The sequence below is a fragment of the Quercus robur genome, chromosome 5, assembly GCF_932294415.1.
Source record: "Quercus robur chromosome 5, dhQueRobu3.1, whole genome shotgun sequence".
Classification (NCBI taxonomy): domain Eukaryota; kingdom Viridiplantae; phylum Streptophyta; class Magnoliopsida; order Fagales; family Fagaceae; genus Quercus; species Quercus robur.
In genome coordinates this window covers 22,807,377-22,879,465 of record NC_065538.1, presented here as the reverse complement: position 1 = coordinate 22,879,465, position 72,089 = coordinate 22,807,377, and the positions used below count along the sequence as shown (strand labels likewise).

Genomic DNA, 72,089 nt, shown 5'->3' with positions numbered 1-72,089 from the left:
TAAATAATAATAATCCATACACCTTTATATTTGTAAAATAAAATATGAAACAGGAAATAGACAAATCTTGAAATGAAAATGATCCTTTTTTGTAATGCGGAAAAAGCAAGCACTTGCAGCAATCAAACAGCTTCACAATTTTCGTTTTTATATAAAATTTCCTACCATTTTTACCAAAGTGAAAAGATAGATCATGGATATAACATATCATTAAAATGTACTCACTCATTCTTCAAATTCATTAAATTAGAAAGGCACACTATTCTTGGGTCCGAATTTGCTACATAATATTCTTACACTTACACGTGCTTTTTTCATAAAAAGATCCAACAAAAAAATTATGCTGATATGTTTAGTGTGTGTATATATATATATATATATATTTTCAGATGAAAAAGTGCCACCCTCTCTTTGTGCTACAATCAATATTTGCACTTTACATTGCAGCCACGTAACTTGGAGAACTTATTGATGGCATATTGATATATTGCACCCCTTCTACAAAAGACATTAACATAAAAAATAAATTAATAATGATATTCTCTTTTATGAGATAGTATATTGTGTTTCAGCTCCATGCAACGAGCCTTTCGCAATGCGTGGGCCTCTACTCATGTAAGAATATACTTTCGCCTCTTTTATAGTTATCGAAATATTCCTTTCACGCCTTGAAAAAGATTTGAAATACTACCTTACTTGACTGTGAGGCCTCATTGACTAATTAAATTATGTTAATCCACAAAGTATACGTTGTAAGAAAGAAAATGCAATCTTAATTATTTTATATAATCTTTTTAACTCTCTAACAACTATGAGACATCGTTGTCTGAAAAATATATGAGATCACATTAAGATTTGAAAACCAATAGATCTTATTTACTTCTTCTAAGGTTTTTGTCTTTTTACAGTGGGTTGAGCTTTAGACCTCCTCTTTAATAGGAGGAGAAAATGTACTACTATGTCAATTAGCTCAATGCTGATTGGCCAATCAAGTTATGTAAGATTTTCCCATAAAAAAGTGTTCGGTAAGATTTAGTGGGAGGGTGTGGAAATTAAAATGTATAAAATACAGGAGTATATACCACTTTATCTAAAAAATTAAATTTATCAATTTAAACATAATTATATATTATAATAATCTTACTATTGGTACAAATATGCTAGGTAAAACTTCAGCAATTAACTAACTACGTCACGCTTTCTCGAAAAAAAAAAAAAAAAACTAACTACGTCACTCATACGTAAATATTCTAATACAAAATAAACAAAGGGGCGGTTTCTTTTTTTTTTTCACTTTTTGACCTTGTCCTACAACATCATGATACTCTCTGCATTATAATCTTTTCACAGATTAAAAAATAAGAAAAGCCAGACTCGATCATTCAGCAACCAAGAAAAATAAAAATAAAAAATAAAAAAAAAAAGTTGGAATCTTTCAGTGAGTAAAGGTGTCAAAATTTTGGCGGTACCAATACAATTCCGTTCCGTTTAAGAAGAGTCAGGATTCAAGGATGGAACATTTACGAGTCACAACAGCCCTCTAAGCAAAACGGAAATCATTGAGCCATGATAAAATGTATTTAGGTTCACCAAAGTTTATTACAGTCGAAAGTCCATTAGATAAAACATAAATAAATCGATTTGCTTTAGTAGTATAATTATAACATATAAATCGTTAGGTCAACTAGTAAAGTTTCTGATAGCTAAATAAAATATATAGATTTCAATTCCTACCTACACCAAAAATCAATTGGTATCTTGATCTGATGATAAAAAGTATCATCAGGAGCAGATGTCATAGATTGAAACTCTCTCAAAATTTTTTTTTTTTAATTTTATGTTAATTTTAGCATATTATATTATATAGGCTAAAAGTTATCATGGCAGTGTTAGAACCTTATAATGTGTGTGTAAGAGATTTTTTATTATTATTTTTTGAGTAATATATGGGAGATTTTATACAATTTTTAATTAATATATATGAGAGAGAGAGAGAGAGAGAGAGAGAGATTTTATGATTTTGTTTTTTTGGGTAATACTTGGGAGATTTTATACTCTCTCTTCTTCTTTTTTTTCTTTTTTCTTTTTTTAAGTCTGGTTACACTCAGTGTCATATCATAATAAAGAGGTTTTTTTTTTTTTTTTTTTTTTTTCTTTGAGAAGCCTAATAAAGAGGGTTTAACTGTATGTGGAAGATTTTTTATTTTATAATATATATTTTCGGGTAAAATGTTAGGACACTCATCATTTTTTTAAAAGTCTAGTGACACTCCTATAGCTAGGATATTCCTTAAACCCGAATAGTGCAGTTAACAATTATTAATTAACATGAACGGAATGATTATAATTAATCCAATCAAAAAGTATAGGGATATGATTAAAATGATTGAATATTGAGTGTGTGATTACTGATTAGCAAAGAATTATAATTGTTGGAGAGTTTATTTGCTTATTTGTTTAAACTTTTAATATATGTGTATATATAGGTATGCCTAAAAAATGTAAGATCTTAAAATATTTAAAAAATAAAAAATAAAAATAAAAAATAAAAATAAAAAACTATACTAAAACAAATAAGTTAAATAAATTTACGTTTAACAAACAACCAACAATGACCAAAGCCAAACCAGAATTAATGTAATTGGATAGGTATTCGTGCAATTTACACTTTTAGATTTGAATTCGTTTATGTCATTTGCCATTTGTTGATCACAATCAATAATTACCTTAAAAAAAAATGTATTTCTAATTGATAAAAATAATAATAAAAAATAAATAAAAAGGAGAAATAAATGAATGAAAATCTTATCACTTTGATTATTGCTGCCCTGCGGCCAATGTTAGGCAATGCCTGCCAGACGTACCTGTAATATAAGATGGAATGGAGTTCAGCTTTTGCACTGCATGAAATAACATAGATTATTAATTATTATTATTATTTTGCTTAAATTCTTTTTAGATGCCTTCCTCTCATAAGTCATAGCATCTCCTTCACAGACAAAAAGATGGGGGCAGTTTTAGGCAAGCATGTCTACTTTGTAAATTTTTTTTTTTTTTTAAATGTAACATATTATTTGTACAGTTTTCTAAATTATTGAGAAATTCAACCAGAACATTTGGTTTGAAAGTGAAACCACAAAAAGTATGATTTAGTGGCTTCAACTTAATTTTAATAATTATGGAGTAAATAGATAACACAGGTGTATAGCAAGAAATTCTTACGCTCTGTTTGTTTTGGTGGAAAACTTTCTGTAAAGATAGTTTTCCACATTTTTCAGTGTTTGGTAGCACAAAAAAAAATAGTCAATGGAAAACTATCTTTGGTCAACGAAAAACCCTAATAAAAATAAGGCTTATTTTCTATAGGTTGTTTTCCAAAAAAAAAATTTGGAAAACAATCTCTCTCTCACACATTGCATCTCCTATAAATATTATCTTTGTTTGTTGCCATGATAAACATAATTTTTTGGCGCCTTCCCTCTCTCATGGTAAGATTTCTCACTTTTTCTCTCTTCCCTTTACTTTTTCTCTCCTCACACCCTCACTATCACTAACTTTGTTGTCTCCTCTTCCCATAAATCTTTCTCTCTTCTCTCTTTTCTCCATGTTTCTTTTCCCCTCTGTAACACAATTCTCTGGTTATATATATATATATATATATATTTTTTTTTTTTTTTTTTTCCTTCACTAATCAGTCAATAGCTTAGACTTGCAAAGGAAAACAAATTTGCAATGGTAATTATTTCATTCCTCTCTACCAAAATCCCAATTCTTTGCCTTGAACTTCAAGCTTGATTTTCTTTTTTCTCTAAGAAATTTTCCATTTGATGGATTCCAGCCAGAAGTTACTTCTTTTTCGTACATAAAGTGCAAAAAAATAATAATAAAATAAAAAAGAAGAAGAAGAATAAAGAATGAATAAAGTAAAAGATGAAAATTTTAAACATAGTACCTATATTGCTCTAAATTGCTTTTACATGGGACAATTTTTACCTTGGACTAATAATATTGTTATATAATGAATGATAATTGTTTAGGGGAATTGCATTTGTTGGCAAATACTTTTTTTGTTGGAAGATACTTTATGCAGATACTATATAATGATGATATATTATGCAGTATATTATGTAAATACATAATTTAAATTAATATTGAAGACTTGTGGTTGACCATAATAGACAATTAGTATACCAACAAAAAGAGTAAACAATTAAAAGTTATTATTATTTATACTTGTTGAAAATGTATTCCCCTGTCAAATATATATATATATATATATAGACAAATGGTTGATGTATATGTGTGTGTACGTGCATACGTACGTTATTGTCCATATATATGAGCAAAATGAGTGATAGAGATCATGTAAATTTGACAACTAATTAATTTTGATTGTATCTATTGTCAAAATTTTAGTATGAAAACCAAATTCATTCTTGGTTTTTTTATTTATAATGATTACATTAGTTGCTTTATATAATATACATGTTTTAAATTATACAAGAAATATTTTTAAAAAATTGCATACCAAACACTAGAAAACATTCTCAAGTTCATTTTCAAGATCGTTACTGATAGAGAAGCAGAAAATAATCCATCTCCAGCTCGTCCAAATGGTTCGTCCAGAGCCTATAGCGTAGGTTGGTCCAAGAGTTAACCCAGAAGAAGGAGAAATGTCCATTAAACAATAGCGCCACTCTATAAGTTAAGTCTCCCATGGATGACATGATCGTCCATGAAGGTCGTCCATGAGCAGCCATCAGATATCCTTGGACGACCAAACAGTCCTACACCGGATGGACGAAAGCGCAACACTTGAATAAGTTAACTCCCACTGGCGGTTATAGTTTTTATATCCGTTGAGGCAGTTAACTCCGGTGTTGTTGGATTCCACAAAACCTGGGGAGGTTATTGGACAAATAACCGCCCCAGGTTCCCTATATAAGGGACCGGTCTGAACCCGACAGAGGTAAGATTTTCATGATCGTCCATGAAGGTCGTCCATGAGCAGCCATCAGATATCCTTGGACGACCAAACAGTCCTACACCGGATGGACGAAAGCGCAACACTTGAATAAGTTAACTCCCACTGGCGGTTATAGTTTTTATATCCGTTGAGGCAGTTAACTCCGGTGTTGTTGGATTCCACAAAACCTGGGGAGGTTATTGGACAAATAACCGCCCCAGGTTCCCTATATAAGGGACCGGTCTGAACCCGACAGAGGTAAGATTTTCTCTCAGACAAATTTCCAAAACACTTGGAATTTCTTTCTCAACGAGTCTAACTTCTCCATCGGAGGGGGTTCGACCGGTCATCTCCGGTCTCCTCTTTGATCGCGTTTTCTTCCTTGCAGGCCATCAACCGTCTGAACAGCCCACTGAAGCCAGGCCATTCCACCTTACTGATTCAGAGCACTATCAGTTGGCGCCGTCTGTGGGAAGAAAAGGTTGTTTTGTGACTTTCTTTTCCGCGACAAAAGGGTTAGGATGGTCAGGACCAGGTCGAGGGCTACTAGCCCTAGCCGTCAGGGAAGCAGAGGCGCTTCAAGTGATCCTCAGCGTGATCGCCAATCTGCACCAGTCATGCAGACGTCATCCGTTCAGAATATGCAATCCATGGCGGCTACAATGGCGGAATTGACTCGCCAAAACCAGGAGTTAAGGATGGAGATCACTCAGAGGAGACAGACACGTGAGGAACATGCAGGGCAGACGCAAGGCCATGGTGACACACAGAATACTGAGATTGAAAGTCAGTTTAGAGGCACCACTTCACGGACAGTGCCACACTTGAAAGAGGAGATGGACCAAATGAAGAAAGTCATGGAGGAGATGAAGGAGAACATGAGGAGAACGAATCCTATAGAGGATTTGGTCCACAGGACTGACTCTCCTTTTACGGCTTCCATCAATGGCCACCCTCTACCATCAAAGTTCAAACTACCTTCCCTGGACTCGTATGATGGGACGCGTGACCCCTTCGATCACATTGCAACATTCAAGACAACAATGCACCTTCAAGGGGTCCCTGATGAAATCATGTGTCGAGCCTTCCCTACTACCCTTAAAGGCCCGGCACGAGTTTGGTTCAGTAAAATCCCCCCAAGTTCCGTAAGTTCTTTCGAAGAGTTAAGCAAATTGTTTGTTAACAATTTCATCGGGGGACAGAGGCACAAGCGCTCTTCGTCCAGCTTACTGACCATAGAACAAGGGGATAACGAAAGCCTGCGGTCATTCATCACTCGCTTCAACAGAGAAGCTCTTAGTGTGGACGAGGTGGATGACAAGCTTCTACTGGCAGCCTTCCACAACGGGATTAATTCGGATTTATTTATCCACAAGCTATATGAGAAGGAGCCTCAAACCATGGCCGAGCTCGTCCATTCGGCTCAGAACTTTATGAATGCAGAAGATGCAATCATAGCCAAGAAGAGGAAAAGAGCTGAAAGGATGGAAGCGCACCCAGCTCGACACTCAGAACAAGCCCCTCGTCCAAAGAAGGGACGGACGGAAGATAGGAAGGAACGAGATAGCAGGAAGACAGGTCCCTTGGGAAGAAGCCAGAACTATACGCCCCTGAACGCTCCACTTAATCAGGTGCTCATGCAAATCAAAGACGATCCTACTTTAAAATGGCCAGAAAAGATGAAAGGGGATCCCAACAAGCGCAATAAGAACAAATATTGTCGCTTTCACAGGGACCATGGGCATGACACGGATGAGTGTTATGACCTAAAACAGCAAATAGAGAACCTTATCAGACAAGGAAAGTTGAAGCACTTTGTTGGAAGGGATCGTACAGATGAGAAGCTGAAAGGCAAAATAGAGGAATCATCCCGGCCCCCACTAGGAGAAATAAGGATTATCGTTGGAGGGAACTCGACGGGGCAATCTTCCAAGTCAAAGAAGACGTATCTCAAAGCGGTACAAAGGTCCAGCTCTCTGGATGATCACCAAGGACGAGACCAATGGACGAGCCAACCATTTCCTTCACCGACGAAGATGCTGAGAGGATCCATCACCCGCATGATGATGCGATCGTCATTACACTGCTCATTGCAGATTATACAACCAGGAGAGTGTTAGTTGACAACGGAAGTTCAGCAGACATATTGTACTACCCCGCCTTCCAACAGATGAGGCTTGGACGAGATCAACTTCGTCCAGTATGCTCGCCACTGATAGGATTTGGAGGAATGAAGGTGCAGCCTGTGGGTACCATTACATTACCAGTTGTGGTAGGGTCATACCTGCAACAGATAACCAAGGAAGTCAATTTTCTTGTGGTAGATGGTGCATCTTCATACAACGCCATTATTGGAAGACCCACTCTTAATAGTTGGAAGGCGATAACTTCGACCTACCATCTATTAGTCAAATTCCCTACGGAGTACGGGATAGGACAAGCACAAGGAGATCAGTTGGCAGCTAGAGAATGCTACTTAGCCATGATGGCTTTGGACGAACAAGTGCAGACAATGAGCATCGAGGAAAGAAGAGTTATTGCAGAGCCCACGGAAGTGTTGGAAGATGTTCTTCTGCAAGAAGATGATCCAAAGAAATTTACCAGAATTGGAACATGTATGAAGGAGAAGGCAAGAGAAGACCTCATCCAGTTCCTGAGAAAAAGTATCGACGTTTTTGCATGGAGTCATGACGACATGCCAGGAATCGACCCAAGTGTGATCACTCATCGGTTGAATGTATACCCCTTTTTTAAGCCCGTCCGTCAGAAGAAGAGGGTATTCGCTCCCGAGAGGGACAAAGCAATCAAGGAAGAGGTTCAAAAACTGACCACAGCAAAGTTCATTAAGGAAGTCTATTACCCGGATTGGTTAGCCAATGTGGTGATGGTGAAGAAAGCTAATGGAAAATGGAGAATGTGTGTAGACTTCACTGACTTGAACAAAGCATGTCCCAAGGATAGCTATCCTTTGCCACGCATTGATCAATTGGTGGACTCTACTGCTGGCCATCAGTTGCTGAGCTTCATGGACGCCTTCTCAGGATATAATCAGATCAAGATGGATGAAGCTGATCAGGAAAAGACTTCCTTCATTACCAGCCAAGGCTTGTTTTGCTACAAAGTAATGCCCTTCGGCTTGAAGAACGCAGGGGCAACTTATCAGAGGTTAGTGAATCACATGTTTCGTCCACAGATAGGACGGAATGTGGAGGTTTATGTCGACGACATGCTTGTGAAGAGCATAGACGAGGGAAGCCATCTAGACGACCTACAGGAAACCTTTGAAACACTTCGGCGATATAAGATGAAGTTGAACCCAAGCAAGTGTGCATTTGGAGTGTCGTCGGGAAAGTTTCTGGGGTTCATGGTCTCGCAAAGAGGAATTGAAGCAAATCCGGATAAGATCCAGGCTATATTGAACATGGAGCCACCGAAGAGTATCAAGGAAGTCCAATCCCTCACAGGACGAGTTGCCGCTTTAAACAGGTTTGTTTCGAAAGCCACAGATAAGTGTTTACCTTTCTTTAAAGTCCTCAGGAAGGCATTTGAGTGGACGGACGAATGCCAAAAGGCCTTCCAAGACCTGAAAGATTATCTCACAACTGCCCCATTATTAAGTCCATCCGTGCAAGGAGAAGAACTGTACCTATACTTAGCGGTGTCCCCACATGCCGTAAGTTCAGCTTTAATCAGAGAAGAAGGGAAAATACAAAAGCCGGTGTACTACACTAGCCGGGCACTCAGAGGAGCAGAGGGAAGGTATCCGCTCATGGAGAAATTGGCTTTCGCACTAATAACAGCTTCTAGGAAGTTAAGACATTACTTCCAAGTTCATACCATTAATGTCATGACGGACCATCCGCTTAAGAAGGCAATGAACAAGCTGGAAGCCGCAGGACGACTCGTTCAGTGGGCAGTTGAGCTTAGTGAATTCGACATTCGGTATCAACCGAGAAGTGCAATAAAGGCTCAAGCCTTGGCAGATTTCATTGCGGAGTTCACTCCATGTTACGAAGACCTGGGCGAAGGCGAGTACAACAACAAATGGGTCGTCCATGTTGATGGATCGTCTACATTATATGCTGGAGGAATAGGAGTTGTTTTGCAGTCGCCAGAAGGGGACAAATTGAAATACAAGGCCCGTCTGCAATACCAGACTACTAACAATGAAGTGGAGTATGAAGCCCTTTTAAAGGGGTTGGAACTGGCCAAGTCCGTAGAAGCAGACTCAATACTCGTCCTGGGAGATTCTCAATTGGTCATAGGCCAAGTCAATGGGACATGTGAAGCCAAGGAAGACAGAATGAAGAAATATCTAAGGAGGGTAGTACGCCTTGTGAAGAAATTCAAAAAAGCAGATTTTGTTCAAATCCCAAGGGAAGAGAATGTGGAGGCAGATACTCTGGCGAAGGAAGCATCTGCGAATGAGGCCTTGGACGAAATGAATGATGTACACTACATGCCAAGCATAGACCTTCCAGAACTGATGCAGATAGAGGGAGAAGGAAATTGGATGACCCCGATAGTGTCATACTTAAAGGACGGAAGGCTTCCAGAAGAGAAGGACGAAGCTAGGAAGCTCAGGGTCAAGTCAGCCAGGTATGTGCTTATGGACGAGGTATTATATAAGAGAGGTTTTTCCCAGCCTCTCTTAAGATGTTTGGCTCCGGACGAGGCGAATTACATGTTGAGGGAGGTTCACGAAAGAGCATGCGGGAACCATTCGGGAGCCAGATCACTCGTCCATAAAGTCATCCGAAGTGGATTCTATTGGCCAACCATCCAAGCTGACGCTAAAGCATATGTCAAAGTATGTGATCAATGTCAACGCTTTAGCAACATTCCCAGACAGCCAGCAGAATATCTCACGCCAATGATGGCCCCTTGGCCTTTCGCACAATGGGGGCTAGATATTTTGGGGCCCTTTCCGACTGGACCTCGGCAAATGAAGTTTCTGGTGGTGGGAATAGATTACTTCACAAAATGGGTGGAAGCCGAACCCTTAGCCAAAATTACGCAGCAGAATGTCCAGAACTTCGTCTGGAAGAACATTGTATGCAGATTCGGAGTACCTAGAGTACTAGTGTCTGACAATGGACGACAGTTTGACAACACACCCTTCAGGGAATTTCGTGAACAACTTGGAATGAAGAACCATTACTCCTCACCCTCCCACCCACAGGCCAATGGCCAGGCAGAAGTAGCGAACCGATCCTTGCTGAAGATCATCAAGACTCGGCTCGAAGGGGCAAAGGGGATATGGCCGGATGAATTACCAGGTGTTTTATGGGCTTATAGAACGACAGCGAGAACTCCAACAGGAGAAACTCCTTTTAAGCTAGCCTACGGAAGCGAGGCAGTTATACCAGCAGAAGTACACATGACGAGCCACAGGGTCAGGGAGTACCAAACTGAAGAAAACGAGGAACAGCTCCATCTTAACCTTGACCTTATGGACGAGGTCAGGATGGATGCAGAACAAAGGACAGCAAGGTACAAAAATCTCATGGCAAGACAATATGATGCTATGGTAAAGCCTAGGCGTTTCAACATCGGAGATCTCGTCTTGAAGAGGGTTACCTTGGCAACAAGAAACCCGGCCTATGGGAAACTTGGCCCAAATTGGGAAGGACCTTATAGGGTTATCAATTGCAAAAGGCAAGGATCCTACTATTTGGAAGCTTTGGATGGGCGGAGGCTGGAACACCCTTGGAATGTTGAGCACCTCAGGAAGTACCATCAATAAGTGTCCTTGGACGAGATGCATGGACGAGAAGAAGTGTTTACTACTGTCAAGTGTTTTTAAGTATTTTAATAATCCCCTAGAAAGTACATTAGTGTTTTCACTTTTGTGCTATTCATGGACGAGTTGGTTTGTATTTTTAAAATTCAATAAGGCACTAGCTAATAAGCATGTGCCATGCCTGTGGACGAATGTTTACATAAGTTTGGATTTTCAAATATATATATATTGTTTTCAAATATATTATTGGAATCCTTATATGTTCATTCAGATTGATCCGCAAAAAGAAAGCAAGCATGGACGAATGAAATCCTTGGACGCAAGGATATATCGTCCATAAACCTTTCTCCAAAGGAAAGATGAAAAGGTACATCCGTCCAAAACATGGGACGAGGTGAAACCTAACCTGAAAATGAAACTGAGGTTCATCCGTCCAGAACATAGGACGAGATGAAACCCAAGCTAAATACAAAGTTTCATCCGTCCAAAACATAGGACGAGATGAAACCAAAGCTAAAAATAAAGCTAAGGTCCATCCGTCCAGAACATAGGACGAGATGAAACCAAAGCTAAAGATAAAGCAAAGGTTCACCCGTCCAGAACATAGGACGAGATGATAACTAAGTTAAGGGCATACTCGTCTAGACCTCAAGACTAGATGAATTCCCAGAAGTGTTCGTTCGAGACATGGACGAGCAAAGACTTCAAAACTAGCTTAACAATCCATTACATTGGACGAGAAATCGCTAAAAAGTCTAATCGTCAAGGACGACAAAAATGATCGTCCATAATTTTGGAATGACAAAAAATCTAACCAAAAGGAATCAATTTATTTTATCTTGGTGATGTAATAAAATTCACCCCCATGCCCAAGACGAGGTGAACTGAATTCCTAGATGGACGAACCACACTTCTGATATGAAAATAAAAATTCATACATAAAGCTGAAAACGTATATATTCAAACACAATGGAAGTAAAAATAGAAGTATTCATTTCTTTCATGAAATTCAAAGGGTGGACGACCAACGTCCAAAAACCCCCTTAGTTTTGAATGTATATAAAACTCATCCATAATCCTGGACGAGATGATTGTACTTGCATGAGCTTTAAAAAAAAAAAGAAGTAAAAAGCCCAAAACAACGGGCACTTCCATGAAAAGACAAATGAAAGTAAATTTTCAAAAAATAGATTTCACTTGGGCAAGCTCGCCTTGGGGTCGTCCTGAGTAACTTCAGTGTTAGCATCGTCCATGATATTGACGTCCTCGAACTCGTCTGCAACATGGAACTCTCTGTAGCAAGAGGAAGCTTGAAGGAGTTGAAGTCCAAGTCAGGATATGCGTCTTTGGCATCAGCACGGAAGTCTTCATAACCAGCTGCATAATGACTGTCTAGACGATTCTTATACTCGTCAGACTTCTTAAAAGCAACAATTGCTTCTTCACGTGCCTTCTCCAAGGACGAGGTAAGCTCTGCAACTTGTCCTTCTAGATGGACGATGCGGGTATCCTTCTCTAAGTTGTCAGCTTTGAGCTCCTCAACATTGTTCTTCAGCTTCGTCTCGCTTCCCAGCAGACAATTAAAGTCCTCGGTCAACCTAATGACCTCCCCCTTCTTGGATAAGACCTCATGGCTTAGCTCCTTAGCCTTATCCTTGGCTGTCTTGGCCTCTGTAGCAAGCTCCTTGGCCTGGCAAGTCGCTGTATAAAACTTTGACATGGCCTGCATTTGGACGAAAAGGAGTTAGACATTTCATTCAAAATTAAATGTTTACACACAAGGACGAGGAAGAAACTTACCTTGAAAAGGTCATGGATGCCAGAACGCTCAAACTCCTTCACTGACATGTTGTAACATTCGTTAACTTCATGTTCAGTGACGATCCCTTTGAACGTCCTCCATGCATAACCCTCGTCCAAAACCAAATTAGAGGGACGATCAGAGGACTCAGACGAGCCAGGCTTGTGAGAAGCTTTGGGAGCAGAGGGAGGATCAGACTGGACAGGATGAACTATTTGGACGGGCTCCACGTCCACAGGTTCGTCCAAGTTCACTATTGGTGGTACGAACTTAGGAACCTTGGGAAGGGAAGTCTTACTTGGCTTTTGTTTCTTGTGGCCACGATGACTGGGAAGGTCGTCCAGGTCCACATTGCTTGAGATTGGCTTGGACTTCCTCTTCCCAGCCTGGACGGAAGCCACTTTGGGAGTTGGGGCAGCAACATCCTCGTCCCCGCTAGCCACTGTTTTCTCTTTGTTTTCCCTCATCGTACTTATCCCTATGACGAGAAAAATTACTTAGATTAAAAAATGAAAAGAAAGGAAACTTAAATAATAGAATGTAATGAACGACACTTACTTCGACGAGTGACCTCCTCGTGACTTAGGTTCTCAGCAGTAGGAACTGGACCAAGTCCCCAAGTTGCTAGACGACTGAGGGTAACTAAGTCGTGGAAAGTCCTTCCTGAAAAGGTGCGTACCGCTTCTATACGATCCAAGGAGAACTTATCCAAGTGTGGACGAACAACAGCTGTATCACCAATAGAAAGGGTTAGACGAGTGACAGATAACATTTTTAAAAAAAAAAAGAAAGACAAACAGAATAAAATAGAAAGAAAAACATACCCTCAGGACGAAGGCGACCTAGAGGGCTGGTAAAAGGTGGGAAGAGGGGATTACCCACATCAGCTGGGTCCCCAGCCCAATTTCCAGAAATAATAAAATATTCTTTTTTCCAAAACCGGTCAGACGAACTACGGCCCTTTATTAAACTGTAATATGAACCCCTGGACGAGAACTGGTAAAAGCCAGCAGATTTTTTGATCTCTGAGGGCTTATAACAGTAAAGGAACTCGTCCACTGTAATTGGACGGTCCCCTTCCAATGCCTCACGCCATAATACTTGCATGGCTACAATCGTCCTCCAACCATTGGGATTGAGCTGGTTAGGCCCAATACCCAACCTTTGGAAGAGTTCTCTGCAGAAAGAGTTTAGGGGAAACCTAAGGCCAGCTAAAAGATAAGAAGCATATACCCCTAAGCCAGAGGAAGGGGTACAACACCACTCTCCAACCTTGGGTAGACGAGGGTTAAGCTCTTTAGGGATTTGATATCTATCTACAAGAGTTTTTAACTTAGCACCGTCTAAGGTGGATGCTACCTCTGGGGCACAACTGTAGATTACATCTTCTTCGTCCTCTTCCTCGTCTTGAGGAGGACTAGATGGTTGTCTGGACGAACTAGCCTTAGATCCAGAAGCTGCCCTACGTCGTTGTTCCTGAAACTCCTCTAAAGGAATGCCAGGAACCCCAGACGAGTAATGCTCGTCTGAGGAATCACTACAGGACGAACTACTTACACTACCCTCACTCTCAGAGCCGTCCAGGTAGTCGTCTATCTCTCTCTCTAAACTAGAAGATGAGGACATGTTTGGAATGTAGAAGACTTAAAATGAGAGCCTAAAAAAAAGAGAGAAGAAAAAGAAAAGAAAAGAGGAAATACCTGATGAAACTAGGATGAGAGCTAGACGAGAATCTTGGACGAATTGGCAGAAGAGAGAATGAGGAAAAAAGTGAGGGGCATGAAAGAGAATGTACTATTTATAGGCCCCAGCAACAGGGTCAACGAAACGACGTTCGCCACTCAGAGATAGACACGTGGCGATTCTTTTGGGAAACGAGATCGACACGACTGGCCAACCAACAGTTTCGCGACACGTGGCGTACGAAAAAGTGAAATTTGGCCAAAATCACAACGATGTCCTGGACGACCCTTTGAACAAAGGGGCAACTGATAGAGAAGCAGAAAATAATCCATCTCCAGCTCATCCAAATGGTTCGTCCAGAGCCTATAGCGCAGGTTGGTCCAAGAGTCAACCCAGAAGAAGGAGAAATGTCCATTAAACAATAGCGTCACTCTATAAGTTAAGTCTCCCATGGATGACATGATCGTCCATGAAGGTCGTCCATGAGCAGCCATCAGATATCCTTGGACGACCAAACAGTCCTACACCGGATGGACGAAAGCGCAACACTTGAATAAGTTAACTCCCACTGGCGGTTATAGTTTTTATATCCGTTGAGGCAGTTAACTCCGGTGTTGTTGGATTCCACAAAACCTGGGGAGGTTATTGGACAAATAACCGCCCCAGGTTCCCTATATAAGGGACCGGTCTGAACCCGACAGAGGTAAGATTTTCTCTCAGACAAATTTCCAAAACACTTGGAACTTCTTTCTCAACGAGTCTAACTTCTCCATCGGAGGGGGTTTGACCGGTCATCTCCGGTCTCCTCTTTGATCGCGTTTTCTTCCTTGCAGGCCATCAACCGTCTGAACAGCCCACCGAAGCCAGGCCATTCCACCTTACTGATTCAGAGCACTATCAGTTACCAAACACTGAAAAATGAGATAGTTTTCTAGAAAATGCTCTTTGGAAAATGAATCATTTTCTAAAAAACGTTAATGTTGAAACAAACAGAGCGTTAGAGAAAGAGGAAGCTACGATTAAAGGAATATCAAAATATAACTCTCTTTATCTTCAACCATAATATGACCCTCTTTACTTTTAGGAGTCAATTTTAAATAGAGATGATTCTTTTCTAAGATTGGAGGTACTCAAATTACCCTTGGTTTTCACTCAAAAAAGTTACCAAATTATTTTGTTTTAGAATGCAAAATTTAGGTAGAGTACTCTTAGGTTTTCGAGTCAAATCCAATCACTTAGTTGCATTGACTAATGCAACACAAATAGTATAATCTTCTTATGTCAACATGTAAATTCAGAAAAAAAAATATATATATATATATATATATATGCAAATTCGGAAATATAACTTATTACTTATTAGTCAATACAATCTCACAATTAAATTTAATTTGAAAATCTAAAGTACAGTAGCATCTAAAGAAGTGCATCTATATCTTGTCCTATCTCAAATGCATCTTCTAGAGTAGTCTTGAAACGTGGGTTCACAGCAGATTTTGCTGGCTCTCTGTTAAATACGAATCTGAAACAACTCACCCTTTGGCCCCCTTTATTCCAATCACAATCTTGAAATCAGTTTTTACAGTGTACATAAAAATGAAATAGTAAATTAATACCAAAAGTCCCTATCTTTTCAATTTCTTTTTGGATACACATACAATGCATGTGAGCTTTTTTTTTTTTTTTTTTTTTTTTTTTTTTTTTTTTTTTTTGAGAAACCAATGCATGTGATCTTAAGTTGAGTGTTTTCAAAATTCCTTTCATTGCATATATATAAAAATTATATCTTCTATGAGACTTGGATCTATCAGAGATAATGAAAGTGGAGGAGATCCTGATTGGAAGAGACAAGGGGTTTTTTCTTCTTTCGTTTTTTATTGACAATACTCAACAACCTGTATTGCAATCGGGCAGGATATAAAAGAAAGCAGTGTAAACAGGAAGTCCGTGTAGGATTTTTACAATTGATTATTCTCCATAAAACGTGATGGCCCCACAGATATTCCAAGTTCCACCTTGCAAACATTGCCCACACAACTACTATAGCTCGAGTAACCAGAATCCACAAGGAGTGTTGTCATTTTGGACCTACCACGTACAGTGTTGTGCACTTTGTTTTGTTTGTTTTTTTTTTTTTTTTTGAGGGGAATGTTGTGCACTTTGTTGTGCTGACACTTTACCCCCAGATACTCCTTTTTCTCCATTATTTCTTACCTTTTATTTCCTTTTAGTAAAACCCATCTTTTTTTTTTAATAAATAAATAAATAATCTTGTTAAAAACAAAGACGAAGAAGAAAGATATATCTTTCTTCTCAAAAGATCTTTCCTCTCATGACTATCTTAAAATATAGGGGAAATTTTACATTAAAAAAAATAGCCTAGATTTATACCGATTTTAATTAGCTTACATATTAGGTTTTTAATTTTTTCAATTGAAGTCCCAAACTTATGAAACTACTCCAATTTGTCTGGTGTTCATTTATGTTAGGGGCAGAGAAATAAGAAAATTTGTTGATAAAATTTTGTGTTTCTCCTAGGTAATGACAATCAACTTCACACTCTAAGAGAAACTTTTTCTTTTTACCTTCTCTTTAATAGTTACCAAACTGATTTATGAACAAGTCATAGGTGAAACGTAAAATTTAATTAATGATTTCCTGCTTCTTTTTTTCTTTTTTGCTTCATTGTTGCCAAAATAATGAAAATGAATTGATATGTTAATTTTCTTTTTTAATTAAATGGGTAATTAATGGATGACAATCAGTCATAACAATCTTACTTGAGTATGACCATGATAACTCTTTACCCACTAAAGAAATGATTCCTTGAAGGACTAGATGGGTCCACAAGGCATAAGATCCAAATGAGGGATCCATAGCCTTTTCCTCAAGTGGATTAAACCATAATCTATCCTCAATTCTAGTCTAGAAATTAGTGATTTCTAGATGTACAAAGCTTTTTTAAAGTAAAAGTTTACCTACTTTAATGTAGAAAGTTGTTGGTTAAAATACAAATAAGATCTTTAAAATAAAGAGTATTCTAAAAATATTTTAATATTTTACATTTTAATTAATAAATTTTATTTTTTGATTTTTTATGTATTGCAGAAAAATTGAAATAGAATATCTCATTAGGGGGGGAAATTCTCTTAACCATTTAAAAGCATCTTTGAAAATAATATAGGTTAGAAGAAGGCTTTGTTCCCTTTTTTTTTTTTTTTATTAATTCAATTGTTACAAGTGTAAAAACAAAAACAAAACAAACAAACCAAAACAAAAGAGAAATACCGATGACATGCATGTATAGGATTTTTGACCGAGTCCACATTCTTGTGTTTGCCCGAATTGAATGGAAAGAGATTTTTATCCCTTATGAGATACTCGGGTGTTAGGCTCATTGGTTTGGCGCATGTGAATCCAAAAATCCCAAATTCAATTCACCACACCATTTGTCTATTGGAATAGCATAGCTAAAGACAAGGATACCATTTTCTTATATCCAAAAAAAAAAGTTGAGTTATATTATGAGTAAAATTACTTTCATGCTCTTTATATATCTCATTTATTACTTTTTTTTGTCAAATATTGAGTACTCAAAATTATTCAGCCTTATAATTTATATCTTATCTAAATGTGTAAATTGCATTCAACTAACTTGAAGTTTTTTTTTATAAAAAAAAAAAAAAAAAAAAAAAAAAAAAAAAAAACTCACATCCCAAAATGCAAACTATTTACACTTTCCTCCCCTTTTTTTCGAGAGAGAGTTTCAACTTATGGTATCTGCTTCCGATGATAGTTTTTTATCATCAAACCAAGACGTATCAATCAGTTTATGGTATATGCAAGAATTGAACCCCAGATCTCTTATTCCTCCCTTGAATGACTTAAAATATGCTTTAAAAAAACCCCTAATTTCCTATTGGAAGAGGTGTGGTTGACAGTTTAAGTGGAGGATGAAATAGAAATTTTAAGATTTTTTAAAGCCATGTTTGTTAGGTTCTAAGACTTTAAGAACTAAATGTATTAGAACTTCACTTTGTATATGTTGGCAAACCATGATCAAAACAATGAGTCTAGGTTTAGACTTACTCAAAGTTTATTTGTTATAGTTTGAATCGAGCTGAACGCAGAAACTTACTGTGTAAAATTACAAAGCTCGATCAATCGAAAGTAAGGCTCAATCGATCTAGAATCCTATCTGCAGAATTTGAATTAAGCTCAAACAACAGTTCAAGCCCATTAAAGATTAGGGTTTCAGATCTACTTCTCCTAGTATATAAAGAAAACCTTAAGTACATTTTTATAAGGGCTTTGGAGAGAGAGATTAGAGTGCATCTTGTGCCTCTTTTGTAGATCTAGGGTTTTGTTCTCTAAAGTCTTTTGATGGTTGTGTGTTGAATCCTTTGTGAGATCTAGAGGTGTTTACCTTCATACACACACTTAGGGTTATCAAAATCAAGATTCATGTCAAGAGCTTGATGATATTTTCAATTGTTGTTTAAAGAACTTAAAGAAGATTTGAAATCTTTAAGTGGAGTCTCAAAGTCACAAGTAGGAGAACTTGTGGTTGCAGTGGATCAAAGAAAGAAGTAGTTCGTGGACTCAGAGCTATCACGTGATCGTGGTAGTAAGTTTTCTACACGAGATAGCAATAGGATGTTAGTGGTCTAAGTCTTATTGTACAAATTTCAATTCTTTCATAGTAGATCTGTTTTACCTTGAGGATAGCTAGATTAAATTCTTCTAAGTTTTTTACCGGTTAGGTTTTCCTAGATTATCATTTCGTTGTGTTCTTTATATTTCTACATTATTTACATGATATGATTCTATTGTATTAGCCTAGATCTGAATAATTTATCTAAGTAATCACTTGACTAAATAACTAGGTTAAACAACTTGTGTTAAGGGGTCTAACAACATACAATGTTTTTAAGTCATCCAATGAAGGTTAGTTTAAATAGTTTCTATTTTAAAGGAAGTTAGTGTCTTATTCCAAACTAGAGAGGTGATAATTGTATTAACTAAAAAACTTAGTGGAGATCAATGGGATTTTTCATATCTAAACAAAATTAGCTATTTTTTCACTTGGTCCCACTCTGTTTGTTTCAGCGATAATATTTTCTAGAAAAATGAGTCATTTTACAAAATGTATTTTCTATAAAACTATCTTATTTTTCTATATTTGGTAACAAGCTTAAATGAGTTGAAAAATAATCACATAACTTCCCTTATTTAGTTTGATGTGAGATAGTGTTATTTTCCAAAAACATTTAATGTAAAAAAAAATTCTAAAAATAAGTCATACTTTTTTCTATTGACCAAACTTTTCTTGGACTTGTTTTTTCTAATACTACTAAATACTAGAAAATACGGAAAACTATCTTTACATAAGATTTTTCATCGAAACAAACAGAGTAAGATTGGAGACATTTAAGTCTAAAAACAAATATTTCCAACCTTGGAAGATATGATATTTATTATTAAAAAAAAAAAAAGGAAATCACATGAAAAGAACAGTCATATGGAAACCTTCAAAATGAGTCAAAAAAATACTCTCTCTCCCAAAATATATATATATATATATATATATATATATTAGATGAAAAAGGATGATTATAAAAGTGACGTGTACAATATATGTCTATAATCATCTTCTTTCTCATGTCCTAACCAATATCTGATTCTCAAAAAAAAAAAAAAAAAAAAAAAAATCTTACACATCCATCTTATCATTATTGTATGATGTTATTCTAGATTGTCGTTAGAACCTAGACTGTCTATATGCTTCATGGTGCCAAAAATGGAGCTCCCTAATGTCAAAAATTTGCCTAACTTCAACGGGATAACAAGAGGTATGGGTTTTGAAGCAGAAAGAGGTAAATGGGTATCATAAACAAATGAAATCAAAAAAAAAATATATATATATATATATATGTTTATTTATTTATTTATTTATTTATTATATGAGACATATAGTTCAATCAATATAGAAGTGCATCATTTCACTTCCCTTCTCTCATTTTCTCTTTCCATGCTCTTTTCCTTTCTCTTCCTTCCTATTAGGTTCAACCAAACATAGCATAATTATATAGGGATAGCATCATGGAAATGAGTTAGCATAATTATATTCGCTGTAAAATACTTTACAGAAAATATTTTCAGCATTTCACCATATTTGTTTCATTGTAAAATTTGATCAAACTTGAAAATATTTTTCATTGACCGTAAAATCCTTTTTAAAATGTTATAAAACACTTGCTTAAAAAACTTGGTAAAACATTGTGCAAAAACATACAATAGTTCTCCTCCCCTCCCCCGCCCTCTAGTGGCTAGATCACCAATCTAATGGTCCAGGCTATCAGCCAAGTCACCAAAACCGCTGGTCCGGTTGTCAAAGCCGGTGGTCTAACAACTGGAACCAACGGTCTGGTAGCCAGTGCCCAACGCTGGCAATTTGATCGCCAAACCACCAACTCTGGCTGTCATACTAGCGGCTTCAATGGCTATGTTACCAATTTTAGTGGTTTGTACTTAAAAATAAAAATAAATAAATAATAAAAAAATAAACTTGCTACACTAATCACCTGAAAAGTATTTTATTAAAAATATTTTCAAATGTAAAATGTTTTCATTGAAAATATTTTATAACAAAACAAATAGAGCATAAAAATTAACTTTGAGCCAAAAAAAAGTTACTAAAAGGTAAGGAGTGTGAGTATTTTTAAGACGTTAAGTAAAAAGTCACCTACGTTTTTTTTTTTTTTTTTTTTTTTAACCAAGTTCTCCTAAGTTTTATTATTATTATTATTATTATTATTATTATTATCATTATTATTATTATTACAGGTCTCCTTTTTTTTTTTTTTTTTCCTATCTTTTTGGAAGGAAAGTCTCCTAAGTTTACTTCTTTCTTTTTTTAAAATGGAAGGTCTCCTAATTTTTTCTTTTCTTTTTTTTTTCTATAAGAAACACACACAAAAACAAAAGGTCTCCTAAGTTAAAGTAATAAAAGTGATCATTTCTAATAGGTTTGATAAAGACACACTGGTTTATCAACAACAACAACAACAAAAGATAAAGACACACTGAAGATTATGTCATAGATTGACACCTGTAGTTGTAAAAAAAAAAAAAAAATTAATTAAGAGATTTGATTATATATTTCAAATCCATCTAAATGACCAAAGTACCCCGATCAAGCAAATTGCAAACTGCTGAATAACTACCATCTATCGTGGCACTTGCTCTCTCTCTCTCTCTCCCCTCTTTGCTTCTGCTATAAAACCATCATACCATCTTCCTTTTTTTACCAAAACATTCTGGGTATTTCTTTTTCAGTGTTTCATAGTGTAATACTCAATAGTGTTTTCTCAAACTTTTTCTTCAACATCTTGGTGGTACACTGGTACTTCTTGTACTTCTTTTTTTGGCATAGAAATGGGTGTTAACTCTAACAGAGTGGAACACGTTTCATGTTTAGAAACCACTGTGACAATCTCATCAGCAGAAGTAGGAGTAATGCCACCACCAATGCAAATTCACAAGGTTTGCTTGCCACCAAAGCTGACCACTTTTCAGAAACTCAAGCACAGGCTCACTGAGATCTTCTTCCCCGATGACCCACTTTATAGATGCAAGAATCAAACATGGTTCAAGAAGTTGATCATCTGTCTACAGTTTTTCTTTCCTATATTCCAATGGGGCTCTGAGTACAATGTTTCTCTTCTGAAGTCTGATGTCATCGCTGGTCTTACCATTGCTAGCCTGGCTATCCCACAGGTGAGACTAGTTACCATAATGCATTGAAGATTGAAAAGCTTTTGTGTGTGAGTTTGTTTTTGTTTGTGTTTGTCATTTCATGAAAAAAGATTGGTGGACAAAAAGCACTCAGGAAATTATTAGATAGTTGAAGAGCAGTGCTCCGGGCTCTCACATGAGGTGTCCCATGTGTGGGGCCCACCCTTCCCTGTGAGAGCCCGGAGCAGTATCTAATAAATTTCCCAAAGTAATCTTGTGCTCTGCAGTCTGCACATACTCCATCTCTGTCGGGAATGATGGTCGTTTTTACTTTAGTCGAGGAGTGGACTGCATGAATTGGGTTCTTTTAAGTGGATTTGTTTTTATTGATATAATCAATATTGTATAAAATTATAACATGGCTTTGAACATGAACTTTGTCTTTAACCATCATCAAATATATTTTTAATGTCCTTTTATATATTACAAATTTTACTACTTATATTTTATAAATTGACATCTCACCAATCACAAAAAATAATTTCAAACATATATTCATTATATTGTTTAAGTAACAGTAATCATATTTTTACCACATCAGTTTGTAAAATTTGTAATAGTTATGACTATGAATTAATGGTTATTTTTATTTATTTATTTATTTTAATACTATAAAATATATTCATATTTTCTTGCAATTGTTTATTTATTTTGTTATTATTATTGATTAATATTTTTTTAGATTAATTTTACTTTTAATATTGTTTTTTAATTTTGCCCTTTCTAGACTAAAATTCTAGCTCCGCCACTACGTGAGACCTCTCATTTTGTGTTGAAAACCCCACGTGTAAGACCCAAGTGGTTACAATCGTAAGGAGTATGTTACTGGCACATTTTATTTGTACCATAATAGAAATATACTTCTATCAAAAAAAACAATAATAGAAATATTCTTTGAAACTAATTAATTGCACTTTGATAATTCGGAACTTCTTCTGTAAGCAACCAAAAAGATTTTTTTTTTTTTTTTAAGCAAGAACTTCTTGTTGTTTTTCTGGTAATCTAAATTAGTTTGTAATGTTGCAGGGAATCAGCTATGCAAAGCTTGCCAATTTGCCACCAATAGTCGGACTATGTTAGTATCAATACCACTCCTTTTACTTCATATTTTAACTTATTGATTAATAAACAAGGAAATCAATTATTCTTTTTAAATGATAAGTTAATTCAAGTTTAACTGTGTTTCATGCAGACTCGAGCTTTGTGCCCCCATTGATATACTCAATCCTTGGAAGTTCTAGACATCTTGCTGTTGGCCCTGTCTCAATAGCATCTTTGGTCATGGGGTCCATGTTAAGTGAGGCAGTTTCTCCTACTGAAGATCAGATTCTCTATCTTAGATTGGCCTTCACTGCCACCTTCTTTGCTGGCTTATTTCAGGCTTCTCTAGGTCTTCTAAGGTATCAAATTGTGCCCATCCTAGACTGTCTTTGTTGTTTGATTACAAAGGAAAATTTTATCGTATGGTATATCTACCTAATCTTAACCGTTGACATAGAATTAAAAAATAGAAAAAAATAAAAAAGTCGTGCGTAAATCTCCCACTTTTGTAGGGCTAGGAGAAGTGATTGATATGCGTCATACCCTTTTTATGAGAAATTTGATTTCCAAAATTATTAACATATGATAGTAGATAAACAGTTAAGATTAAGTAAACATGGCACATTAAAAAAAGAAAAGTTCTTATAAGTAACACATTCATTAACAACCTTAAAAGAATGTTTCACCTTCGTATATTTTTTTCTGTTGCAAAATAAAAGAATTTGTGCACGGATATTAATAAAGAGAACATAATCAATTTTCTCTATTCCTGACTTTATGAAATTGATTTTGTCTTGTGACTCACAGGCTAGGCTTTATAATTGATTTCCTCTCAAAGGCAACTCTAGTTGGGTTTATGGCTGGTGCAGCAGTTATCGTGTCATTGCAACAGCTTAAAGGATTGCTCGGGATTGCTCACTTCACCAGCAAAATGCAAATTATTCCTGTTGTTTCCTCTGTTATAAGCACCAGAGATGAGGTATGAGGCATCTCTAAAGAGAAAGCACCTTAATTAAAACTATTGTAGGACTAGCGGTAGGAAATTGAAGAATGTGAACTCATGTACTATTGGGTTTTTTTTCTTAACAAAGAAAAAGTGATGTTCTTTTTTTTATGTCAAAAAAAATAATAATAAATGTAAGGTATTGACTATTGAGTAGGTACAATTTGATCTTCAAAAATAAAAAAAGAGTAGGTATCATTTGGGAATTAGTTCTGATTTTTTTTAAGCAAAGATATCTTTGTATTTTTTACACAAAAGTAGCTTTTAGAAATGTCTTTGTAAAGGCAACTAAACTATAGGAGAAAGTTATGCTTTCTTTAAATAAATCCAAATAACCCAACCTTAGTTAATTATTAGAAAGACACAGTGGCCGGTGCCTATGTTCTCCACGGAGAATGATTATGTCTTTTTTAAGACAAATTGTAGCTGTCCACGCTAAGTTACATGGTCATTTTCTTTTCTAAGGAGGAAGGGGAGATTCAATTATAGGGGGATAATTTTCAATGTTCAATTATTCAACCTAAATTTTAAATCATTGCAATCAACATCCCAAATCAATATTAGTTTCCGATGTACACCCTAATATTAGTAGGAGGATGATAGTGTACATTAATATGTCCAGATTAACATAATAGTGCTCATTAACTTACAATTTCAAACTTAAGTAGCCCACTAATTTGTTAATTTTAACAATAATTTTGGATAATATGAAATACATTGCAAATTAATCTCAAATTAGGGCTTTGATTGGAATTTTGTAGTTTATGGTGGACATTGCAAATAAGTTCATAGTTTAGATTGGATTTATTTTAAATATATTCAACAATTCCCACCCCAAAAAAATATATATAAATATATATATTGTTTCTTTGTGACAAATTTTTACTGTCTACAATTTTTGTAGATATTATAAGGGTTATTTTTTTCAAAATTGAAAGAGATGGAACCTTATGAAGTCAGACAAATTGCTAAAAAAAATTATGTAATATACTGGTATTACACAATTGCAATCATCAATAATATTTTCACTAATTTTGTTACAATTGATGTTTGCAGTGGTCTTGGCAAACCATTGTTATGGGTTTTGGTTTCCTCTTCTTTCTGTTGACTGCAAGGCATATTGTAAGTGTTTCTTTGTTGCTGAAAATCATATTTCACTTATTACTCAATCATCAAAATATTATGTTCTTTTGATTGTAACTTTGTTATCAAACAACACAGAGCAATAGGAATCCAAAGCTTTTTTGGGTCTCAGCAGCTGCCCCATTAACATCAGTTATCCTCTCAACCCTTATAGTTTTCCTCCTCAAGTCCAAGGTTCATGGAATTCCAATTGTAAGTGCTACAATTCTCTTTGGTACTTTTACATAAAAAATTATTAACAGGTTTTATGATTTTTTTTCCTACTACTTACTACTATATTGTTCTCTCTTTTTTTATGTGGAACAGATTGGTCACTTACCAAAGGGCCTTAATCCTCCTTCACTAAACATGCTATACCTCAGTGGCCCTCATCTAGCTGTAGCTATCAAAACTGGCATTGTAACTGGAATCTTATCTCTCACTGTAAGTTGTCCAACACAAGCCTGTTATTTCTTCTGAGTAGATTATCCATCTGTGGTTTTTTGAAGTAGTACTTAATAGACAATGGCTTTCCTACCATGTTACCACTGACTTTCCTCATTATGGACACCATAGAACCACTTAACCATATGTACTTAGTGGACACTTTCGCCCAAGCTTCCCCACGCATCGCGTGGGTCTGCAACTAATTAATTATAATTAAGATTTATATGCTATATTAATGTTACCTCTTTCTAAATTTTGGCCTTTTTGTATGGTTATAGGAAGGAATTGCTGTGGGTAGGACATTTGCTGCTCTTAAAAATTACCAAGTGGATGGAAACAAAGAAATGATGGCAATTGGTGTTATGAACATAGCTGGTACATGCTCTTCATGCTATGTTACTACAGGTAATTATGATACCTTCTCATTTGGCCCTTTTTACAACTTATGCTGCAATGTAATAATCACGACAGTTTCTAACAACACAAATATTTGTAATTAATCTTTCAGGATCATTTTCTCGATCTGCTGTAAGCTACAACGCTGGAGCACAAACAGCAGTGTCAAATATAGTCATGGCTTCAGCTGTGCTTGTGACACTGCTGTTTCTCATGCCACTGTTTTATTACACTCCCAATGTCATCTTAGCAGCCATAATCATAACAGCAGTGATTGGCCTAATAGATTATCAGGCAGCGCTCAAATTGTGGAAAGTTGACAAACTTGATTTCATGGCTTGTTTCTGCTCCTTCTTCGGTGTTCTTTTCATTTCAGTGCCACTAGGTCTCGCAATTGCGGTAAGCTGAAGTCTTCTTTATTATTCGTTATTTTTCAAAGTATTAGAAACACAGAGAGCAAAAAAGAATGAAGGAAAGAAAAGACTAGAGCTTTTCTTGTTCTCTTTTATGCATAAATAATTTCATCACATGGTGGATATATTTAACACCTTAATTGCAATTTTCAGGTTGCAGTTTCAGTTTTCAAGATTCTCTTACATGTCACCAGGCCAAACACTCTAATCTTAGGAAATATCCGGGGCACTCAAATTTACCAAAACCTCAGCCGGTATAGAGAAGCTTCAAGGATCCCCTCATTTCTCATTCTTGCTGTTGAGTCTCCCATCTACTTTGCAAACTCAACTTACTTGCAAGAAAGGTCAGTTCCATTATGTTATCTAAATTACAGCATAGCATTAGGCAACTGTAATGATACTTTTAAGCATCTCCTAGACTTATAGATCTCTTACTGGGTAAAAATTCTTGGTGCAGGATATTAAGATGGGTTCGAGAGGAGGAAGAGTGGGTAAAAGAAAATAATGAAAGTGCACTGAAATGTGTAATTTTAGACATGACAGGTACTTTCAGTTATCCAACTTGAGCACAAACTTGAAGTTGTGAAGTATCATTAAACTTGCAATTTGCAAGTGTTCTGGTACATTTTGGCTTACAATTTTATTATTTTCTCAGCTGTGACAGCAATAGACACAAGTGGCATTGACACACTATATGAAATCAAAAAGATGTTGGAGAAAAGATCAATTAAGGTAAAAATAGTGATAATAGCAAGTTAAAAAATCTGTGATTGAGGAAAGCATATTGCTAAATTGTTCATTATCTGCTTGTTATGTAGCTTGTGTTGGCAAATCCTGTCGGAAGTGTGACGGAAAAGCTAGATCAATCAGAAATCACAGAGTCCTTTGGGCCACACGGTATCTATCTCTCTGTTGGAGAAGCCGTGGCTCACACTTCATCTTTGTGGAGAGCACAGCCATGATTTACAAAATGAGCTTCTGCAGAACAATGGAAAGACATGAAGAGATGACTTAACACTTGGAGACCGTGGCAGTCTAGGAAGAGTTCTAAAGTCAGGACTCGAGAGGAATTTCTATTGTTTTTCCTTATAGAAGAGTTTTTAAGGCTATGAGATTTTTCTCCTTTTTGTTTTTTTTTTTTTTTTTTTTTTTTTTTTCCATTTTTCAGTGGACAAGATGAAATTTATGTTCTTCTAAGAAGAGATTTTGAAGTTTAAATTAGTGCAGCTCACCAGGTTGAGGATCCTGGTAGTTAAATTTCATCCTAACCGCTGATTTTCATATACGTATTTTATTGTTTATTTTTAGAGAACGACATTTCTCATTAATGAAATTACAGTCTTCCGGACAAAAAAAATTCTTATATATATTGATAATTTGATACTTGGGGCGGGGGATTTAAACCATTGAATGTCTAGTGGGAGGTCCAAATGGTTGAGCTATAAAGCTCTTGACCCAACAAAAACTAATGTTACTACAATTTGGAAGATCAATCCTATTGGCATATCAAATTGTTATTGTATCCTGTAGTCCAAGATCTACTAGATTTCAATTAGCTCAACCAATAAAGTATTTTATATTCGAATAAAGAATATCAATTCAAATCTCGTCTACAAAAAAGAAATCCATTGATGTTTTGGCATGAAAGCAAGGAAGAATCCTCATATAATAGACGTCATAGGTTTCAAATTCTCTCGTACCTAAAAGATAAAAGTAAGTGACTAATGCAAGTTCAATGAACAAATTTATTATACTAGCATGCTTAAGGATAGGCTTGAATTACATGTAGTGGCAATGATCATGTTCATATTGGATGGAAATTTTTCTATGAAGAGTCTAAGATCCATCCTTTCACAAAATTTGCACTGTGGTTTTATCTTCTTCGATTGTTCCTTCACCAAGTTAAATATTCTGGTCTAATGGATGATACATTTTGCATATTCATGAGTCTTAACAATAGCCAGAAGAAATTACTCAAAATAGTGATATATAATAATACTGTGGTCTAATGGATGAGGCATTAGACCTGATTAAAGTAATGAGCATATTTTTCATATATTATATACAATGTATAACCTCTAAAGATATATAATATGTAATAAACATAAGTTAATAAACTCAAAATAGTAATATATTGTCTATTAGTTAAAATGGACAGTACAATTACACAAAATTTATTAATTCAAATTTTACACAAGTTATTTCATTTTTCTCAAATCATATAGTAAATTTGAAAACAGTTATTAGTGAACAATATGATAATAATCTAGTCTTAAAAAATTCAAACATATCATTTTATATGATACTCTTGTCCTTTATAAAAATAATAATAACCATGATAGCTAAAATTAAATTCAATAAATGGTTCAATCAAAATATATCCAAAAGATAGAGACAAAAAGGCACATGAATAGTAAATTACCTTTGTTCATATCTTTTTAACATGTAAACAAAATACAGTATAATTCATGTAATATACAACACCTTAAGAAAGTGTTTGTAATATAATAAATCAATGTTCATATCATTTCCTTCAAGATCAAGCTCTTAATTTTAATGATTCATATTTTTTTAGCAAAAACAGTTATTAGGCATGCTTTTTGCTTCTTGCAAAAGTAACAAGAAAGCGTGCTTAAGACATGCTTCATTAAGCAAGCTTTGCTTTGGCCAAGGACTTAGAACTTTATGGTTTTGAGCTTTGAGCTTTGAGCTTTAAAAACACCTAAATGTACTTTTAACAACACTGATTCAAGAAGTTTGCAAAGCACAACCTCACCCTTCGTATCATTCTTAATAATCTAATTCTTTTTATGAGTAGAGTATCCCTGAGATAAAAAACCCAAAGATATTAATTTGAAGACGTCCTACCTTAAAATATGACTTGGAATTGACAATATTCACTGCTATGCATTAAAATGAAGAAATCATATAATATTTGACATATCATAATACCTGTCAAGTAGAATAAGACCAACAACGATGCATCAATAAACCTAAAACTTGGTCAGTTTTTCCTTGTTTTTCTTTTTTTCTTTCTATTTTCTTCTTTAGCTCAGTCATCTTAAACATCTTATCCACACACTTCTGTTTCTTAGCTTGACAGTAGATTAAAAGGAGACAAGATAGATCCAAGCTGATACGATAAGAAACAAAAGCATGGATGACAAACATGGCCACAACACAATTAAGTGAAGCCTTCTAATCTGCTTTGCTCATAAGCAACAAATATCAAAGTATGCACCATTGAAAAGTTTTTTAGTTTGGGTTAAAGACATAATGAAAACAAGAGGGAAGCCATGTTGAAAATGCATCAAGATAGATAGGAAGACGCAAGTTCAAGCAGATGATCCATTAGACAGCTGAACAAAAGGAAAGGAATTATATATGCAACCAAAAAAATTCAAAATAAGGACTAAATTGAGTTCACTTAGGAAAGTTAAGTGGATTTCCAAGATGAGGTGAGAGCAATATGGTGTTTACTTTTGCATGCATTCAGATCTTGAGTTTGCAAGTATGTACGCATGTGGTGGGTGTGTGTGTGCATGTGAGAGAGAGAGAGAGCACTAATGATAAGTTTATTAGATAAACCCTCTAATAAGCTTAAGCAAGAACCAAGAAACAAGCTACTCACTCAAGGTAAGACACCTAGGACAGGTCACTAGCCTCCTAGACCAAGCCCAATGTTGCCTAAGATGGATGTGTTCAAAACCAATAAGTGGTCCAGCTTTAGATGTAATTTGTGAAGTAGGTGAGAAACATGCATCTTATAAGAAATAAAGATCCAGCAATCTAGTGAACTAACCCTATAAAAACATTTAGGCACAATTATTTTTTTTGATAAGTAGTTTAGGCACATTTATCAAAAACTTAACTAATTTCATAGCTGTGATCTGGAAACTCATCCAACTGATCGTCTTAAAGAATAAGAACGAAATAACCTAAGCATATTACATTAAACCAGGAATGATATCAGACACACAATAATCATCACATTTTTCTAAAACTACCTAAAAATTATACATTAAACATTTCGTGATGCTATGCATACCTAGTCTCATATTTCTCATTCTTCCCATCATTTCAACGTCATCTCAAATTTCTTTGGTCATCTTCTGTCATAGCCATCAGAAAAGGAAAGAATCCAAAGGTAAAGGTTTTTTTTTTTTTTTTTTCTCAGCACAGATTAAATTTGGTACTTCATGAGCTTCATCCAGGAGATCCTCCAAAGTACTGAAGAAATAGCCATTACTGAAAATTTGTGCTTGCCTGTCCAGTTTCCCGTATCAGTCAAACATCTGCATGTAAATAGTCTCAAATTAATTCTGCTGATCCTACAGCAGGGGGAAAAAGGACATTCATCCAATTCTTGTAGAAAAATGTAACTTAAGCCAGTGAAGAATTCTATTTCAAGCCATGAGTTTTGCAAACCCAAGAAAAATTATAAAATAAAATGTAAACCAACCAAACTGATAATGCAGTCAATATGTAACTTCTATTGCAGTTTGCAAAAACATGATAATGAAAAATAATGATGCCTCAACAGCCAATCCAACAATCATCATTCGGAGGAAAAACAAAAACCAAAAAAAAAAAAAAAAAAAAAAAAGGTTTCATGATTTGACACTAAAGACTAAAGAGCAACAGAAAACAAAGATTCACATTACAGAACCCAAATATGTCCATCCAAATTGAATCTTAGCTAAGGTGTTAAGTTTTTCAAACAGAATCGACTTCCCAGGGTCTTAAGTTTTCAAAGGCAAGTAAAAAAAACTCACCTAGTGAAATGGGCTACGGTTTGCGCTCCTCTTCATTCTGGAGGTTTAGCTATTAGAAGTTTGAGAAATTTTAATAAAGCCTTGTTTGGAAAATGGTTATGGAGATTTGGGAATGAGCAACAGGCCTTGTGGAGGAGAGTGATAGGGGCAAAGTATGGTTGTGAAGGGGGAGGTTGGTGCTCTCTACCCGTTTCTGGCTCTCATGGAGTGAGTTTGTGGAAGTCTATTAGCCGTGGTTGGCCTTCTTTTGTTCGTCACATCCAATTGAGGTTGGGGCCGGTTTTACTATTAGATTTTGGTAGGAAATTTGGTGTGGGGACACTTCTTTGTGTGTGTGCTATCCGAGACTTTTTCTTTAAGTTGAAATAAGGAGGCCTATGAGCTGATTTGATGAAGTTCCCAAATGATGTTCTTTTCTGGGATCTAAATTTTAGAAGATACAGTGAAGATTGGGAATTGGAATCCTTTTACAGTTTAATGTCTAGAATTTATGGAGCTTCTTTGAGAGGAGTTGGGGACAATAAGATGTGTTGGAAACCTGCTATGGGAAGAGGTTTTGCCATTCATTCTTATTACCAGGTTCTAACAAAAAGTTTCGATCTATCTTTCACTTGGAAGACTATTTGGAAGTCTAAGATCCCTTCTAAAGTTGCTTTTTCTGTTTGGACTGTAGCTTTAGGGAATATTTTGACTATTGATAAAATCTTAGGAAACGGAAGATTTTAATTTTGGATTGGTGTTATATGTATAAAAGAAATGGGGAATCAGTAGACCACCACCTTATCCATTGCCCTATTGCTTTTGATTTGTGGTCTATGGACAATAGTGGAGCTGTTGGCTTGTTGGCAAGGAAAGTTTGGGACGCATCGAAATGCTACTATTTAAATGGCTATGCCCCATTGGTTGATGTGGTGCATTTGGCGGGAGAGGAATAACCAGCATTTTGAGGATTTAGAGAGATCTGTTTCAAATCTTAAACTCTTCTTCCTTAAGACTCTTCTGGATTGGGTTGCAATGTTAGGCTTTCGTTCTTTTTCTTTGGTCCAAGGTTTCATGGACTTTTGTACTTAATGCACTTGATTTGTTTTTGTCCTTGAAGTATACTTCCTGTATACTCAAGTGACACCCATATATTTTTATTACTTATAAAAAAAAAAAAAGTTTTCAAATTAACAATGAAATCTATCTATAAAGCAACAAACCTGTTTTATTTCAAAGCAAGTGGATTTGAAATAAATTAACCTGTTTATTTAAGTGTGTAAGGGACCATCTAAAATAATTAGGTACATAAACCACATGAATGGATTCAATTTTTTTTTTCCCCTTTCAAAAGTGAACCATCAGCATCCCCATTAAAAACCACAAAACAACTTCATTTTCAAGGAATCTTATTCATTCATGAGAACTAATTGAAAACCGCTACTTACAACTAATTAGGTTAAATGAAAGTCTGTCTCAAGTTAATTACAGGGGCTTACTCCCAAAATGGTTGATTAATCTGTTTAAGGAATATATATGAGTTTCCAATTTTACTTTTTTAAAGTGTATTTGAGAATACAATATATACATTTGATAGAAGTCCTATGCATAACACAGGGATGGACTAATGTCTAATGGGAAGTAAATAACCAAAGATTAACTTGCACACAACTCACTCATGGATTCAATCAGATAGAAAAGGTCATAATTTCTTCATATCATTAAGTAGATAAATAAACAAATATCAACCAGCAACTTCTTCTGTGCACATGAAGGGATTTAGAAGAATATCACACTATCAAACCATATTATACCATATCAAAATCAATAATGAAAATGCAAAGCAAGTGAACCATTACACATTCAACAAGTGCTGGAAAGAAATATAACAATGCACCTCAACAATAAATAAAAAACAATAATTTGATGGCTGCTTGAGATCATGAATACAAGCTATGCTCAACCCACAAGGGGTCAACAATTGAAAATCTCCATAAAAGAGAGGGTTGACCGAAAGGGTTAAGCATCAAGAGAACAGGGGGAGATGTGGAAGTTTAATGTTCCATTCCGTCTAACAAGCAATAGTGCCACTGCTCCTGGATTATGGATTTTTTTCCCTTTAATTGGTAATTACACACACACCTAGTGGGTCTTGAACAAACAACCTTACCCTTCACCTTGCTCTTATAAGGAAAGGAGGTGTCATTTGAGCTAAAGCTCACTGCAAATGTCTTGGAATATGTCATGATAAATAAAATCAATATAAAGCATTGCTTTCATCATTTTCCAACCAAAAAATAAAAATTCGAAGTGCAAATGCAAACATTTAAGCATAACTGCTATCATAATCCACACTGTAACGTGCAATCCCCAACAGAGTTATAAAACAGCATGACGCATAACATTGCAAAATATGAAGTTGAATACCAGACCAGAGATTCATCCTCACTAAAAATTAGACGGGCAGCACTGTTTGAAAGGGAACTTTTTCTTTTGGGGGGATAAGGGATAACTAATGTTTGATAGTGAACTATGAAACAGGTACAGATTTAACATAAAACTCTTTCAGCAATAAAACATATAGGGGTGAAGAAAATTTATCTTGAAAAGAACATGTGGAAGAAAATTTCTTACTTGAACGGAATCGTGTAATGGGAATCTCTCGCAGTTCACGTTTAATGCACAGATATTCACCTAGCAAAGCCATCACTGCAACTCCAGTGCCATTCAGAACCCACCATGTTATTGAAGAAGGCCAACCTCCATATATGATGCATATAAAGAGATGGATGATGTACACTGTGGCAGAAAAGTCTAAGCACTTTTTGGCCCTCTCAATCAAATGAAGCATAATGCCAGCTCTGCATAAACAAGAAACATTTGCTCATTAACAAGAGAAGCCACTTCGATTGACCCCCCACCCCCCCCCCCCCCCCCCCAAAAAAAAAAAGGTAATACATATCTAGAAACCATTATTAGGAATAGCCTCTAGACTTACCATTCATATGAACAGTTACATTTTACAATGGTTCCATTATCTAATTCAAGTTAAAATGATCTCAAGTAATAAACTGCATAAAAGACATGTTGTGGAAACACCAGCATAAATAGAGTTTAAAAGTATGGGGCATCTACACAAAGCAGAAAAACAAGTCTAACAATCACATAAATACCACCTGTAAAAGCATGCAACAACAGTCAACAGATAGAAAGTGACCTAGACCATACATTCTCTATGTTGGCAATAAAAATATAGTCTTCATTTATCCTCATGAATAACCCATTTTTATTAACAACAAGCAACTAGAAACCAGCTAATAGTATGCCCACCAAATTTTGGAGACATTATGAGATCAAAGTGAAAACCAGTACAGCTTCTACCACTGATATGAAAGAAGGGGGGGGATCTTTGTTCAAATAGACTAAAATTGGCCAACATCTTTTGGCCAAGAACAGAAGTAGCCACCATCTTTTCTGAGAAGGGTAGCACAAGTCACATCAACCAAAAGGGAAAATCATTAGGATGTCTTGAACTACACATATAAAGACGAGGAAAAATTACCCATGCTCAAATGTTAGAGTGACTCCATTAAGGAGAGCCCTAGATTAGCTTCAAGTTTGAGGATGTCCAATATTAAACAAGACAAGCCCAAATTGGCAACAAGATTACAATGATCACATTGCCATCTTGTGTTAATAATACACAAAAGTATGTAATCAATAGTTAAACAGTTGAACTCAAAAGAATGAAGCACAAACGTTAAAGGTCAAAATCAAAGGTTTGAGGGCAAGAAAAACTGATTGTTAAAATGAGATATGAAAAGGAGGAATGGTAAAAACAGCTGACCATGAAAACCCATAGTCACCATACTTGGGAATTAAGAGGATATTGCCCAAAGACTTCAAAAGTGCAATGTATAAAATTATATATTTGTCATTGGTATACGTGCAGTAGATGAATGCTTAACAATAGACTTTAAATGACAACCACAAACAACCCTATAACCAACCTTTTGCACACTAAAGTAATTGAAAGAAAACAACAAGCCTTAGTCCCAAATTTCTGGGTCAGTTATGTATCCTCAACAGATTAGATAGGGTCAGCCACATGTATTCTTTCTTTGATTCTATCCTATTTGAAGTCTTTTTGTTTTTTTTTGATAAGTTATTCTATCTAAAGTCATATTCTCTGTTAAAGTAATTGAAAGACATGTTTCTAAAATAAATACACCTACGTGAGGATGTTTAACTGGGAGGTTACTGGATACAAGACAAATCAGAAACCAAAAACAAAAAATAAATACTTAGGAAAATACGAGAAGGACAGCTTGGTGCTTAATTAAGAGGAATAACCGAAGTGGAATCATATACTTCATCACAATTAATAAAGGTTTAGTAACAACATCATCGTATCTGTATCATACCATGAATTAAAACTCACACAAACTTGAGTTGGACAGTAAAAGGCAGGAGATAGATCATAGAACTCTACAAATATTTCTAATTTCTCATAATTCAGAAATGTAGTGCTGAGTACAAATATGAACTTAGATTCACATCTAAGCCACATACATCAAAACCAAACAATATAAGAAATGAAATTACAAATTAAAAAAAAAAAAAAAAGTGAAATGGAATTCTCACCCTGCAAGAGAGCTCAGCAAAAACGAAGCAATGACACACCAACCTGTCACGGTAGAGGTAGTGACAGCAGCATAATCAAAGAAATACACAAGGCTCATCCGAGACACTCGAGTCCCGACTAGAAATGTCAAGAATACTCCTAGAGAGAGATAGTATAAGCATTGAAGGCAAAGAATTTGGGCAACAATAAGCCAAGGGTCCCATGCCGCTGTACCATAGAACATGACTACAATAACCTCTTCCCAGACACCCAAAACCACCCTCCAAATCTCCAAAGTCACAAAATTTTGCTTCTTTTAACCCAATTCCTTGAAACCCAATTCTCAAAAACTCAAAATAATCAAAGACATACACTTTAAACTCATAATTCTGAACTCCAAACTACTTTCCAAAGAAAACCCAGTTCTTCAATAACAAAATTCAACACCCAAATCAATCTAATTCCAATAAGGTTCTCAATCTTCCTCCTATACTCAAACCCATGTGTCTTATGGATTCGGATCTGAAACTAGCCTATATAAATCTGAAAACTTTTTCCCAGAAAAAAAAATATATATATATAATACCAGTTGCTGAAGCAAATCCTAGTTTTTCTTACAGATTGTAATGAAACTCAGATTTGAATTACAATCCAATTCCTTAAGACTAAACAAAGAAGAAGAAGTAAAAAGCTGATCGTTTGAGATGCGTTGAGAGAGTGAGAGAGAACAAAGAATAGAGCTTTTTGGAGTTTGGAGAGAGAGAGAGAGTTGTTTCTTTCTCGTTGATGAGTTTCGCTTGTTGTTGGAAAACCATGCGTTGAGCTACAAATTACAGAAGCCCGTACGCAAACACACGAGCCCAAGAAAAAAAGAAAGGAAAAAATAAAAATAAATAAAAATTTCCTATATATATTTTGGAGGTCTCTTTTTATTATTTTAGATATAGTACAGTTTAAAATTTTAAATCACATTCAAAAACAAATCACATTTAAATCTTATCTTATCTTTTAAATTTGATTTCAGATTAAAACTTATTTACTAATTGAGATTGTTTTCTTAGTCTCAAATCAAATCCTGAATCTTTTAGATTATACTATTTTAAATTCTGAATTTTTAAATTTAACTTGGAGATTGTTCTTAAAAAAAAAAAAAAAAAAAAATTAACCCCTTAAAAAAATTAACAATTTAAGAAATGTTAGGGACACACACATTCCCACATCCTAATCCACACAATGCTTATATGTCAACTTTTGATTGAATTTCAACACTTTCATATAGTCCACTACATGTACTTGAAAATGATAAAATTCAATCAAAAGTTGACATATAAACAAAGTGTGAGAATGAGTGTATCCTTAATTCCATACTAAGCCAAATTAAAGTTCAATTTCAAACTAAACCAAATTATAGGTTTAATTTGTAACAGTTCCACTTTTAATATATATATAACAATATGAAACTTTAGAATCTAATTGAAAACTTTTGAAATACAAAATATTAAATTTAAAATGTAATTTACCTTTTCCCTTTTTTATACCAACCTTTTCACATGCCAAAGTTGTCTTATGTAACTAGCATTTGAGATATTCCTTGGGTGTTTTGCCTTCTAGAGGAGATTTTTAGGTCCCCTTTCCACATGTAATCTCTCATTTTTTATTGAATATACTCACTCAATTAGCATTTAGCCATATACATGTGTGTGAGAGAGAGAGAGGTCCATTTTTGTTCATATATTGAGAGAAATATTATTGAGCAAAAAATATTGAGAGAAATATTACATGCATCTATATATAGGAAAACACTTTTTTTTTTATAAGCACATCTTTTCGAGGAAAAAAAAATCATGTTTTAAAGTTTTAATATAGATCATAGTATGTGAATATGTTCAGAAGATACTAAAAGAAATTATTAAAAAAAAATAATGAAAAAAATAGAACATGTCACTAACCACTTCGTGCACCCAAAAAGGGAAAATAAAAAATTTAAAAGCAATTTCCTATTTTGGTACTAATAGCTAGAAAAAGAATTTGAAGATCTTAAAAAAAAAAAATGTTATGTCTATACTATTTTCATTACATTTTCATAACAAATTTTAAATGGCAAGTTGTTACTGGCTGTTATTAGGCATATCACTTCTCTAAAAAAAAAAAATTTTTTTTAAAAAGCATAATTTTGATTTGTAAAGATTTTTATAGGAAGTCTATTAAAATTTTTGCTTGCTATTTTTTTTTTTTTTTTTTTTTTTTTTTTGGGAAACTGCTTGCTATTCAAATACATGTATAGTTACAACTTACAAATGGAAAAAATGTATATTTAAAGTTGAAAACTAAAAACAAAGTGAATCCTATGAGTGATTTGGTGCATCTATCCTAATCAATGTTGTTAGGACTAAAGTCTAACACAATAAACCTGCCACATGATTGAAAATCTATACTCATGTTTGTTATACTAGATTAATCAGTCAATTTTTGTTATAATTTCCGAAAGCAACATGCCAACATCAAAGAATACATTCTAGTTATCTTCAAATTCAACCGCGTCTATGTCCTTAACACACTAACTATCACTTATTTCCCCCATTAAATTTGGTGTACAACCCAGATTATTCATTTCTAGATTGAGAACTTGTAAATTGCAATGATTTCCTACTCTATATATATATATATATATATATATAGAGGTCGATATGATTTTTCTTTTCCTTTTTTCTTTTTTCTTCTTGTTTTTTTTACTTTTTATCGTTTTATAATAAACCGAAAGTGACATTGTGTATGTATATAATTTTATAGGACAACCAACCAAAGTGACCGCATAGCGCAGTGGATTAGCGCGTTTGACTTCGGATCAAAAGGTCGTGGGTTCGACTCCCACTGTGGTCGAGATTCATTGTTACTTTTTTTCTTTCTTTTTTTTGGTCTATATGATTCTTTTCCCGTTTTTTCGTCTACTAAAATATAGTAGTAATTTTGAATTTCAAGTAGCACTATAGCAGTAGATATTATTTTTCTCTGAAGGAAACCCTGTTCTCCTCTTCAAATTAGCTTCTCGAACTATGAAACTTTGAGAGCCAATTGCACTTCAAAGTTCATGCCTCTAACAAATACTTACAGCTATGTTTTATTTGCTAGTTTCCATCACACAATACTCAGTTTTATTACATCTCATTTTTTCAAATTTTGTGTACTCAACCCAAAGTTGCTTTATTTGGGTTAGTTTTCATAACTCAATACCCAAAAAAATGAGTTTGAGTTGTGGAAACTAAGAACAAATTTTTCTTGTTTTTGGATGATGAGTTATGAATTACCATAGCATTTTTTTGTAAAATGTTACACATGCAAGAGACCCAGCTCAGTGTCATGTCTCATCAAATCAGACTACACTTTCTCACTAATGGCTCTTTCAATTGGATTTAACTCACAAAACCCATTATCATTTCTACAATTTTAACCCCCAAAAACATAATAATCCAACTCAAGAATTCAATTTGCCTATTGCTTATCACATTATTTTGACATGACTTTGAGTGAAGGACTGATTCGGTACAAAACTATTTCAAATGGGAGATGTGTGTGGAACGATTAAAAATAATTAAAAATAAAAATTTTTAAGGAATAAGACAATCACACCAAGCAATGTAAGGATAAAAACCTAGGAATTAGCATAGCATCAAGCCATTAGAAAGTTGTTTGAAGTCAGAAGCAAGTACTGGAATCAGATTCCCAACCACATTTTATTAATCAATGATCAATCTATTTACAATAGTTAATTTTGGGCCTTTATAGTGTTCATAAATCATATTAACGAACCAGTAAAGAATAAAAATAACTCAAACTCGTAACCAATTACATTAAATAAATAAATCCTAAAAAAGTCTCAGGATCAACCACTATTAGTTACAATCGATTAGATCAAAAAATATGGTGTAGGCACCAAGGATCCATTCCCTTTGATTGAACTAAAATCAACATATTGACACAATGTGACAATTGTAATCTAATGTTCGGTTAAGTTGTCCTTATAGACTTTCTAAAAGGACACGGGTATGACGACACAAAATATTTCTAAAAAATTATAGCATGAAACGGCTAGTATGAAGGGAATCCAGGACGAGCTGGCTGCGGTGGAATCATTCAGAATGAGCATGGAGATTGGCTTGGAGGGTTCTCTAGGAGCATCGGGATTACTTCTAGTTTTATTGCGGAGCTTTGGGCGCTTCAAGACGGCCTTAACATGTGTCTTAATATGCATTTTCTTGCTGTTGATGTGCAGAAAAAGTGCAGATTGATGCAGGAGCTATTGTTGAAGCTGTTTGTAATTCTTCTTATGCTAATCAGGTTGTTATGCCTATTGTTGATGACTGCAGGCAGCTGATTTCCCAGCTACCCCAAGTGCGGATCGGACATTGCTATCGTGAAGCAAATTATTGTGCTGATTTTTTAGCTAGAACAGGTGCCATGCAAGCTAGTGGTTTCATTTTGTATCAAGACCCGCCTGTGGGTCTGATTGAGCTTATAAGATTGGACAAAGATGGAATGTTTTGTAACAGGGTTATCCCTGATCCTGATGCTCTTTAGTAGTTTTTTTTTAATGAATTTCCTTCTTACCAAAAAAAAAAAAAAAAAAAACACAGATATGACACGGATACGATACACTAAATGAAATGTTTGTGCTTTCTAATAGATAGCCATAAAATTTTAACATTACTAGACATTCCCTCATATTTCTTTTTTACTTTTGATTAGTTGGAGGATGCGAACTTAATGATATGGTTCTATGAATTGACTAGGAGTTTCATTTTTAAAGGGCGCATAGCAGTTTTTGGAAACTTTGGTCGGAATGAAGATTTTACAAGTCAGTCATATGGCCATTTTTATTATCTTTGGAGTTAAAAGTTTCATTATAAACAATGCTCACAAAACTTTGGGGTCAAAAAATAACTATGCTATCTGAGAGTCATTCATTTGACAAAGTACTTTAGGAACTAGTAAAATTGCTCAATCAACAAGTTAAGGAGAGAGCACTATTAGTATTAAATGTCAAAGTAACCCAGGTACTACAGAACAAGGAAGTCATTTTTGTTATCAAAAAAAAGGAAGTCATTTTGTTTCGTACTTCAGTGACAGTTTAGTTAGTTCTTTAGACATTTTAATATCATCCAAGAAAACGTTTGCACCGGGGGTTTCTCAAACCAATTGCAGATTATTCTATACCCTAGTGCACAGTGCAAATTTTTTAAACACCCATATACCGAGTATATATGTTCATGTTATATAGATTAATAAATAAATAAAATAAACCAAGCAGACAAACAAAAGCTAGACTTGATTAGAAGACTAACAAATTGCCAGAAAAATGCAATTTGGAAAGATTTTGGTTAAAAATAAAATAATTTGGAAAAGTTTTGGGGTTGATATTGTATTTTAGAAAATTTTTGGGTCAAAATATAATTTTACAAAAGTGTAAGGGTTAAAATGTGATTTGAAAAGTGAATAGGGTCAAAGTTTAATTTTTGTGAATCAGATGGCATCTTCGTAATTTTATAAAATTGTTGGGTTAAAAAAATGTAATTCTTTAAAAATTGGAGGGTTAGAATTTTCAAATTTTCTAAAACTAAATTCAATAAATGGTTCAATCAAAATATATCCAAAAAAACTAAAGACCAAAAGGCACATGAATAGTAAATTATCTTTGTTCATATCTTTTTTATATGTAAACAAAATACAGAATAATTTATGTAATATACAACACCTTAAGAAAGTGTTTGTATAATAATAAATCAATGGTCATATCATTTCCTTCAAGATCAAGCTCTTAATTTTAATGATTCTTTTTTTTTTTCTTTTATGCAGAAAGAGTTGAAAAAAAAAAAAATAGCTATTAGGCATGCTCTTTGCTTCTTGAAAAAGCAACAGGAAAGCTAATTTTTAATTAGTTTGCAACACTGATTCAAGAAGTTTGCAATGCACAACCTCACCTTTCGTATCATTCTTAATAATCTAATTTTTTTAGGAGTAGAGTATCCCTTGAGATAAAACCATAGATATTAATTTGAAGATTTCCAACCTTAAAATATGACCCTGAACTGAAAATATCCACTGCTATCCATTACAATGAAGAAATCATATAATACTTAACATATCATAATACCTGTCAAGTAGAATAAGATCCACACATGGGGTAACAAGATCAACAACGATACATCAATAAGCCTAAAACTTGGTCAGTTTTTCCTTGTTTTTCTTTTCTCTCTATTTTCTTCTTTAGTTGGGTCATCTTAAACATCTTATCCACACACTTAGCTTGACAGTAGATTAAAAGAGACAAGATGGATCCAAGCTGATAGGAAAAGAAACAAAAGCATGGATGACAAACATGGCCACAACTGTTAACACGATTTGGTGAAGCCTTCTAATCTGGTTTGCTCATGAGCAACAAATATCAAAGTATGCACGATTGAAATGTTTTTTAGTTTGGGTTAAAGACATCATGAAAACAAGAGGGAAGCCATGTTGAAATGCATCAAGATAGCGAGGAAGACGCAAGTTCAAGCAGATGATCCATTAGACAGCTGAACAGAAGGAAAGGAATTACATATGCAACCAAAAAAATTCAAAATAAGGACTTAATTGAGTTCACTTAGGAAAGTAAAGTGGATTTCCAAGATGAAGTGAGAGCAATATGGGGTTTACTTTTGCATGCATTCAGATCTTGAGTTTGCAAGTATGTCACATGTGGTGGGTGTCACGACCCAAATCCATGAAACATGAATTTAGATGCATGACCAACTTGCTATTCTTACATAACTCAATAAACATAATTAATTTCTAAAGTTCAATAAACTCCAAATAAACAATGCTCTTAATAAACCTCTTACAATACTAAAATCCACAATTTAGAATTAATCTCCAAATACTGTAAAATCTTAAGTAAAATAAAAATAACTAAAAATCTTTTAGGGCTTCAAGCATTATTGACGTCGCCTAAAAAACTCTCACACTCTACCTTGCACCTTACAAAGAGATCCAAAGTTTCTGTCTCCCAATTAAACTTTAATCTGAAAATTGTAATTGATGGGATAAGCCACACATCTAGTAAGTAATTATACACAATACACAACAAAATAGAGTCAAGCAAATCATGAGTATTTTGATTTCACAAATTCACTCAATGGTATCAAATATAGTTTTCCAAAACATATAATAAATCATTTAATACATATGTAATCAAATCTTAAAATCATTCGAAAACACATACAAATAATTGACCAGAGCACATTGTCACATATACACATATCACATATTCTTACTTACAATCCTGTAAGCGGATACCAACATCTAACCCCTGCTGGTGAGGAATCAACACTTATTCTAACATACAACCCTGTGAGCGGACTTACACATATATCTGATCAATTCTAAAAACACTTATTTTGAGTCACATGTCACAAAAGCAAAATTTATACAAAATAGAATAATTTACTTAATATGAACAATTATTCCAAATATAGAGACATATCGAATATCACAATATTGAATTGAAATATAAATCAAAGGATGCTTGACTCTCCTAAGGAATAATAGGAACTGAGGAGTTTATGTAAGTATTTTTAAATTCTTGAATAAGTCTGAAAACTCAATTTGCTAAAAGAAGCGTTTTAAATACCATTTGGAAAATAGAAATATGAATTTGAAATCACTTGGTTTTAAACAAATTTAAAGATCAAGAACCTTTTTAGAAAACTTACTTTGAAACTCAATTATTTTCTAAAAATAGTTTAGTTTAGAAATCATCTTTTAAATGAGATTCGGACATTCAAAACATTATTTACAATTTGAAGTTTCTCTTTAAAACATTATTTAAAAGTCGAAGTTTTTTTTTCAATGATGTAAAAATGCTTTTGATAAACTTTAGAAAATGTATGCTTAAAAAAATAACTTTTGAAAACCTTTGACTTCTAGGAACCTAATAAACAAAATTGTGCATATTATGCATAATTACTTACAGCACTTGAATCACTCTAAAAGTCCAGTCAAAACACCCTCTAAAAAGTCTCAAAACACTCTTATAGAACCTATAATTAATCATGAAAATTACTTAATATCCTCCACAAAATATAAAGCTTATCGAATTATACAAACTGACTCACTAGGAAAATACTTTGCGGGACTAAATGATAACACTGATGCAAAGCATCTCTACCCAAAAATATGTTTCCTTGAATTTATAAAAACTCAGAGGCAGCAGCCAATCCTTTAGGATTTAATATATGTCCTAAACAGAAAGTAAAACCTTAACAATGAATTAGGCTCTATAACATGACTTTGTTCTAAAATACACGTGGTACCCGAACCTACAAGTGTGGCTTTCCTCGACAAGTGACTTGGGTTCCCAATTTATTTGTTAGTGGGTTTCCTAACAATCCTATGGATAATGGCTTTAAACACGACCTAGACAGCCCAATTTCTGTTATCTTTGTGAGTTTTGAACCAACACCCTTTTCCTCTCTGATTGTTCTTCCCCCTTTCTCACTCTCACTCTCTATTTTTTCTTTCTCACCCTCTTTCCCCAGTTTTTCCAACCAACCCAATTGTTTGGCCTCACTCTCCTTATATAGTCTCTCCACTATAGGGTTCAAATCATTACTTTTTCACCAATTTCCATACAATCCCACTTCTACCCAAAATCCCAAGAAACAATCATGCCTTCTGAAGCTGGAAAGCACCGACGTGGCTACAGGGGTGCCGCACCGGCATTCAACGCGACCCGATGCGGGGTGCGGCGGGCAACGCCGCCACCCGCACATCGATGCCACATCGATTTTTTTGTTTTTTGTTTCCCAATACACGCCGAATCGGGTCGATTCATGCCAATTCGGGTCATATCGGCCGAAACCGCCAAAGCAGGCCGATTTAGGTACGGCGTTGATACCGACTGATTCAGGCTGAAATTCAAGTTATAAAAAATAATAAAAAGGTGCAAAATGCACCGTTTGAAAAAAGCTTTAAACCAAAAAAACCCTAAACTCTCTCATTCATTCTTTTTCTTAATCTTTGCTCTTGACTCTCTGCTCTCAGTCTCCCCTCTCTACTCTCCGTCTCCCCTCTCTTTCACAAACTCAGACTCAATCCCTAAGACACAATCTCAAAGTCTCACAACCTCTCCCTAAGACACAATCACTCTATTCTTTGCATCTCTCAATCTCAAATCTCCACCATCACTCAGTTTCAACTTTCAAGCTCACTGACCCAACTCTAAACTCAAGTATCAAAGCATTCATTCTCAATTTCCCACCCTCCATTATACTCTCACATGCTCTATTACTCATTGTGATTTGGTTTTTTTTTTTAATTTTTTTTTTAAAATTTAGATAAGCTACCTGTAATGTTGTGAGTTGTGACTTGGGTTTGATTTTTTATTTAGTTATTATATATTTGTCAAATTATTTGTAGGTTAAATTGAAATTATTGAATTTGCAATGGATGAAGTTATTAGCACAGAAACTTCACCTTCATTAGATGAAGAAGTGCCAAATGCTGAAGCTCCTCTTTGGCAATATGTGACTAAATTGGAAAAACCACCTAGTTCTACTTCTAAATCAGGTGGAAACACACAATTTAAGTGCAACTATTGTGGTGGAATTTTTTTGGGATCCTATTCTAGGATTAAGGCTCATTTGTTAAAAATTAGTAATAAAGGTATTAGAGCATGCATTAAAGTGACAGCAAACCATATATTGGAAATGCAGAGAATGCATTATCAGGTTGAGAGTGAATTAAGGGTGGTGAAAGTTGAGTTTGCTGCATTTTCAGGAGGGAGGTTTCCTTCACCAAATGCCTTGACAGATAGGTGGGCCTTAAAACCTTGGGTTTGGTGGCAATACCATGACTCCTCATTTCCAAATCTTCAAACCCTTGCCCTTAAACTTCTTGTACAACCTTGTTCATCCTCATGTGCTGAGAGGAATTGGAGCACATACAAATTCATTCATTCTTTAAAAAGAAACAAAATGGCTCCTACACGTGTTGAGGATTTGGTATATGTGCATTCTAATCTTTGACTCTTCTCAAGGTGCAATGAGGAGTACGTAAATGCAGCAACAAAGATGTGGAATATTGTACGAGACTCTTGGAATAACAGTGACATACATGGAGGAGTTGAAATTCTTAAGAATGCCACCTTTACACTTGATGAGCCAAAGTTGGAGGCCATGGTTATTGGGAATGGGAATGCTAGCACTAGTGTTACTACTAGTGAAAGTGAAGTTCAAAGTGAAGCTATTGATCTTAATGATAATGATGAAGGTTGTATTTGATTGTTGTTGAGGACTCTTTTTTCGCCCCACATGGCACTTCTTCATTGGCAACCCACACCACATCAACATATTATTGATTTTTTGGGTAAATCTCTTTAAAGCCCAAAATAAACTCATATCTCATGGATTGGGCTCACATGGCCCACAAGATCCTTACTTCAAGAGGCGGATTCATGGTCCATAATTCCTCTTCATCAATTGGGATCACAACCCCATGACATCATCAACATCAACATATAGATTGTGCTCAAGCAATGAATCAAAACTCATGGCCCATATTATCTCTCTCACACTCATGGCAAACGGCTTCTTCAACAAAAACCCATATTTACACAAAATGACAACAAAACTCAAGGTATGTCATCTCATCTTCGACTTATGATTCAAGCTCATAAGTCTCTTTAGGGAAACTTTGGAAGTCGTGGTTTGGAGGGCCAATAGATATGTTCAGTAACGCTCCAGCAGTTTAAAATTGATAAAAGAAACATGTTGCTTAGCATGTCTTCTCCAACTCCCTAAACTCTTATGAGTCTATGTGTAGCGGGTAACATATGGTAAGCATCTCTTATCACATAGCACTTAAAATGATAAAATTCCCCATTGCTCTTTTCCTAAAACTTAACATTCATCATATAACAAATACTCAATATCTCCAGCCATCTAAATGCTGAACAAATAGCTATTCATTAAATCTCCAACTGTTCCTATACAAATTCATAAACTTCATTATATTATTCTACATAAACTAAATTATTACTTACAGCTAAAATCTAACTCAAACACATGGCCTAATCTAATTGGCTATCTTTAATCTCCAAATATATAAAATATTCCTGATATCTCCAATATCCAGCTACTGTCTATCATAATTAGACCAAATATATCTCTGCGAACTGCCAGGGCAGAGCATTAAATACTATTCTTGCTCGTCAAGATTAAGTCACAACACAATAAGACTTTAACTAAATCTCTAAAGCTTCATTAACTTTCAACCAATCATTCTATTACTTATTAAAAACGTGTTGTAATAGAACCTTGGACCAAAAACACAAACACCCAAAAAAGGAAACATTTTCAGCAGAACACCAGCAGTGTGCTCAACACTTGACACTTGGCTGGAAGTGACATCATTAGCCTTTTAATGCTCAAATCCCAGCAGCCAGCTACTATACCCAAAATAGCAAGATACCTTAAAAGAGATCCTACCATTTTCAACCCAATCCATGAAATAAATGTTGAATGTCATCTCTAGCAATTTGAAATCACCCAGCTGACCTCATTTGCTTCTACCCAAAGCAACAACTATATTATGACAACTGTGATAGCTATTTTATGACAGCTATGACAACTTTTCCTAACAGTTGGGACAACATTTTCAGAACAACTGTGACAGCTAACTCAACAACTTGAGCATAACTGATTTTTACTCATTTGGCTAAAAACCAAAACCAACTAAAGTAACTATCTCTTTCTTACTAAAATACTTTCCTATCTGCTGCTCTTTCTCCAGCAACTCTTACCCAAAACAGCAAGAACACCTTAAACCTAAACATACCATTTTCGGCCAAATCTTAGGATGGATTTTCTGAAGATTCATTGCTAGTTGGGACAAATTTTGACTAAGATTATTTGCTAAATACCCCCATAAACTCAGCTATAAATAGAACCCTTCATCAACACCTCAAGGGGACACCAATAGAGAAGAACACTCTCATATACTTCTCTCTCCTTCTAATAATATTCTTAAACTCTTAATAAAGTTCTGAGCTTCTGAGTTTTTAGTTTCCAAATTAGGAACTAAACTCTTTAACCCTTAGCTCATAAATGCCCTTCATAAGCCCTCACACATCCTCCAGCAGAAAATTCCAGCAGCATTACTAAACACATTACAACACCATTACTCTTCTCATACTCATTCTGTCATTCCCCATGTTTAGAAAATACATCTATCTTACTGCTCCTATCTCCAAATACCTAAACACATCTCCATACTCTTCTCTTACAAAATCTTTTCTCTTTGAAAGTAACCTCTACAACTTCTCCAGCAATTATAATCTCATATTTTCATTATCTTTAACCTCCATACCTCTCATACTTCCACAAATACTATATCCCACAAAACATCTATATCTTTTACCATCTCCACACTACTCAAAAGATATCAAACAATCATACTAAAAGCCCTTCTCATGGAAGGCATAAATTTCTAATGCTAAAGCCCTTCTCTTAGAAGGCACCAAGATCTTTTATCAAAGCCCTTCTCTTAGAAGGCACAAATCTATCTTACATGAAGCCCCTTTTCTTAGAAGGCACAAATTACATCTTATAAAAGCCCTTCCTATGGAAGGCAACACTATTCATAACTTCACAACAACTAAAAGAGCATTTTCAAGGGGAAAACTCATTTAAAATGCATGATAAGAGGGGGCAACCTTAACCAGCCTCAACACATAGCTGGACACACTCTTTCTCCCTCCAGTTGCACCCATTTTTCCCCTTCAATATTGAAGTTATCATGGCAAACTGCCTCTCTACCGCTGGAGTCATTCTACTGGAATGCTGTCAACTCACTAATACTATACAACTGGAGCTGCAAACCATCAAAGATAAGTGACTCTGCTTCCTTATCTTTAAATTTACATCATTGAGTATATGATTACTTCACCTTTAAATACATATTACTTTATTCCAACTACTATTACAACTATTAATCAAAGCTTAAACTCATTTAAATGCATGATAAGAGGGGCAAGCTTAACCAGCCTCTACACACAGTAAGACATACTCTATCTCCCTCCAGTTGCACCCATTTTTCCCTTTCAATATTGAAGTTATCATGGCAAACTGTCTCTCTATCACTGGAGTCATTCTACTAGAATACTATCAGCTCACTAATGCTATGCAACTTAAGCTATAAACCATACAAAGATAAGTGACTTTGCTTTCATATCTTTAAATATACATCATTGAGTACATGATTACTTCACATTTAAATACATATTACTTCATTTCAGCTACTATTATAACTATTAATCAAAGCTATTATATCAAACGCATATAATATATTTATCCATTATCATAATTCTTAGACTTTGGCATTAATGGTTTTGTAGGCTTAAAATACGCCGATAGCTATTGGACCACGTGGCCCAATGTTAAGTTCCGAACGCAACTCCCCAAACACAACCCGAGCCTAGCAAAGTAACTAATCTAGCAGATAACACGTGGCCGAGCAACCGAAAAAAGCCCCAGAACAATTGCCTTGTTGATTATCTTTTATTTTGTTTTAGTTTCAAACTTGTAGGTTGTATACTAATTTCCAAACATCTTGGAATGTTTTAGTTTCAAACTTGTGGGTTGTATTTAATTTATGAACATTATGTTTTAATTATTTTCTACTATTGTTCTTAAATTTGGTATATATTTATATAATGTGAAAAAGTATGCTTAGCAATATATAAAAAATATAAATAAAAATATTTTTAATAATTTTTTAATCGCCGCACCCCGCCACACCCGCAGCCTATTTTTTCAAAAATTGCCAAGTCCCGCACCTAAATTCGGAAACACACCCATGCTTCATAGTTTTGAAGATTCTCTTGAAACTTGTTCCAAATACCAAATGGTGTTCAACAACAAACTCCCCAAAGGCATTGACAATACTCGAGAGCCGATCTAAATTTAATCATTTCATCGTCAATTTCCCACTATCTCATCGGTCAGTAGTGGGCCAAACACTATGGGATTCCCCCAAGCAATAATTTCTGAGCCCTAACATACATATAGTTGGGCTTGGCTCATTCCAACAGGGTTTGGGCCCACTTCCATCTTCTAGGCTGGCCTTGACTACTCAGGCTGATCTTGGGCCTAAGTTAAGTGGGCCAGCACTGACTACCTGGGCCTGAACCCCAACTATGGGCAAACCTAGGATTTAAGTTAATACATATGACCCCAAAGAAAACGTTAAAGCCACCTAATATATATAACCACAATTGAAAACCTTACAGCCATCCTAATATATATATATATACTAGTATTATGCCCGTGCGATGCACGGCTTAGTAAAAAAACTTATATATAAATTATTATTATTTTTGATAATATAATCAAATTTAATAACAAATAAAATGGTAAAAATATTTTTAAAATTAAGTACATGGAAAATGTATATTATGTAAGTATTTTTTTTTTTTTTTTTTGCAAAAAAAAGATATTATAAAAAAATTATGGCAAGTTTTAAATTTTTAAAAGATCTTAGTATTAAAATGGTAATTTGATTATGTGTGTGTGTGTGTGGCACTTAAAAATATTTCCATTCTAATTATAGATAAATTTCTTGCATATATGGCCAAAAAAAAAAAAATCCATAAACTACCAAAAACAAAAATCCATAAATTACAAAAAATGTAAGTATTTAGACTACAATATAAATGTAAAATTTTATCTATAAATTACCAATCATAACCACTTTAATGTTTCCATAAGGGAGGAGATAATCTGTATAATCAATTAAGAACACCAAATAAAAAAATAGTATCAATAATTAAGATAAATTGCATTATCTAATTTTTTTTTAAAATCATATAATTTAAGCAATAATTGAACTACTTTAATAGAAAAATAGAAACTAAAAAAAAATGAAGATAGCTCTTCTCACATAAATCTCATAATTTCATATTGTAGATGAGCTCCATCCCAAATAGATTCAGTGATAATATTTTGACCGAAACAAATATTCCATAAATTACAAAAAAAAAAAAAAAATATAAGTATCTAGACCTTCTAGAGTATCACAATCAAAATAATTTAAAAAATAGATAAATGAAAGTACATAAAGAAAAAGAAAAATTGTATTGCAATGTAAATGTGTAAAAGTTTACATATAAATTACCCGTGTCTAACTATTTTGATGTTGTCATTTGTATCTAGCCATCTTGATATTGCTATAAGTGAGGAAATAATCTGCACAATCAATTAAGAACACTAAATCAAAAAAATACATCAATAATTAAGATGAATTGCATTATGTAAAATATTTTTAAAAAAGCATAGAATTTAAGCAATAATTGAACTACATTAATAGAAAATTGTAAAAAGTAAAAAGAAGATAGCTATTCTCATTGAAGAAGCCAAATCCTTCATTTAGTAGTTCTTCACTTAATTAATTTTGGTTTTTTATGTATTGATTTTAGCATTCTTAAATAGTAGAGTGGAGTAGGTTTAGTAGAGTTTTAGTTCAACTCAATTTCTCTTGGATTCAAGAGTTTTAGTTCAACTCAATTTCTCTTGGATTCAAACTTAATTGGTAGAGCTATTTTCTTTTTACGTGTATTATTATATGTTTTTTTTATTGGCTGTTTTCTTTTTAAGTGTAGCTATATCGATTTTTTTAAAAAAAAAAATCATAAAAACGTGCTCTATGTTGCTTTTTTTTTTTTTTTTTTAATTAAGATTTGTTTTTCAACTTTTTTTTTTTTTTGATAAGATTTTTTTTTTTTCAACTCAAACGTGTGCTATGTTGCAGGTTTTTTTTAAGTAAATTTTTATTTTTATTTTTATAAAGGATTAGATAAAGAATTTAGATTGAAATCAAATAAAGATAAAATTTTGACTGTAATTAAATTATGATTTTTATCAACTTAGATTTTACCTTTTTTTTAATTAAGAATTTTTTTTATAAAGGATTAGATGAAGAATTTGGATTGTAATCAAATTAAGATAGAATTTGGATTGTAATCAAATTATGATTTTTATCAACTTAGAAATTATAGGAGAAGTTAAAATCATATAAATGTGTACTATGTTGTTGGTTTTTGTTTTTATAAAAAATAAGGTTCTTTTTACGTGTAGTATTATTATTATTATATATATTTTTTTTTGCTATTTTCTTTTTAAGTGTAGTTATATCTGTTTTTTTTTTTTTTTTTAATTTCATAGAAACATGTACTATGTTGTTGGTTTTTTTTTTAATTAAGATTTTTTTTTCAACTTTAACGTGTACTGTGTATTATGTACATATTTTGTTTTTTTGTTACACGTGATAATATAATTTAAATTTAAAAAAAAAAAGGATTAGATGAAAAGTCTATTGATTTTAGACTTTGTTGATAACATTTTAGATAAACACAACTGCTATAGTTGTAAATCAAATATTACTTTATTTCATTATTTGATTTGTCATATTTATCCAAAAAATATTTATATATTTATTCTTAAAATCTAAAAATTTATTAAAATTTCTGCAATTTGGTGAAGCCACTTGGCGCAACCACGGCGTCTAAGCTCAACTTTTATTATATATAATATGATATATAGCCACAATTGAAAGACGTTAAAAGCCATGTTCTTGAATTAGGAATTGCAATTCCAAGACTGCTCAAGAACACACACCGTGGGCAGTGGGTGGATTCTAAACTTCGTTGTCTTAGGCAGTCCATAGAGGACTAGATTCTTTGTCTTTAGTGGTTTTTGAAAGCAGAACTGGCATGACAGCCAATCAAGCAAGAAATAGACCCCCCTTCAAACTAAGATTTAGTGTGTGTGTATATATATATATATATCCCAAAGAAAACGTAAGAGCCAAAGGATTAAGATTTAAAACATGACTCTTGTTCTAGAACACAGTGGGCACGTGAAAGCTATCCTAATATGTATAACTCCAAACGTTAAAGCCATATTCAAGATTAAGATTTTGTTAACTCCATGGTTTTGTTCTAGAATCAAGTCTGTAAGCACTAACGTAAATGTGTAAACAACAATTCTAAGAAATATTCCTTTTGAAAAATCTAAACATCACTAATGTTCCCAAGATAAAATTCTAACCCTTTAATTCTTTGTTTATAACTAATGGAAAAATCATACCTGGAACAATCGTTTGCCTCTTCAATTGTATTTGTTCTAATCTCTAAGGGAAAAATACACCTCCTAGCCACCCTAGTGATGAAACCCTTCCTATGAAAACCCTAATTTATCTCTTCCTCTACCCTATATTTAACGCATCAGAGATGTGGGCTTAGTGGGGTAGTGGGTTGCAATTACTTACAAAAGTACTTATATCCCATCAATTATATATATATATATATATATAGAGAGAGAGAGAGAGAGAGAGAGAGAGAGAGAGAGAGAGAGAGAGAGAGAGGGTTCAAGTTACACCTGGTGTAACTCTTTAAAGTTGCACTCTTTCTACACTGTTATATTTCAGTAGATCTAACGGTTAGAAATATGAACCCATTAATGTTGATTACCATATCATTTATTATCCCTTATTTTTTTGAATTTCCATATTTGTCTCTATTCTCAAAATATGCATACATTCATCTCAACCAAAATACCTGAAACTTTTTATTTTCATATATTTGTCTCTATTTCCATATTTTTTTGAATTTCCATATCGTGACCCTTAGGAATAGTTTAAAAAAGAATTCAAAATCTTAGATAAAGACTTTAGTACCAGTTCACTTCAAATCTACATTAAAAAATTCAGCATCACTGCATCCTCAGAGAGGAAAACACCACCTCTACTCCAAGTTATACAAAGACATGAAACCAATTCAAAGGCTTATTTTGTGATCGATCTCAAAGTCTTGGACTTTAAATTTATTTTGCGACTTATACAAACAAAACAAATTGTTGGTGCAATTGTTGAAACAAATCTTTATAATGCTCCAACATAATGATTTTTTGTATAATGGTATCATTCGTGCAAACTACAAATCTTTATAATGGTATCATTCGTGCAATTGTCGAAACAAACTATAATGCTCCAACACAAATATTTATAAATCAAACTATAAACTCAATCACATCTTTTCATGATGACTATATTGAATAGGAGGATGAGAGAAGAGAGATAATGTGAAAATTTTTAGGGGTAAAAACAGATATGAAAATTCAAAAAATAAGGAATAATAAATGATATGATAATCAACATTAATGGGTTCATATTTTTGACAGTTAGATCTACTTAAATCTAATGATGAAGAAAATGTGTAACTCTAAAGAGTCGGGTGTGATCATAGTCCATTATGGATCACACCCGAAGGCTTAGAAATCCCTTCATTTGCAAAGCCTTTTTTAGATTTGAAGAAATGTGGCTTTCGGATCGCGATTGTTCTAATATTGTGGAGGCGGTTTGGTGCTCAAGGGATGAGATGGCTGATCCAACAATGTAGGTTACTCATAAAATTAAAAAATGTGGAAAAGAGCTAACTCAGTGGAGTCGGACCCACTTTGGGAATGTGAGACAAGAGCTGACCAGTGAAAGGAAAGAACTTGTTGAAGCTGAAAAGGTGGCCATGCGGATTGGTTGTAATGGGAGAGTCCGTTGCCTTAAACAGGAGATTGCTACGTTGGTTGACAAAGAAAATAGAGTATGGTTTCAGAGATCCAAGGTTTTATAGGCAAAGTTTGGAGATAGAAACTCCAAATTTTACCACTGCCATGCCTCACAAAGAAAAAGGAAGAATCTGATCCATAAAATCCGAGACAACCATGGTGATTGGATATCAGATAAGGACAAAATAGCTGATGCTTTAGTGCATTACTACAAAGACTTATTCACGTCAACCAACACATTGCCTTGTGATTCAGCCACAAATACCATTCCGAAGGTTATTAATGCCGAAATGAATTCCAAACTTTCCACAGCTTTTTCAGAATGGGAAGTGAAGCAGGCTATAAAGCAGATGGCCCTCTTAAGGCACCAAGTCCTGATGGTATGTCTCCTTTATTTTTTTAGCATTATTGGAATTTAATTGGTGATGATGTCTCCCATTCTATTCTCCATTTTTTAAACACTGCATCTCTTCCTGAAAATCTTAATCATACTTTCATCACCCTCATTCCAAAAAAGAAGAATCTGGAATTTGCATCTGATTTCAGACCCATCAGTTTGTGTAATGTATTTTACAAAATTTTCTCAAAAGTCCTAGCAAATAGACTTAAGAGAATTTTACCTAATATTATTTCTGAACATCAGAGTGCTTTTACCAAAAGCTGTCTTATTTCTGATAATATTTTGGTAACTTTTGAGTCTCTTCATAGCATGCAAAAACATAAGGGGAAAGAGGATTTTATGGCCATAAAACTCGACATGAGTAAGGCTTATGACAGAGTGGAGTGGCACTATCTTGAATCAATCATGGTGAAGATGGGTTTTTCGAATCATTGGGTCAAATTGCTCATGCTATGTGTCAAAACTATTTCTTACTCGATCCTTGTTAATGGCAAACCAAAAGGCATGATCACTCCTACCAGAGTCATTCGTCAGGGTGACCCTCTTTCTCCCTTTCTTTTTTTGCTTTGCACAGAAGGTCTTCATGGGCTTATTACTCAGGCCACAACATAGGGAGATATTAAAGGTTATTCTCTTTGCAGAAATGGCTCGAGACTCACTCATCTTTTATTTGCAGACGATAGCCTCTTATTTTGTAGGGCCACTATCCAGGAATGTCAAAAAATTCTGGATATCCTAGAGGTGTATGGGAGTTGCTCAAGCCAACAAATTAACCGAAACAAAACAACAATCTTTTTCAGTAAAGCTACCAATGAGGATACTCAGAATCACATAAAGATGGCTTTGGGAGTTCCGGAAATTATTCAATATGAGAAATATTTGGGGTTTCCCTCTCTTGTGAGAAGAAATAAAAAAAAAAAAACCAATTTTAACTATATCAAGGAATGGGTTTGGAAGAAAATTCAAGGGTGGAAGGAAAAGATTTTGTCACAGGCAGGAAGAGAAATTTTAATTAAGGCAGTGGTTCAAGCAATCCCAACATACACAATGAGTTGTCTCAAACTCCCATTGGGTCTTTGCTTAGAAATTGAAAGTCTTATTCATAGATTTTGGGGGGGTCAAAATGGAGAGCGGAGGAAGATTCATTGGGTCAAATGGGCTACTCTTTGCCAACCCAAGCACGAAGGCGGTATGGGTTTCAAAGATCTAGCAAATTTTAATGATACTTTATTGGCCAAACAAGCCTGGAGGTTACTGCACAATAAAAATTCTTTGTTTTATAAAGTGCTCAAACCGAAGTTCTTTTTGGATTGTTCTATATTGGAGGCCATAGATTCTATGTCCGGCTCGTATGCATGGAGAAGCATACTTCAGGGAAGGGATGTTCTCTTGAGAGGAGCAAGATGGAAGGTTGGCTGTGGAGAGTCTATCAGTGTTTGGAATGATGCCTGGCTGCCATCTCTAGATTATCCTAGAATCAAATCACAGGTTGTACCGGGTTTTGAAGAAGCCAAGGTCTCGAAGCTTATCAACCCGGTAACTAGAAGGTGGGATACAAACCTCTTACGTGGCTTATTCCATCCCACTGAGGTTGACCTTATTCTTAGTATCCCACTAAGCCCACTTCCCATAGAGGATAAGGTTATGTGGCCTTTTAACTCCTCAAGTGTCTACTCAATGAAATCAGGCTCAAGGTTCCTAGCTAATGAAGCCATCCTCTAAACTTCACAGGCCAACCAACACCAACATAAAGATATTTGGAAGAGAATTTGGAGTCTCCCTGCTCCAAATAAAGTCTGAAACTTCCTTTGGCGTGCATGTCGCGATGCGATATCGGTCAAATGGAACTTACGGAAGAGGAAAATCCTTACGGATGATGTATGCAAGCACTACCTTTCAACCCCTGAGACAATGTGCCACGCTTTATGGGAGTGTTCGAAAATATTTGAAGTATGGGAAGCCATGCCGGGGTGTGAGTTTCGGCAAGTGCGTAGCTTCTCTTCTTTTCTAGTATTAATGGACTTTGGTTTTTTGGAGGATAAAAATATGGAGTTGATGGTCATGGTGATGTGGACACTGTGGTACCGTAGGAATTAGATTAGAACGAGGCACCTGGATATCCCCGTTTCTCAAGTGCTACCTCAAGCTTCACAAGCTTTGTCTGACTTCAAACAACACAATATTTTGCTCCCATCGCAGCAGGGTGTCTTTGGGGCAGTCACGGGTTCAGTCTCAATGGTCTCCACCTCCCATAGATTGTTTCAAAGTTAATTTTGATGGGGCCACATTTCCTGAGATGGGCAAGGCTGGGCTGGGTGTTGTAATCCGAAACTGGCAAGGGAATGTTATGGCTTCCCTCTCGGAACAAGCCCCACTTCCTTTCTCTCCCAATATTGTTGAAGCTATGGCTACTACCAAGGCAATTTCATTTGCTCAGGAGCTTGGTATCTGTTGGGAAATTTAGACCCCGATTGATAGAATTAACAAGTTTTAAATCCAAGTTGTTAATTAGATTTATTATAACTAAAACTTGTTAAAACAAACAAACATCAATATCATGTCAAAATCATGCAGCGGAAAAATAAATAAGACAAGATATGATAACCTAGGAAAACCAATGAAACAAACTAGTTTCACAGTAAAAAACCTGGGGGAAAACCTTCTCGAAAAGCAATCCACTATAAAAAAGAAAAGTTTCAGATCTAGTACAAAACATTTGTCCATAGACTCTACAAAACCTTTGTAATCCAAAACTGGCAAGGGAATGTTATGGCTTCCCTCTCGGAACAAGCCCCACTTCCTTTCTCTCCTGATATTGTTGAAGCTATGGCTGCTACCAGGGCAATTTCATTTGCTCAGGAGCTTGGTATCTGTTGGGAAATTTAGACCCCGGTTGATAGAATTAACAAGTTTTAAATCCAAGTTGTTAATTAGATTTATTATAACTAAAACTTGTTAAAATAAACAAACATCAATATCATGTCAAAATCATGCAGCAGAAAAATAAATAAGACAAGATATGATAACCTAGGAAAACCAATGAAACAAACTAATTTCACAGTAAAAAACCTAGGGGGAAACCTTCTCGAAAAGCAATCCACTATAGAAAAGAGAAGTTTCAAATCTAATACAAAACCTTTGTCCATAGACTCTACAATCCCCGTAGATGAACTCACAGCAGAAACCTTCTACCGCTTCAGAACCTCTGAATTCTTCAATATATGTACGCCACCCTTTGATGCACGAATCCTTGTATGTGACTAACCAATTGCGCGGATCCCAATACACGACTTCAATCACCAACTAGAAAAAATTGTTGGCTGCAAAGTTCTTCACTTCATCAATAATGAAGATCAAGAAGCACTTGGTTACAAAACCTTAAGGCGCAAAGACGCAGTAGCTTCTTTCAGAGAGAATAAGGCATCGGTCACTTTTTTGCATATGTTCTCCTTGTATTCTCTTATGTGACGGCCTCTAAAATAAGCCTTATATAGGTCTAAAGTTGTGAGAAAAGAAACCCTACACAAATACAAAAGCCTGGCCCAAAAATCAGATCTGAAAATTCTGATTTTCGTAACCTCGATAGATAGTAGGTGTCGAGCAAGTGTCAAGCTTTAAACTTCGACAGATATAGCTATCGAGGAGGTGTCGAGCAGGTGTCGAGGAAACCAAAGCTTTATCGATCGATCCACCAACTATCGAGAGGTGTCGAGCTATCTATCCGCAGCTGTCGAGCTATCTGTCCGCAGGTGTCGAGCTATCTATCCAGTTTTAATGAACAGCTTTTCTTCACTTCTTGGTCCAATCTTCATGGCTTTAATACTAGACTCGAACAACATGTTTCTTGAAATATTAAACACATTCTAGATCTACCCAATTACAAGTAAAGTGCATTTTGTCAAAGGATAAGTCAATTACATAAAGTAGTGACATATGTTCCTAACAAGTGAAACAAATATGTCCTAACAATCTCCCCCTTTGGCAATCCGTGACAAAACCACAACAAACAAATGAACATATGAGAGAAGTCATAAATCACTCAACTCATATTCACTTGTTGAATACAGTAAAATCTATCCTGATACAAACTCTTGAAAAATTTTATAAGAAGAGAGTTTATGGCAAGTAGACTTTGACAACCTGTATTTCTGAAACACTTTAAACAAAACTCATCAAGGCATCTTTGTGTGAAACAGAAATAATAGATTGCATACAAGTAAAGAAACATGTGTATAAAGAGAGAAAAGAAATAACACATGTAAAGTTAGGTAAAAAATACATACATCATCATATATATATATATATATGTCAAAGATATGCACAATGTATGTAAACATGGTCACAAGACCGGTGTACAAGAAGAAGGAAGTAAGCACTCCCCCTAACAAGATGAAACACATCTCCCCCTTACAAAAGAATGTATTTCTCCCCCTAACATGTAGAATCTAAAAAAGAAACCACATATTCTCCACAAATTCTTCCCCTTTTTGTCATGATTGACAAAGGGTACAAGAAGCTAGAAAGTTTCACCCGAGAGACATAAAGATGATCAAGGATGATCAAGGGGGGGCACAAATAAATCCATATAAATGCATGAATGTAATGAAATAAGATGCTATAGATGACAAGATAATAGAAAGATGCAAAACACACACACACACACACACACACTAAACAAGTCTAACCAATTTTATATTCCACAAACAAGTCAAGACAGTTTAGTGAGCATACATTAACACATGTAAAACCTTGTGATGACCAAATCACATTGTACATGCACATGTATCAAGAGTAGCAAAGAATATTGCGTGTTGTATGTGAAAAACATCGCAAGATTACATATGTGTATACATGTTATGACGATTTGAGATATGAGAAAATCGCTTTAACTCACACACAATCATAACTTGCTAGATGGAGACTATCACCTTCAAGGTACATCCTATAACTCCCACATCTCCTAAAATACACGCTTGCAATCATTCTTAAAGCATTTTTTATCTTTTTGCTTTTGAATTTTCTTTGCATATTTTTTCTTTTAAGCATATCATGCATGGGCATATTAAAGAGAGAAAAGAAATATCCAATGATATTTGACATTCCAATTTTGCTATGCCTAAGCACACAAATGTCATTGACACTGCACTTTTGTTATGCTGAAGCATACAGGTGTCTTATTATGATTGGCAGGCAACAGTCGTGAGATGGTTATTTATGTCTTTCACTCAGGATATTTTAGTCATTCCCGTCAAAAAGAGTGATATGAGTGTTAAGCACAAGAGACAACTTAATCTTACTCATCATAAACAAGAGCCACAAATCTCACTTGCTTAGTTGTGCATAGAGATGCTCATCTAAACTACAAATGATACAAAGTTTAGAATATTTTGTTTTAATGGCCATCCAAGGTACACAAATACCAATGTACACAAAACACACACTGTTTTTGTATTTTTCTTCTTTTTTTTTTATTTTGAAAACAAAATAAAATAAAAACTAAACAACCAAACAAAAACAGACAACTACATGAAAGCATGAATGAAAGATGCATATGCATGAAGGTATGATAAAAAGGTGCAGATGCATGAAAGCATGATTCCAAAAACAGATAAGAAATCAAACAAAAAGAGTCCTACTTTAGATAGAAAGAATTAAAGTAGAGGACAAACAAAAAAGACAATCAAGTCTTAAGCTCCTTTCTCACCCACACAGCACGAGTCTTTGGCCGTGAAGATGAAAAAGCACATGTCCTAGTATGCCTACTAAAGGACATAGAAGAATTAAGATTCTCCTGAAATTGAGTTAAAAAGCTCAAAACTTTTAATAACTTTCCAAATAAAGGTGTAGGTCCTTGAGAGGAAACCTGTAACCGTTTGGAAAATTGCTTTTGATGATACAAATTAAAGCAATTAGGACGAATGTGTCCAGAAACACCACAATGGTGACAAACATGAGGTCTAACAAAGGATTTAGAATTAGTCAGATCAATTTTGGATTTCACACCTTTATTACCTTTCTCAGATTGGGGCACAAAGACAGTCCTTGATCCAGAAGCCGTGGAAGAGGAGGGGTTAGAGGAAACAGCATATCCTAAGCTAGTCTTATCAGAACTAGGCTTTTGAGCACTCAAGACCTCATCAAGCTTTGCACTAGACATCCTCTCTATTTGAGTTCTAGCTTGACCAAGCTCAACCTCAAGATTCTTGATCTTCTCTTCTAATGAGGTGTTCTCCACAACAAGAGTCTCAACTAACCTTATAGTCTCATCTAGTTTGACTAACAAATCTGCTTTTTCAGTTTTACCTCATTAAGCTCTTTTCTACAAAGATGACAAGTCTTTTTAGATTTTATAACTTCAGTGCATAGCTTATCATAGGCTTCTTGAAGGGTCATCTTCTTGGATACTTCATTATCAGAAGAATCCTCACTGTCACTAGCACTCTCCACAATCACCTTATCGGTTGAGGCAGCAAAGGCCATAACGTGATGACATTCATTTACATACTCATCAGAAGAGTCATTCTCAGTATCACTCCAGGTAGCAACCAACCCTTTTATCTTTGGATTCCTTGGTCTTTTCCTTCATGAGATAGTTTGGGCACTCTATCCTCATATGACCAAAACCTTTGCACTCATGGCATTGGATGGGGGGTTTCTCATTCTTTCCCTTCCTTGAGGATTTAGGTTTCCTAGGAGGTTTGCCTTTATCCTTTTTCCTAAATTGAAAAAGCTTGATAATCTCATCAGTTATGAAGGTTAGATCCTCATCCTCATCATCATCTTCATCTTCATCTTCATCTTCACTTTCAGAGTCCTCAATCTCTTCCTCTATACCTTTAAGAGCCAAGTTTTTACTCTTTCCACCTTTTCCCATTAAACCTAATCCCATCTCATAGGTTTGAAGGTTCCCTACAAGCTCAGTCAAAGGAATTTGATCAATGTCCTTTGCTTCTTCAATGGCAGTGATCTTGGCATGGAATCTTTCAGGTAAGGACCTAAGGATTTTCCTAACAATTTTGGATTCTGCAATACATTCTCCAAGGTTGAAGGCAGAATTCACAATATCATTGAGTTTGGCTTAGAACTCATCAAAGGTCTCATCCTCCTCCATCCTTATTTCTTCAAAACTACTAGTGAGTTGTTGAAGCTTCACAGTCTTTACTGCCTTGGTACCTTCATAGGTGGTTTCAAGAATGATCCATGCTTCCTTGGCAACTTCTGTGGATGATATTTTCTTGAATTCTTCATTGGTCACCCCACAAAATAAAGCATTCAAGGCCCTACTATTGAAATTTGCCGCTATGATTGTTGCATCATCCCAATCCACCGGCACTTCCTTTGGCTTAATCCAACCAACTTCAACAGCTTGCCATACCTTTTCACCTAAAGCCTACAAAAAAGCTTTCATACAAACTTTCCAGTATGCATAATTAGTTCCATCAAATAAAGGAGGAATCAAAAGAGATTGTCCACGATCCATGACAACGGGGGTCAAGGATCACACTCAGGAAATTAATCCAATCAGAGTGTACCCGCTCTAATACCACTTGTTGGGAAATTTAGACCCCGGTTGATAGAATTAACAAGTTTTAAATCCAAGTTGTTAATTAGATTTATTATAACTAAAACTAGTTAAAACAAACAAACATCAATATCATGTCAAAATCATGCAGCGGAAAAATAAATAAGATAAGATATGATAACCCAGGAAAACCAATGAAACAAACTAGTTTCACAATAAAAAAAACCTAGGGGAAAACCTTCCCGAAAAGCAATCCACTATAGAAAAGAGAAGTTTCAGGTCTAGTACAAAACCTTTGTCCCTGGACTCTACAATCCCCGTAGATGAACTCACAGTAGAAACCTTCTACCACTTCAGAACCTCTGAATTCTTCAATATATGAACGCCACCCTTTGATGCACGAATCCTAATATGTGACTAACCAATTGCGCGGATCCCAATACGCGACTTCAATCACCAACTAGAAGAAGATTGTTGGCTGCAAAGTTCTTCACTTCATCAATAATGAAGATCAAGAAGCACTTGGTTACAAAGCCCTAAGGCGCAAAGACGCAGTAGCTTCTTTCAGAGAGAATAAGGCATCGATCACCTTTTTGCATATGTTCTCCTTGTATTCTCTTATGTGACAGCCTCTAAAATAAGCCTTATATAGGTCTAGGGTTGTGAGAAAAGAAACCCTACACAAATACAAAAGCCTGGCCCAAAAATCAGATCTGAAAATTCTGATTTCCATAACCTCGATAGATAGCAAGTGTCGAGCTTTAAACTTCAACAGATACAGTTATCGAGGAGGTGTCGAGCAGGTGTCGAGGAGACAGAAGCTTTCTCGATCGATCCACCAGTTATCGAGAGGTGTCGAGCTATTTGTCCGCAGCTATCGAGCTATCTGTCCGCAGGTGTCGAGCTATCTGTCCAGCTTTAATGAACAGTTTTTCCTCACTTGTTTCTTGGTCCAATCTTCATGGATTTAATACTAGACTCGAACAACATGTTTCTTGAATTATTAAACACATCCTAGATCTACCCAATTACCAGTAAAGTGTGTTTTGTTAAAGAATAAGCCAATTATATAAAGTAGTGGCATATGTTCCTAACAAGTGAAACAAATATGTCCTAACAGTATCCGACCTTTCATCCTTGAAGGAGACTCGGAAGCAGTGATCAAAACCTTCATGGCTACAGAAGACTCTCTTTCTTCATTCGGCCACATCATCTCTTTGGCTAAATCCACCTTAGTTACCAACGAGTGTATTTCTTTTTCTCATACTTATTGGAATGGTAATAAGATTGCTCATAACCTAGCTAGACATATTAGAGGTTTGACTGTTTGGATGGAGGATGCTCCTCCCCACCTTTACTCTGTTCTTTTCGCCAATTTTGGCTAATAATATTAGTTGTCTTCCTTCATAAAAAAAAATAAAAATAAATAAAAATAAAAAAAAACCTTCATTAATGCTAATATTCTAATTGATTTCATTTATTATCCCTTATTTAATACATTTCATACTTATTTCTAAACCTAAAAAGATTTATACGGCTAACACATCTCTCTCTCTATCTCCTCCATGGCTCTTCCACCTTAACAACCAGGTTGCCGGCAACAACAACCAAAAAAAAAAAGCCACAGCATGCCGTACATGTTGTTCTCCACTACATTTCCGTCCTTGGACCTTTGACATGTAGATGATAATTATAGTTGGAAAGCATTACCATCCTTGGTTCTCTTTAATTCTAAGGAGATTGAATTTAACCATACTTTTAAAATTATAATAGGTTGTGTGCAGTTTGTTTTGTTTTTTTTTTTTTTTTTTTTTTTTTTTTTTTTTTTTTTTCAATGAATGGTGTGTGTTGTTTTTGAACTCAATTGTCCTTAATCTTATATATGAGAAATGTAACACAATTTTCATTTGGAGACTATATAGCAAAATTTTAATTTGGAGACTGTAATAACTTTGCTGTGATTATATAGTTTTTTTTTATAAGCTACTGTTAAGTTCTTTGAATTCGTACAATGAAAAAAAAAATTCTCAATAATAATCATTACTTCAGTTCTTTCTACATTCACAATGGCACAAGATTTTGAGGATAAGACCTCAGAATATGCTAAAAAAGAGAGTAACAAAAGCAAATAACCGATGCTAAGAAACATTTTAAACTATGTGCCCAATGACAAAATTCAATGCGCTACCGTGCCAATGACAAAACATTAACAAGTATTGCACCATCTGTTGAATCCGCATCCACTCTTCCTTTGTGATGTTGACGCTATTTCCATCCATGACCAATTGCTTTTAGGCAGACAAGGTTCCTTTATTATTCGTACCCCACTCTTGTTCAGCCTCGTTACCATTAACGACTATTGCACCATCTGTGGCTTTTTTTTTTTTTTGGCTGCTTGCGATCTGGCTGTGGAGGTGGAAGAGCTGTGGAGGAGATAGAGAGAAAAACATGCAAATAGAAAGAAAGAGAAAGGTGTAGTGGAGAGAGAAAGAGTCAGCCGTATAAATTTTTTTGGGTTTAGAAATAAATATAGAATGTATTAAATAAAGGATAATAAATGAGATCAATTAAAATATTAACATTAATGAGGTTTTTTTTTTTTTATCTACTTAAATCCAATGATTTGAAAAAGTTGTAACTCTTTAATGTTACAACTAGGTGTAACCTCAAATAAAGATATGCAGGATATTACACAGAGAGAGAGAGAGAGAGAGAGAGAGAGAGAGCACTAATGTGCGCACGTGTGTGTGTGTGTAAGAACCAAGAAACAAGCTACTCACTCAAGGTAAGACACCTAGGACAGTTTACTAGCCTCCTAGACCAAGCCCAATGTTTTCTAAGATGTGTTCAAAACCAATACTTGGTCCAGCTTTAGATGTAATTTGCGAAGTAGGTGAGAAACATGCATCTTATAAGAAATAAAGACCAATGGTCGTTTGACAAAAATAAACAAAGATCCAGCAATCTAGTGAACAAACCCTATAAAAACATTTAGGCACAACTATCAAAAACTTAACCAATTTCATAGCTGTGATCTGGAAACTCATCCAACTGATCATCTTAAAGAATAAGAACGAAAAAAACTAAGCATATTACTTTAAACCAGGAATGATATCAGACGCACAAAAATCATCACATTTTCCAAAACTACCTAAAAATTATACATTAAACATTTCGTGATGCTATGCATACCTAGTCTCATATTTCTCATTCTTCCCATCATTTCAACGTCATCTCAAATTTCTTTGGTCATCTTCTGTCATAGCCATCAGCAAAGGAAAGAATCCAAAGGTAAAGGGTTTTTTTTTTCCTCAGCACAGATTAAATTTGGTACTTCATGAGCTTCATCCAGGAGATCCTCCAAAGTACTGAAGAAACAGCCATTACTGAAATTTGTGCTTGCCTGTCCAGTTTCTTTATCAGTCAAACATCTGCATGGAAATAGTCTCAAATCAATTCTGCTGATCCTACAGCAAGGGGAAAAAAGGACACTCATCCAACTCTTGTAGAAAACTGAAACTTAATCCAGTGAAGAATTCTATTTCAAGCCATGAGTTTTGCAACCCCAAGAAAAATTATTGGATAAAATGTAAACCAACCAAACTGATAATGCAGTCAAAATACAGCTTATATTGCAATTTGCAAAATCATGATAATGAAAACTAATGATGCCCCAACAGCCTATCCAACAATCATCCATTCGGAGGAAAAACAAAAACCAAAAAAAAAAAAAAAAAAAAGGTTTCATAATTTGAAACTAAAGACTAAAGAGCAACAGAAAACAAAGAATCACATTACAGGACCCAAATATGTCAATCCAAATCAAGCTTATCTAAGGTGTTTAAGTTTTTCAAACAGAATCGACTTCCCAAGGAGTTTAAGTTTTTCAAAATAAAAATGAAATCCATTCATAAAGCAACAAACCTGTTTTATTTCAAAGAAAGTGGTTTTGAAATAATGAACCTGTTTATTTGAGTGTGTAAGGGACCATCTAGAATCATTAGGTACATAAACCACATGAGTGAATCAATTTTTTTTTCCCCCTTTCAAAAGTGAACCATCAGCATCCCCATTAAAAACCATAAAACAACTTAATTTTCCAGGAATCTTATTCATTCATGAGAACTAACTGAAAACTGCTACTTACAACTAATTTGGTTAAATAAAAGTCTGTCTTAAGTTAATTACAAGGGCTTACTCCCAAAATGGTTGATTAACCTGTTTAAGTAATATATATGAGTTTCCAATAAATAAAAAATAGTTTATTTGAGAATAACAAAATAGATATTTTTAGAGGCTTCCAAGGTACAACGGGTTGATAGAAGTCATACGCATAACACAGGGATGGACTAACATCTAATGGGAGGTAAATAACCAAAGATTAACTTGCACACAACTCACTCATGGATTCAATCAGATAGAAAAGGCCAAAACTTCACAGTTCATATCAATAAGTGTCCGTTTGGAACAGCTTATTTAGCTCAAATTGAAATTTTTTTGCTGAAAGTGTAGGAAAAAAGGTTAAAAAATAAGCTGAATAGTATAGTGGGAATAGTATCAAAAAGTAAAGTGGAACCCATGAATAGTAGCAAAAATAAGTTGAAAGTGGAGACAAGCTGAAAAATTTAGCTCATCCCAAACGCACACTAACTAGATAAATAAACAAATATCAACCAGCAACTTCTTCAGTGCACATGAAGGGGATTTAAAAGTATATCACACTATCAAACCATATTATACCATATCAAAATCAATAATGAAAATATAAAGCAAGTGAACCATTACACATTCAACAAGTGCCGGAAAGAAATATAACAATGCACCTCAACAATAAAAAATAAAAAAAATAAAAAAATTGATGGCGGCTTGAGATCATGAGTACAAGCTATGATCAACCCAAGGGGTCAAAATTGAAAATCTCCATAAAAGAGAAGGTTGACCCAAGGGGTAGAGCATCAAGAGAACAGGGGGATATGTGGAAGTTTAATGTTTCATTCCATCTGACAAGCATTAGTGCCGGTGCTCCTGGATTATGGATTTTTTTTCCATTTGATTGGTAATTACACACACACCTAGTGGGTCTTGAAAAAAAGACCTTACCCTTCACCTTGCTCTTATAAGGACACTGTGAATGTCTTGGATTATATCATGATAAATAAAATCTATATAAAGCATTGCTTTCATTTAAGCATAAATGCTATCATAATCCACACTGTAACGTGCAATCCCTAACAGATTTATAAAACAGCACGACGCATAACATTGCAAAATATGAAGTTGAATACCAGACCAGAGATTCATCCTCACTAAAAATTAGACAGGCGGCACTGTTTGAAAGGGAAATTTTTCTTTTGGGGGGATAACTACTGTTTGATAGTGAACTATGAAACAGGTACAGATTTAACATAAAAAACTTTCAGCAATATAACATATAGGGGTGAAGAAAATTTATCTTGATAAGAACATGCGGAAGAAAATTTCTTACTTGAACGGAATCATGTAATGGGAATCTCTCGCAGTTCACGTCTAATGCACAGATATTCACCTAGCAAAGCCATCACTGCAACTCCAGTGCAATTCAGAACCCACCATGTTATTGAAGAAGGCCAACCTCCATATATGATGCACATAAAGAGATGGATGATGTACAATGTGGCTGAAAAGTCTAAGCACTTTTTGGCCCTCTCAATCAAATGAAGCATAATGCCAGCTCTGCATAAACAAAAAACATTTGCTCATTAACAAGAGAAGCCACCCCCCCACCCCCAATCTAGAAACCATTATTAGGAATAGCCTCTAGACTTACCATTCATATGAAAGGTTACATTTTAATATGGTTCCTTTATCTAATTCAAGTTAAAATGATCTCTAAATGATAAACTGCATAAAAGATATGTTGGAAACGCCAGCATAAATAGAGTTTAAAGGTATGGGGCATCTTTACAAAGCAGAAAAACAGGTCTAACAATCACATGAATAACACCTGTAAAAGCATGCAACAACAGTCAACAGATAGAGAGTGACCTAGACAACTAGACCATAAATTCTCTATGTTGGCAATGTCAGTATAGTCTTCATTTATCCTCATGAATAACCCATTTTTATTAACAACAACATGCAACTAGAAACCAGCAATAATAGGGTATGCCCACCAAATTTTGGAGACATTATGAGATCAAAGTGAAAACCAGTACAGCTTCTAGCACTGATAAGAAAGAAAGAGGGAAAAAAGACTCTTTGTTCAAATAGACTTAAAATGACCAACATCTTTTGGCCAAGAACAGAAGTAGCCACCATCTTTTCTGATAAGGGTAGCACAAGTCACATCAACCAAAATGGAAAATCATTAGGATGTCTTGAACTACATATATGGAGGAAGAAAAATTACCCATGCTCAAATCTTAGAGTGACTACATTAAGGAGATCCCTCAATTAGCTTCAAGTTTGAGGATGTCCAATATTAAACAAGACAAGCCCAAATGGGCAACAAGATTACAATTGATCACATTGCCATCTTGCGTTAATAATACACAAAAGGAACGTTAATGGACCAATTTAAGAAGTAAGTAATCAATAGTTAAACAGTTGGACTCAAAAGAATGAAGCTCAAACGTTAAAGGCCAAAATTAACTGTTTGAGGGCAAGAAAAACTAATTGTAAAAATGAGAAATGAAAAGGAGGAATGGTAAAAACAGTTGACCATGAAAACCCATAGTCACCATACTTGGCATATCATATGTATAATCATCTAAAAGGAGGTGGGAAAATTAAGAGGATATTGCCCAAAGACTCCAAAAGTGCAATGTATAAAATTATATATTTGTCATTGGTTTACATGCAATAGATGAATGCTTAACAATATACTTTAAATGACAACAAGAAACAACCCTATAACCAACCTTTTGCACACTAAAGTAATTGAAAGACAACTTCAGCAAGCCTTAATCCCAAATTTTTGGGGTCAGCAATATATCCTTAATAGATTAATTAGGGTTGGCCACATGTATTCTTTCTTCCATTCTATTCTATCAGAAGTCATATTCTTTGTTAAAGTAATTGAAAGACATGTTTCTAAAATAATTTCACCTACGTATGGATGTTTAACTGGGAGGTTACAAGACAAATTAGAAACAATAAAAAATACTAAAGGAAAATACGAGAAGGACAACTTGGTGATTGGTTGAGAGGAATAACCAAAGCGGAATCATATACTTCATCACAAAACTCACAAAAACTTGAGTTGGACAGTAAAAGGCAGGAGATAGATCATAGAACTCTACAAGTATTTATAATTTCTCATAATTCAGAAATGTAGTGTTGAATACAAAGGATGCATTTGTATAAGCTGTTACAAAACTGTGTTTTGAGTTTAAAATGAGTGTTTGTAAAAAAGTTCCGAGGAGTTGCTGTTGTAAAATGGAGTTTTGGATTTTAAAAACGCTCTTTTAGGCTCCCAAAACGCCTAACCAGACAGACCCAATAAGAACTTAGATTCACATTTAAGCAACATACATTAAAACCAAACAATCTAAGAAATTAAGTTACAAATATAAAAAGTGGAATGGAATTCTCACCCTGCAAGAGAGCTCAGCAAAAACGAAGCAATGACACACCAACCGGTCACGGTAGAGGTAGTGACGGCAGCACAATCAAAGAAAAACACAAGGCTCATCCGAGACACTCGAGTCCCGACTAGAAATGTCAAGAATACTCCTAGAGAGAGATAGTATAAGCATTGAAGGCAAAGAATTTGGGCAACAATAAGCAAAGGGCCCCATGCCACTGCACGATAGAACATGACTACAGCAACCTCATTTAGGCTCCCAAAAAGCCTAACCAGACGGACCAAATAAGAACTTAGATTGACATTTAAGCCACATACATTAAAACCAAACAAACTAAGAAATTAAATTACAAATATAAAAAGTAGAATGGAATTCTCACCCTGCAAGAGAGCTCAGCAAAAACGAAGCAATGACACACCAACCGGTCACGGTAGAGGTAATGACGGCAGCACAATCAAAGAAATACACAGGGCTCATCCGAGACACTCGAGTCCAGACAAGAAATGTCAAGAATACTCCTAGTCCTAGGGAGAGATAGTATAAGCATCGAAAGCAAAGAATTTGGGCAACAATATGCCAAGGGTCCCATGCCGCTGTACCATAGAACATGACTACAACAGCCTCTTCTCAGACACCGAAAACCACCCTCCAAATCTCCAAAGTCACAAAATTTTGCTTCTTTTAACCCAATTCCTTGAAACCCAATTCTCAAAAACTCAAAATAATCAAAGCCATACACTTGAAACCCACAATTCTGAACTCCAAACTACTTTCCCCAGAAAACCCAGTTCTTCAATAACAAAATTCAACACCCAAATCAATCTTATTCCAATAAGGTTCTCAATCTTCCTCCTATACCCAAACCCATGTGTCTTATGGATTCGTATCTGAAACTAGCCTATATAAATCTGAAAACTTTTTCCCAGAGCAAGTATAAAAAGTCAGTTGCTGAAGCAAATCCTAGTTTTTGTTATAGATTGTAATGAAAATCAGATTTGAATTACAATCCATCCAATTCCTTAAGACTAAACAAGAAGAAGAAGAAGTAAGAAGCTGATAGTTTAAGATGCGTTGAGAGAGAGAGAGAACAGAGCAAGAGAAAAGAGCTTTTTGGAGTGAGAGAGAGAGAGTTGTTTTCTTTTCCTTTTTTTCGCCTACTAATATAAAGTAGTATTTTTGAATTTCAAGTAGCACTATAGCAGTAGATATTAGTATTTTTCTCTCAAGGAAACCCCGCTCTTCACTTCAAATTAGCTTCTCGAACGATGAAGCCTGGTCTGAAGACAACTTTGAGAGCCAATTGCACTTCAAAGTTCATACCTAACATACAATTAGAGTCTGTTTGGATAGAACTTATTTTGTTGAAACTGAAAATTGAAAATTGAAAACACTGTAGCAAAATAATTTTTAAATGTGTGAATAGTATTGTGGGACCCAATTTTAATGAAAAAGTTATTCAAAAGTGAGATTTGTGGGTCTCGTACACTGTTCACGGACCCACAGAACTAATAAAAAGACTGAAAAGTCAACAATTGCCTAAACGAGTGCGCAGCAGCAGGGAAAAAAAAAAAGGTGAAGAAACGTAAACGCAAACGCAAAAGCTGGATCCAAACCCAGCCTTTAGGCTATGTTTGATTTTGCTAGTTTCCATCCTAGAATACTCAAAAATAACTCACTTCCCAAATTTTGTGTACTCCATTTGAAGTTGCTTTGTTTGGGTTAGTTTACATAATTCATAATATTCAAAAAAACTGGAGGGTGTTTGATTTGTGTTTTCAAACAATAATTTTCAGTTTTTATACACAATATTACACGTATTTTTACACATTTTATCAATCACACATATTTTCACACATGTTTTTAAATACATCTACCAAACAAGCTCTGAGTTTGAGTCGTGGAAACTGAAAATAAGTTTTTCTTGTTTTCAGGTGATAAGTTCTAAGTTACCATAGTATTTTTGTAAACTTTTACCCATGCAATTAACCTATCTTAGGCTGCGATTGTTTCAGGTGAAAACTAATTTAGAAAAATGTTTTACACCCTTGTGTGTGTTTGCCTCCAACAGTAAATACGGTCGAATGTAAAATGTTTTAAACGTTGACTATAAAAAGAACCCCTTTGCTGTAAAATCGTTCACACAGTTATCTTACCTTCAAATGTTT

General features: G+C 34.8%; 3 protein-coding genes and 1 non-coding gene across 6 annotated transcripts; 2 read left to right on the top strand and 2 right to left on the bottom strand.

Annotated features, from left to right (window-relative positions):
- The first annotated feature begins 21,489 nt into the window (after nt 1-21,489).
- On the top strand, nt 21,490-27,680 carry LOC126725532 (probable sulfate transporter 3.4). Its single transcript, XM_050430303.1, has 13 exons — nt 21,490-21,972; nt 23,017-23,065; nt 23,183-23,390; nt 23,839-24,010; nt 25,091-25,156; nt 25,256-25,369; nt 25,484-25,600; nt 25,882-26,008; nt 26,112-26,398; nt 26,566-26,756; nt 26,870-26,955; nt 27,068-27,144; nt 27,231-27,680. The coding sequence occupies exons 1-13, from the start codon at nt 21,631-21,633 to the stop codon at nt 27,372-27,374; spliced, it is 1,980 nt and encodes a 659-aa protein (XP_050286260.1). The 5' UTR covers nt 21,490-21,630; the 3' UTR covers nt 27,375-27,680.
- Nucleotides 27,681-30,267: 2,587 nt separating this feature from the next.
- LOC126725537 (uncharacterized) lies at nt 30,268-36,661 on the bottom strand. Its single transcript, XM_050430311.1, has 3 exons — nt 35,811-36,661; nt 33,801-34,027; nt 30,268-30,707 (listed from the first exon to the last, which is right to left on the bottom strand). The coding sequence occupies exons 1-3, from the start codon at nt 36,032-36,034 to the stop codon at nt 30,700-30,702; spliced, it is 459 nt and encodes a 152-aa protein (XP_050286268.1). The 5' UTR covers nt 36,035-36,661; the 3' UTR covers nt 30,268-30,699.
- Nucleotides 30,268-71,232, bottom strand: LOC126725535 (uncharacterized). 3 transcript variants are annotated; one of them, XM_050430306.1, is made up of 5 exons: nt 70,304-71,232; nt 69,934-70,191; nt 67,845-68,071; nt 65,511-65,790; nt 30,268-30,419 (listed from the first exon to the last, which is right to left on the bottom strand). In XM_050430306.1, exons 1-3 carry the CDS (start codon nt 70,531-70,533, stop codon nt 67,855-67,857), a joined length of 705 nt encoding a protein of 234 aa, XP_050286263.1. In that variant the 5' UTR covers nt 70,534-71,232; the 3' UTR covers nt 30,268-30,419; nt 65,511-65,790; nt 67,845-67,854. The 3 variants fall into 3 exon arrangements, with proteins under 3 accessions (XP_050286263.1, XP_050286262.1, XP_050286265.1); XM_050430305.1 differs by having other exon boundaries at nt 30,268-30,460; nt 65,552-65,790; XM_050430308.1 differs by lacking the exon at nt 30,268-30,419 and adding an exon at nt 64,372-64,782 and having other exon boundaries at nt 65,552-65,790.
- TRNAR-UCG (transfer RNA arginine (anticodon UCG)) lies at nt 38,597-38,670 on the top strand. Its single transcript has one exon. It is a non-coding gene; the product is annotated as a tRNA-Arg (tRNA).
- Nucleotides 71,233-72,089: the final 857 nt, after the last annotated feature.

Bases quoted from the DNA above. Each gene is read 5' to 3' on its own strand.
- LOC126725532 (XM_050430303.1), top strand. From the start codon at position 21,631: ATGGGTGTTAACTCTAACAGAGTGGAACACGTTTCATGTTTAGAAACC. The intron at 25,601-25,881 runs GTAAGTTGTCCA...GTATGGTTATAG, and splicing joins CTGGAATCTTATCTCTCACT to GAAGGAATTGCTGTGGGTAG. The intron at 26,009-26,111 runs GTAATTATGATA...TTAATCTTTCAG, and splicing joins TTCATGCTATGTTACTACAG to GATCATTTTCTCGATCTGCT.
- LOC126725537 (XM_050430311.1), bottom strand. From the start codon at position 36,034: ATGTTCTATGGTACAGCGGCATGGGACCCTTGGCTTATTGTTGCCCAA. The intron at 34,028-35,810 runs GTGAGAATTCCA...TTGTTTATGCAG, and splicing joins TTGCTGAGCTCTCTTGCAGG to AGCTGGCATTATGCTTCATT.
- LOC126725535 (XM_050430306.1), bottom strand. From the start codon at position 70,533: ATGTTCTATGGTACAGCGGCATGGGACCCTTGGCATATTGTTGCCCAA. The intron at 70,192-70,303 runs GTGAGAATTCCA...CCGTCTGGTTAG, and splicing joins TTGCTGAGCTCTCTTGCAGG to GCTTTTTGGGAGCCTAAATG. The intron at 68,072-69,933 runs GTGAGAATTCCA...TTGTTTATGCAG, and splicing joins TTGCTGAGCTCTCTTGCAGG to AGCTGGCATTATGCTTCATT.